Source organism: Erpetoichthys calabaricus, chromosome 7 (genome assembly GCF_900747795.2).
Source record: "Erpetoichthys calabaricus chromosome 7, fErpCal1.3, whole genome shotgun sequence".
Lineage (NCBI taxonomy): Eukaryota > Metazoa > Chordata > Cladistia > Polypteriformes > Polypteridae > Erpetoichthys > Erpetoichthys calabaricus.
Genome location: NC_041400.2, coordinates 17,070,466 through 17,131,413, shown reverse-complemented (window position 1 = coordinate 17,131,413; position 60,948 = coordinate 17,070,466). Strand labels below are relative to the sequence as shown.

The 60,948-nt window shown below is 38.6% G+C and overlaps 1 protein-coding gene across 2 annotated transcripts; it reads left to right on the top strand.

Annotated features, from left to right (window-relative positions):
- Positions 1-3,499: 3,499 nt before the first annotated feature.
- On the top strand, positions 3,500-56,903 carry naf1 (nuclear assembly factor 1 homolog (S. cerevisiae)). 2 transcript variants are annotated; one of them, XM_028792536.2, is made up of 9 exons: positions 3,500-3,570; positions 4,062-4,690; positions 12,062-12,218; positions 16,645-16,738; positions 19,287-19,369; positions 22,331-22,491; positions 30,363-30,414; positions 34,799-34,886; positions 55,897-56,903. In XM_028792536.2, the coding sequence occupies exons 2-9, from the start codon at positions 4,080-4,082 to the stop codon at positions 56,445-56,447; spliced, it is 1,797 nt and encodes a 598-aa protein (XP_028648369.1). In that variant the 5' UTR covers positions 3,500-3,570; positions 4,062-4,079; the 3' UTR covers positions 56,448-56,903. The 2 variants fall into 2 exon arrangements, with proteins under 2 accessions (XP_028648369.1, XP_051785756.1); XM_051929796.1 differs by lacking the exon at positions 3,500-3,570 and having other exon boundaries at positions 3,995-4,690.
- The last annotated feature ends 4,045 nt before the right edge of the window (positions 56,904-60,948 follow it).

Sequence of the window (60,948 nt, the reverse complement as noted above, 5' to 3'; positions counted from 1 at the left end):
TATATATATACACGCTGCATCCGGAACAGCCTTATTCCAAAATGGATTAAATTCATTTTTTTCCACAGAATTCTACACACAACACCCCATAATGACAATGTGAGAAAAGTTTACTTGAGGTTTTTGCAAATTTATTAAAAATAAAAAAATTGAGAAAGCACATGTACATAAGTATTCACAGCCTTTGCCATGAAGCTCAAAACTGAGCTCAGGTGCATCCTGTTTCCCCTGATCATCCTTGAGATGTTTCTGTAGCTTAATTGGAGTCCACTTGTGGTAAATTCAGTTGATTGGACATGATTTGGAAAGACACACACCTGTCTATATAAGGTCCCACAGTTGACAGTTCATGTCAGAGCACAAACCAAGCATGAAGTCAAAGGAATAGTCTGTAGACCTCCGAGACAGGATTGTCTCGAGGCACAAATCTGGGGAAGGTTACAGAAAAATTTCTGCTGCTTTGAAGGTCCCAATGAGCACAGTGGCCTCCATCATCCGTAAGTGGAAGAAGTTCGAAACCACCAGGACTCTTCCAAGAGCTGGCCGGCCATCTAAACTGAGCGATCGGGGGAGAAGGGCCTTAGTCAGGGAGGTGACCAAGAAACCGATGGTCACTCTGTCAGAGCTCCAGAGGTCCTCTGTGGAGAGAAGAGAACCTTCCAGAAGGACAACCATCTCTGCACCAATCCACCAATCAGGCCTGTATGGTAGAGTGGCCAGATGGAAGCCACTCCTTAGTGAAAGTCACATGGCAGTCCGCCTGGAGTTTGCCAAAAGGCACCTGAAGGACTCTCAGACCATGAGAAAGAAAATTCTCTGGTCTGATGAGACAAAGATTGAACTCTTTGGTGTGAATGCCAGGCATCATGTTTGGAGGAAACCAGGCACCGCTCATCACCAGGCCAATACCATCCCTACAGTGAAGCATAGTGGTGGCAGCATCATGCTGTGGGGATGTTTTTCAGCGGCAGGGACTTGAAGACTAGTCAGGATAAAAGGAAAGATGACTGCAGCAATGTACAGAGACATCCTGGATGAAAACCTGCTCCAGAGCGCTCTTGACCTCAGACTGGGGCAACGGTTCATCTTTCACCAGGACAACGACCCTAAGCACACAGCCAAGATATCAAAGGAGTGGCTTCATGACAACTCTGTGGATGTCCTTGAGTGGCCCAGCCAGAGCCCAGACTTGAATCCGATTGAACATCTCTGGAGAGATCTTAAAATGGCTGTGCACCGACGCTTCCCATCCAACCTCATGGAGCTTGAGAGGTGCTGCAAAGAGGAATGGGCGAAACTGGCCAAGGATAGGTGTGCCAAGCTTGTGGCATCATATTCAACAAGACTTGAGGCTGGAATTGCTGCCAAAGGTGCATCGACAAAGTATTGAGCAAAGGCTGTGAATACTTATGTACATGTGATTTCTCAGTTTTTTTATTTTAATAAATTTACAAAAACCTCAAGTAAACTTTTTTCACGTTGTCATTATGGGGTGTTGTGTGTAGAATTCTGAGGAAAAAAATGAATTTAATCCATTTTGGAATAAGGCTGTAACATAACAAAATGTGGAAAAAGTGATGCGCTGTGAATACTTTCTGGATGCACTGTATATAGAGTTCTCTAGCGCCTTCAACACCATCCAACCTCTGCTACTTAGGGACAAGCTGACAGAGATGGGAGTAGATTCATACCTGGTGGCATGGATCGTGGACTATCTTACAAACAGACCTCAGTATGTGCGTCTCGGGAACTGCAGGTCTGACATTGTGGTCAGCAACACAGGAGCGCCGCAGGTGACTGTACTTTCTCCAGTCCTTTTCAGCCTATATACATTGGACTTCCAATACAACTCGTAGTCCTGCCACGTGCAAAAGTTCGCTGACGACACTGCTATCGTGGGCTGCATCAGGAGTAGGCAGGAGGAGGAGTATAGGAACCTCATCAATGACTTTGTTAAATGGTGCGACTCAAACTACCTACACCTGAACACCAGCAAAACCAAGGAGCTGGTGGTGGATTTTAGGAGGCCCAGGCCCCTCCTGGACCCCGTGATCATCAGAGGTGACTGTGTGCAGAGGGTACAGACCTATAAATACCTAGGAGTGCAGCTGGATGATAAATTGGACTGGACTGCCAATACTGATTCTCTGTGCAAGAGAGGGCAGAGCCGGCTATACTTCCTTAGAAGACTGGCGTCCTTCAACATCTGCAATTTGATGCTGCAGATGTTCTATCAGACGGTTGTGGCGAGTGCCCTCTTCTACGCAGTGGTGTACTGGGGAGGCAGCATAAAGAAGAAGGACGCCTCACGCCTGGACAAACTGGTGAGGAAGGTAGGCTCTATTGTAGGCATGGAGCTGGACAGCTTGAAATCTGTAGTAGAGCGACAGGCGCTCAGCAGGCTCCTATCAGTTATGGAGAATCCACTGCATCCACTAAACAGTGTCATCTCCAGACAGAGGAGCAACTTCAGTGACAGACTGCTGTCACCGTCCTGCTCCACTGACAGACTGAGGAGATCGTTCCTCCCACAAACTATGTGACTCTTCAGTTCCACCTGGGGGGTAAACGTTTAACATTATTCAAAGTTATTGTATGTTTTTACTTACATTTTTATTACTCTTTAATACTGTTTTTTTGTATCAGTATGCTGCTGCTGGAGTATGTTAATTTCCTCTTGGGATTAATAAAGTATCTATATTTCTATCTATTTATCTATCTACGGTGTTATTTTTAATTTTTGATCCTTTATTAAGGATCTAGCCCTCAATGTACAGCCATGAGGAGGGTGAAAAAGTACATATTTCTATTACAATCTAGAGTATTTAGACTTTAAACATTAAAACTGAAGCACATATTTTAATATTTCAAATATCTGAAGCAATACTAGTATTTTATTGCGTGCTTCTCCTCATGAAGTAAATCATCACATTTCTTATGAACACCCCTGCATAACGCAGCTTACGCTAATTAAGATTTTTTACAATTTAATAACAGCGAGGTGACCTCGGGTCATTAAAATATCACCAATAAAATCAATTCTTCAGGAAGTACAACTAATTAGGCACTGAACTTTAAAAGCTGAAAGCCACCGTTGATTCCCGAGCTGAAGTTATATAGTGCTAAAAACTGGATTTTTCCCAGCGTTATTTTTTACAAAACGCCTTTGTCAATAACTATAAGAAATATTTTAAAACGTAATAACTGGATATGCATAAAATCAATATTTAAAATAGAAAACTGGACTTGTGAATTACCTTTTTCTCTTTATATTAAACGTTACAAAACTAAGAATGATATACCTTTCGAAGACAAAAAAGAAATCAGAAATAGAAGAAATAATTTAAAAAAATGAACATTATTTTTTAAAACTAGAGTTAACTGTATTCGGATTACGTAGATAGTAATGAATTGTAACACCATAATAGCGCTGTTGACTTAAAATCAAATGACAGCGCGGAGTGATGACGCAACAAATGCCCGCCTTTTACGTCACAATCTGCGACCCAGAAACGCGGCGAATAAACAGCGGCAACGTGCTCGTACTCGTGGGCTCGTCGGAATTTTTTAGTAAGTTCTAGTAATGTTTCCCACCTAATTTGCTGTTATTATTTAGAATTGAAGTATGCGTTGTATTATTTTAAGAGTATTCTGTTGTTATTACTTCGGAGTAGCGGATACATTTAGAATTTTAGGTTGATGTTAAAGTAATTATATTTTAGTGTAAATTACAGTAACGCATATGACGCACGATGAAGAATAATGTGGTGGTATTGTGTGTAGTCGATTTCAGACGATCCAGTAGTTATTTTATTAGATAAAGTTAGCGATTCACATAGTTTACAGAGCTTTGTTAATTATGCATAATCAAAGAATAAAAAAAAAAACTCATCGACAGCAATTTTGATTAGATTTTGCTTATTTCTAGACCTTTCTTCTCGAAGTGTAACATTTTATACCTTTGTGCTCTTCGGACATTTGTTAACTCTAATAATGCACAACGATTCAGCACAAGTTTAACGGCGGTTTTCATCCCTGACAGTCTATTGATTTTATTTCAGAATTCCACACGACCCAGTATGGAGCAGCAAGCCGATACATCAGGGATAAATTTTAAGACTGATAAAGGAGTGGAAACAGTTCTGATGGGTGAAAACAGTTGTGGACCACCATCTGGAGAAATGAACTTCTCTCAAACAAGTGATAGCGTCCTAATGCAAGGATGCCAGATAAAAGTACCTACACAAATGGGCACTGGTTTGGACGAAGAAGACACCAGGACTTGTGGAACTGGATCTGGCAGCGGGGTGGCCCAGCCTCCTAGCGAGAATGGAAATGTAAATGAAGAGTCCGATTCCTTACCTCATAGCCCTAGCATGAATGGAAATCTGGTTAAAGAATCTGATGACGTATCTCATTGTACTGAGCTCCACCAGTGTGCCATAGAAACTGAAAGTGAAAAGCTGGTAGATGAAGGATCTGAAGAGGAAGCTATGGATATGTGTGTGGCTGCTCAGCTAGAGACTCTTAACTTTTCCAGTGACCCTGAAGGCAATGATGTTTTAAACCAACAAGAACAGTTGCCAACAGTTAACAAAGATGTTCCTCAAGTGCATGTTGTTGTTGAAGCTGATGCAGGATTGACTGAAAGCAGTCAGGAAAGTAGCTCATCAGAGGATTCTTCTGATAGGTTTGCTATACTTTCTTGCTTCCTTATGGAATTATGTGAACATTATTTATAGGTTTGCACAGTACATGAGTAGTTTTAATTATTTAATTTGCTCTGTGTTACTTTTCATTTGTTGTTTAATTTGAAATCTTACTCTTGAAGGGTGCCTTTCACAATACTCTCTTTGCAAAGCCCTCTAAATAGTTCATCTAAAAAGATTTTTTTTTTATGTTACTTCCCTCATATTGTTTGTAGTGATGGTTGAGAAAAAAAAATGAATGTGCTGTTTTTTTTCAGAATGGAGAGAGAAAAATTTATGATATAATAGAAGCCCAAAGTGTCATACAACTGCAAATGATGTGATAAACATACATGGAAAAAGAAAAAAAAAGCTCTTGTCACTCATCTTGAATAACTCGCATATGTCATTTATCTAGTCATAAGCCCAAAACGTGCACATTGCATGCTTTTTTGCTAAAATGTCATTAAATAGTTACTATTGGAATTTTCAGCACACATCATACGACTTATTGTCATGTTGAATGGGGTGGCAGAGTGATTACTGCTTTCACCTTGCAGCTCATCCTCAATTATTCCATAATAGGCTAAGAAATCAATAAATATTAAAAATTGCTGTCCATTTATGTGTAAAATGCATTAAAGTCAGAATAGGTTTACAAGTATGTGAATTTTCCCTTGGGGATTAATAAAGTATCTATCTATCTATCTATCTATCTATCTATCTATCTATCTATCTATCTATCTATCTATCTATCTATCTAAGTATTAAGTCAGATTTGTAAATATTTTCTTTCATCCATCTATCCATCCATTTTCTAAACCCACTTAGCTGTAGCAGGATCACAGGGAAACTAGAGCCTGACCCAGCAAGCAATGGAAGCAGGCAGGAGCAACCCACATGCACGCACTAGCGCCAATTTAGCTTCGTCAATTTCTCTAACTGCCTTTTTAATTATTTGTAACCAGTAACGGCATACTGCACGATAACGTGCAGTGAATACACTTGACTTAAGCAGTCCTAGTTTTCAGACTCTTTTTCTCTGTACATTTACCATTCATTTGCTCAGACGTTGATGTGCTTGTTGCTTCCTGAGCAGCTCTTCTTTTCTCCACTCTAGCGGCCCGCTTCTTCTTTTCTTTCGTCGGCATCTTTTCGCATTAAAACTGATTAAGTCAGTGTCTGTGTTGCAATTACTTAGTACGTTTTCCTTAATTTTTCACTTCAGTTGGCACTTAAGTCTTCAGTCTGCCTTAAGAATGATTTAAGACCACGGTTTTCAAACTTTTTTGAACAAGTACCACTCCGCGAGGACCAGTAAACTGAAGTACCACTGTCAATGAATCTTTAATTTATGCCCTTGTTGTTTTGAAGAAAAAGCCACTAATCACTATAATGACTATAATTATGACGTTAAAGTGATATTAAACTAATTAAGGAAATGGGTGCCTGCGCTAATAAAAGCCAGCTTGGAGTCTTCCACACATTTACAGTAGTATGCTTATACTATATATATGCAACATATTGGCATTCTAGCAACATCGATTCGTGAAAAATAAAGGACCACACGAGTACCACTTGGCATGACTTGAAGTACCACCAGTGGTACGCATACCACAGTTTGAAAACCGTAGATTTAAAATATGAAGAGGTAGGGGAAGTGACGGCGAATGGCGCCAGGACACATGCACTGCATGGCCGCCCTGCTGGCCGCTGCAGAGAGTTGATTCTACAATAAAATAAAAAGAGGAATAACCTTGGTGGTCAATCATCACCCCAAAAGCAGATAGTAGACATCACATAGTATATGTGTACCAAATTTCAGGTAATAGTTCAAATGGTTTGCGAGCTACAGGTGATTTAAAATCCTGGACAGAGAAACGGATAGCCACGGTAGTGTATTATATAAGAAGATAGCCGTTCTGGTAAGGTTATTATGCTTTTTCCCCTCAAGAATCTCTTTGAGACAGGTAATACCCAGATGTCAATTATGTGTCACCTGATTTATTAGGAGTAATGTTGCCAGTTCTAACAGTTGGTAAAGATCCCAAAATGATTTCATTTTCTTTAGCAGTCTTTTTTTTATTAGGTTATTAAGTAATCTATAGTGCATTAACTTAAATCTGATGTCCCCTCCCTACCCATTCCAAAGAGCAGAAGAAAACTGATATGAAGTAACTACTAATAGATGTTAAGGCATGATAAGGTATACAAGAGGTTTAACATCAGCAACATTTACTTATATAGCACATTTCCATTCAAAAAGTGTAGCTCAAAGTGTTATACAAGAAGTAAAAGTAACCAAATCTGTATAAATAAAATCATAAGCCGTTTCCTTTTGGATATGTCTTTTTGTTTGTTCATTAAATCACTGAATATCATCTAAACTGATATTTCATGTGCCTTTGCCATCGGTGCAACTTGAAATATAACTTATAACCCTGTCTCTGGTATGACACATAACGGGAAGGCGGCAACCCAAAAACCTGCCCCTATGCAAGGAGTACAATTTCCCAACAGACAGCACACATACAAGTTTTGTAGTAGCAAAAATAGAAGACAATGTACAGAGTTTTCTTCCCAATTAATTTGGCATTGTACTCTCATACTTGTGCTGCAATCTTGTAAGACATCTTTTTGTCTCATCGTGGGACGTGTTTAGCCATGTCGAATTTCCAAAAATAAGTTTTTGCCTGGGACGCACGGTGGTGCAGTGGATGGCGCTGCTGCCTCGCAGTTAGGAGGCTTGGGTTTGCTTCCCGGGTCCTTCCTGCGTGGAGTATGCATGTTCTCCCCGTGTCTGTGTGGGTTTCTACCAACAGTCCAAAGACATGCAGGTTAGGTGCATTGGCGATTCTAAATTGTTCCTAGTGTGTGCTTGGATGTGTGTGTGTGTGCGTGCCCTGCAGTGAGGTGGTGCCATGCCCGGGGTTTGTTTCCTGCCTTGCGCCCTGTGTTGGCTGGGATTGGCTCCAGCAGACCCCCGTGACCCTGTAGTTAGGATAGCGGGTTGGATAATGGATGGATGGAAGTTTTTGCCTTCCGTTCATTTAGACTTGGATAATGCCAGGTACTTTTGCTAGTAAATTGATAAATACATCCTTACACATAATAAAAATAGGTAATATAATAGAAAAGGCCCTGGAAGGTTGCGGGCCTTACTCACAGGCTACGTTAATTAGCAAAATGGTTACACCTCTAATGGTTAGAAAGGTTAAAGTCAGATGGACAGTGAAGAGAGGAAAACAAAAACTCTGGATAGCATGATGCTGGAGAAAATAAACCATTAAATAAATACATGTGTTATATTCTGAAGTATTTTCTTAACAGATCTTCAAATTCACACTATAATATTCTAATTTTAAGCAAAAAACAGCATGATTTTTCTGCTGTAATATAGTAGGTCAGCTGGGATTTTTGCAGATGAGCACGATTATGCAACATTCTAACAGTGTAATATAAACTTTTTTGACAGATTGTTAATTAAACAGTGAAATATAATCATTTATTACTATAAATATTGATGTTTTGGATAGATATTAATCCCCAATCGTTTACTGATTAATATGTGAAAACATCACTCATTTAAGATCCTAGCATTCTTGTAAAACTTCATGCGCTATAAAGAGACAGGTGCCAGAGTGCAGTATGCTAAGTTAAGAGCTCTGACCTAGGTACATTTTGGATCATCTAAGTCTGGGATCTCAAACTCCAGTCCTGGAGGGCCACAGTGGCTGCAGGTTTTCATTCTAACCTTTTTCTTAATTAGTGACCTGTTTTTGCTGCTAATTAACTTTTTTTGAATTCATTTTAATTGATTTGTTTTTTAAGATTTGTTCCCCGGAATTTCTTTGTTGTTCCTCTGAATTGCTTCATTTCTTTCCTTAAATAGAAATGAAATGTGAAGTGAGTGAGCCAACAGAAGACCAACTCAGTCAGGGCCTCAAACTCCAACCAATTTCACTCCAACCAGTTGTTTAATTAGGCGCCAATTCTTGTTTTTAATTAAACCCGTTCTTTAATTCCATGGCTTGTTGCTGCTCTCGTTGTGCAACAGCAGACATTTTAAAAATTGTTGATGTTTTCTTAACTTTTCTAAGAGCACTGTTTAAAACGTTTTGGGGACCTGAGTAGATCAACATTCCTGAGACCTCCGCCCTTTTTATTTTCAGATATTGTATGATGGTCACAGTTTTCTGGTCATGTTTTGGTTAATTTTTGTATCACATTATTGTTTGGCTGCTAATTAAAGTAAAAGAAACAATTATTGGGTCTGAGTCTCCAGGAGCAAGTCAATTAAAATGTATTCAAAAGAAGTTAATTAGCAGCAAAAACAGGTCACTAATTAAGAAAAGGGTTAGAATGAAAACCTGCAGCCTCTGCCAGGACTGGAGTTTGAAATCCCTGATCTAAGTCAAGATAAGTGTACAAGTGTACTAAATTAAAATTATTACTAAATTGGAACTAAATTAGATTGTTTCACACAAACCAATAAGTACATCCAAGTTCTCTACATTCTTCTAATTGAAATATTTCACGCAGCCAACACTGCCTCAGATTATCTAGGAATCTGCTCTTTTGAAAAAACTAAAAACTTGATTACATCTTGCCTGAAGAAGGGGCCTGAGTTGCCTCGAAAGCTTGCATATTGTAATCTTTTTAGTTAGCCAATAAAAGGTGTCATTTTGCTTGGCTTTTCTCTACATTGAAAAAACTAATAAAGTTTACAGATACTATTGTTGTCTACGGTACTGCTTGGTAGATCTCTGCAGAATTAATTTAAAAAAAAAAAAAAAATTCTGTAGTTTCTTTGTGTTCCATGACTCTTGTTTTGTTTTTGTGTTTTTTTTTTCATTCTTTCCCGTTATGTTGTCTCTCATACCACTTTGTCACAGATTTGACGTCTTACAATTTTATTTTTTGTGTATGCCCCTTGTGCTCGCTTTAGTTTTCTGTGTGGCCTTTTTGTGTTTCCCAGATTGAGGTATTCAAAAGTTAATGTGTCAGTCACAGAAATGGTCAAGACAAGTTGTACCACTTTACTATTTAGAGTGTTTAAAATGTTAAAAAAAAACCTGCATATTTAACACGTTTATTTTACCATCACCCGATAAGTTCTAACATTCCATCCTGCATTTCAGTGTGAGTCGCTCCATCATCCGATTGTGCAGCTTGCTTGCTTTTTAAGAAAAACATATCACATTTTTAAGAGTGTGATATGGCAAAGTAATTAATATTGCAAAATGTGACTTTTTTGCTGCTGTCATGTGTCTAGATTAAAAAAAGTCAAAAGTGATTAATGTCTGAATTTATGTATGTCATGTATACTACTTTCTGACAATAAGTAGTGTTTTATAATTTAGTGTAAGGAATAATTTCAGAAGAGTAGTTTCACTTATTAATGATTTAATGGTTTATGTAATTAACAAACAATGAAGCTGGATGAAGGACATGTTAGGGATCAGACGGCTTCCTGGATAAAGCCAGATAGTGGATTGCTAACTGGCTCTTACATACTTTAATAATTTAGCCATTTTAATAATTTAGCCTTTGGGAGCAGAATGGCTAGACCTGTGGAAGAAGGCTGCAGGCAGTTGGATTGGATTTTTTTAACCTGGCCACTTTCCTTGTGTAATTTGAATGCTCTCCTTATGTCGGCATGGATATTGTCCGGTATTGTGGTTTCCTCCTAAAGGCCAAAAAAACGTGTGTTAATTTAATCAGTTCCTTTAGAATTATGTTAATGTAAATCTATGTGGAAAGATTTCGGGCCGGAATTGATTTCTGCTTTGCAACCCGTGCTATGTGGATAGATTTTGGCTTCCCTTGTAATAGCAAAATAACATTAGGAATTATATCTGGAGAAATCAAATGATATTTGCCAGCAACCATCATAGAGCATGAAACTTGGGTACAGCAGCTTACATAAATATGAAATGCTTCTTTAATGCCACTGAAAGCATTTGTGAATGCTTGTCCTTACGCTTTTGTCACCCAATATTCTTAACACAATCTGAATATGAATTTGTCTCTTGGCGTTTATTTCTCATTGCCTCACTGATTTTTGGCATTGACTTACAGTTGAAATGTTTGTTCACTTCTCTTTAAGAATTCAGAAGGGTGCACTGAATAATAATTTCCTGGAGCTTTGTACTAGAAAACAACAACAATACTGAATCTGCTGTGTTTGTTGTCTTCCTTTTGTGATTGTTCTGTTTTTATTGTTTTTTGACTGTTATATAGGTCTCTGATCTTTCTTTGTAATAACATTTTTAAAAGTATTTACTATGTACTGGTGTGTTTTATGAGTTTATTTTTTACCCTCAAAGGAAAGAGCAAGAAGAAAGACTAAAGATTACCCAACTTTGAGTAGATCATATTTTATCCTTTTTACTGTTAATTCAGTCATCCGTCAGTCATTCTCCAAACCGCTATATCCTAACACAGGGTCACGGGGGTCTGCTGGAGCCAATCCCAGCCAACACAAGGCGCAAGGCAGGAACAAATCTCTGGGCAGGGTGCTAGCCCACCGCAGAGCACACAAACACTAAGCACACACTTAGGGACAATTTAGGACCGCCAATGCACCTAACCTGCATGTCTTTGGACACTGGGAGGAAACCAAAGCACCCGGAGGAAACCCACGCAGACACGGGGAGAACATGCAAACTCCACACAGGGAGGACCTGGGAAGCAAACCCAGGTGTCCTTACTGCGAGGCATCAGCGCTACCACTGTGCCACCGTGCTGCCCCTCTGTTAATTCAGCCACATCTGAAATATGACATTCATGATAGCAACACTTTTGTGTGTAAATGAAGATTTGGAAGAAAGTGAAAATTTGTTAATTTAATTGTTGGTCATTATTATACTGGGTTTACTTGGGTTTTGGTTATTTTAGACTTTTTTTTTTTACAGTTTGGTATATTTACTGTATGTTAGGACTGGGTTCATCCACTTTTAGCCCAGTTTATTTACCACCAAGTGACTTGGTGTGTAACTGGCTTGCTCTACCCATATTCACACAGATACCTCTGAAGAACACAATCTGTAGACACAGTCCATATTTATGTTGATTGGTTTACTTGCAATTGTCAGGTTCAGCGTTGTGTATTTTTGTGACTGGTGATAGACTAGTATTTCATTCATGGATGCTACTGCCTTGTGCCCTGTTCTTGACAAAATAAGGATTAGTTCTTTGAAAACAGGGGAATTAATAGGTATCAGAAATGGTGAGATGTTACTTTAATACCCAATTTATTCTTTAAAAAGGGGAGTTAACTATATCAAGAGTTCATTGTCAGTGAGATTCATCAGTTCATACTTGTGATGTTAATTTGCACTCTTGCTAATTGAACAATGCTGTGTTTACAGTGATTCAGACTCTTCATCTTCCTCTTCCTCCTCAACTTCATCTTCATCCACTTCCTCATCTCTCCACCTTTCTGACATTGAAGATGAAGACCCTGTGTCAATTGGGAAAGACAGAACCCCCCAACCAGTGAAAACAAAAGATGAAATCATATTAGAGGTAGGAGAAAAATTGATTTCAGTTTGTGTGGTGCAGGCACCTTCTGAAACATTGTTTAAATCAACTGTTTATTTTACTTTTAAATTTGAATGTAAGAACGCTCAGTTCTTACAGTTTACAAACTCATTGCTGTTTAAGTGATGCTAAAGGAACATTCATAAGAATGAATGTCATCATTCACAGGGAAGGTCATCAAGCATTAAAGGGCGCTTAACTGAGATCTGTCATATTAACTTACTTCCTTAATCTTTGTTAAACAAGCGACGAAAATCAAGAAGCCTCGGCTTTTGACATGTACTTGTTGTCCTTGTCTCTTTCAGTTTATGGTCGTAGTCATACACAATTTGTTAAGTGTTGATATCTCTTTATTGTGTGAGAAGAAAACCAGAGTACATAGAAAAAATATCTGTGCATAAGGATAGACTGTCCAAACTCCACACAGGTAGTTCCTAGGCTCAGGACTATTTAACACTTGGGCTGTATAGTTATTTTTGTTCAGTCTCTTCAGAAATGTACTCTGGTAGCTCTTCAGTTTTTGGCCTGTTTCAAGGAATAAAGCTTATTCTGTAAATTTTGTGTTTGTATTTCATGGTTCATTGAAGTTCAGTTTAGCTTGTTTCCACTCATGCTCTGTTCCTTTTTTGGGGACTCAAAATGTCTGTAAAATGTACATACTATCTTTTTTTTAAGAGCTTTAAATAGCTTTGCTGTCATAATACACTGTTGTGATCAATATTGTACACATCCACCCAGCCAATATTTTCCTAGAATTTCATGTAGCTTCAAAGATCAAGTCTATAAAATATAGAGAGCATAAGCAGCTGGTGTGCAATTTTCAGTAATAAATACCTTGTAGAGTCAAACTGTGTATATTTATCACAGTTATTTTAAATTGTTTCTCTCTTATTAAAATGTCAAAAAAGGAAATTGAGGAAGTAAATAATCTATATGGTAATTGTGTTAAAAAGCAGATTTCTATTAAAGTCTACTATGTAGCAGTTTTATGAAAATTGATCTTATGATATGCCATTTCTCTTAGGACTAATTGTGTCTGGGCCAATCTAAGACAAAGTTAAAAAAAAAATAGTTTTGTTAAATCCCTTGCTTTAACCCTAAGATTTCGTTTAGTTTTTAACCTGTTTAGGTACTTGCTGTGGCCAATTCCTGGTCACTGGGGCAGGAGCCTAGCCAGGTGTTACAAGGTGTAAGTCAGGTACCAAGACTGGGCAGGGCATGCTAACATGAAGTAAGAGTAACATACATGCATTTTTATTTTAATTGTTCAAATTATACAAATTTAATTTCATTCATTATGGTATTACTTCAATGGATCGAGATCTCGCCATGACAGCAGAAGGCAGTCACCATCTGTCAAAGGGCTGCCAGTCCATCACAGGGCTAACTCATTAATACTAAGGAAGTTTACTGTTGAGTTGCTTTGGTAGGAAGCATTAGTACATGGAGAAAACATATGCAGACATGGGGACTAATGAAGTAAGTCCATATAGGCTATGCTTTGATTGTACTTCTGAAGCTGTAAGGCATTAGCCATTTTTAAGTAAAATGAAAACCTAAAATAACATGTATAGGGTGCAACACTAACTTTTAAAAGTTGTTACCAAGCTTGGCAACCAGGAATCAACTTTTGGGTGTTTAAAACTGAAAATATGTGGTTTCCATTTTTCACATTCTATATTTGGAGTAATTTAGATGGTATACATTAACATATGTTAGCTTGATACGAACAGTGACATTACTTCCCTTTCTTGCCGTTCTGGCTAAATGGAAAAGATCCTTTAGCGATAAAAGAATAATAACTATTTTCAGCAGTCTTTACACTGTCTAATGAGTATTTGTACTGCTGTGTTATTGTTGATCTTTTACTCGTTCAAAGACTAGTGAGGGGTGGCTTGCACATTTAAAAAGATAAGTTTCACAGAAGAGATGAGCTCATTTAAGTTCATCAAGCTAACTTGCCCCAAAGATGTACTTTATTTTTTCTTCAGTTGACCTCCACTTTTATTGTAGCAGTGTTCTCTGTCAATAATTGCTGCTATGACTTGCAGTCTCCTTTGGGATCAATAAAGTTTCTTTTTGAGAGAAGCTAGTTCCCATTCATTTATATTGCGCTTTGCTTCAGTGTAAGTATGAACATAGCCTTTGAATGTTTTTGTTTTGTTGTGTCCCCTTAAAAAATACATCTAGAATATTCTTATCTTCTATAAAATGTTGTCTCCCTTGTATGAATGATTGCCCTCGTTGTTCCCTTTTCCTAATGCTGTACCTTAGTGTAATGAGTAGTTTGATTGATATTACACTACATCACATTTAAACCTCTGGTAAACCTTGAAATTGCTCTTCTTATTTAATAAAATGTGTTTAAAATTGCCCAAATCCACTTAATCTTCTGGAAATCTGGAAATTGCATTTACTTGCCATCCTAATGCCATCTCTGCCCTTGCTGTTTTTGCTATGACAGGTCTTTTAATAACATTTTAATAAAGTTCAAAATTCATCCAGACTCATGTTTGCATGGTTTAGTAACTGTTAATCATTAGTCATCTTGGTGAGCATTAACTGGTTTTTCAACTTGTAAAAGAGGTAGACTTTTTAGAGAGTTTAAAGTGGAATGTCTTGAATAATGTCCAGCAATAAAAAGTCTGAATTGTAAAATGCCATACAATAAACATTCTTCCTAGTATAATAGCAGGGAATTTAACTTTAAATGTTATCTGTGGAAGCAGATTATTCTTGTCATTTCTGATGCACCAGTTCATTTGAGTAAAATGCTTAGATTAATTTTACACTTCCTTAAGAATGTGGAATTAAATACAAAATGGTTTTGATCCATATTAGAAAACAGTTGATGAAAACATTTGTAATATTTTGCCTGTTAGTTTAAATGTTTTGATATTCTAAAAGTAGATATTCCACCAAAGTAAATAGATCAATATTCTGTATCTTCTTCTTGATTGGCTTTTCATTATGCCATTTGTAAAGTCTCTGTATTTTGTACTGTATTTTGTGTTTTTGCTCTCACATGTCAAAGAGTAGACAGATAGATTCCATCTGCCAACTTAGAATCTAACTTGGCTGCATTTGAATGTCGGTGTGTGCATGATTCAACCTTCTTATAGACGGGAAACCCATCAAGTTTGGTCCTGCCTTGTGATTGACACTGACCCCTAAGCCCTTGAATTGCGCTCCGTGTTTTGTTATGCTGCTTGTCTACTTTATAATGGCCTGTCAACACTTCTATACTTGGTTCTTACCTTGTGACTGATGCAGCTGTCTCTCCTATGTTGAAATGTTGGGTTAGGAAAATGAACACAGAAATGAAATATATAAAATGTGTGTTCTGTTACATCAAAAACACCAATTAAAGCAAAATGAAAAGAAAAGAAAAAAGTAAAATGAATAGGGCAGTAAAATTAGTTGTCGGATAAGGACAGGATTAACTACTATAGTGTATAAATTACTGACATTGACCTGTCTGAATGTAAAATGGATGTATGTCTATAAAAGTGTCAAAAGTGTATAGAAGGAAAATGTCATATGAATTATACTGTTACTCTCAATAACAAGTAAGTTGATTGTGTGATTTAGGCACTATCATCATTTCTGATGTAATTGTATAATTGTATAATAATATTAACTGTATAATTCTAGTGATATCTGTGAATGAAACAAGTTCTATACTTGAAAAATATCCACACCATTGTAGCTCCCAGCTGTTCAGAAAGAGAATGATTTCTCTTCTGAGTTGCTTGAGGCTGAATCATTTAAGGTCATATTTATCATTTATGCTAACATACCATCTGCTCATAGTCTGGAATACACCCTGAATTAACACAGGGTCAAAAAAATCTTAATGTGGGTTAAGCAGGTTCAGTCAATGTATGACTTAAAAATAAGACATTAGTACATGGAGTTCCTTCTATCGCAAGGGTTGTCTTTTTGCTCTTGCATTTCAAATTCATTCTGAAATATTGCAAATACTAATTACAGCTGCAGTTGAAACTGTTGATATCATAAAAGCCTCCTTTAGGGGTGGTACAGGGACACAGTGCTCAGCGCTGTCCTTTTTCACAAAGCTGCAGAACATGCTGCTGAACATTATTCTGTTCTGTTCTACATACTTCATGCAGTCTCTTAATTTGAGATCTGAGTTATAGAGATGCAGCATTATCCATTGCACCACTTCATCACTGTCTGAAGTAAATTAATAGTTCTGTGTATATCAATTAAACCACAATCAATTTTAAACTTGTAGTGATGTGTAACCAAATGAGTGTAGATGGCTTTGTTTCCTTGAAGTTTGCCATATTTGACTAATAGCAAGAGTGGTGCAACTGAGCTTTTATGCAAGGCCTTTTAGAGACAGCTAGTTTTAAATGTTTCTCTCACCAGTGTTTTCTTTTTGCAGGATCTACCGGATGTAGAAGACGTCACAATCATTGTGCCAGAAAATGTTGTTTTAAAGCCCGTTGGTGTAGTGTCAAGTATAGTTGAACAGTTAGGTATGGAGCCTGATATCTTAAAAATGGAATCTTTACACTTTTTGTCTTTTGCCCTTCTAAACACATCTTTTATTTTAACATTCTACATATGAACCTTTTACACTTTGAATTAACTGTTTATAGAAATAAATTGTTGTCTTCACAAATATGCAGTGAATACACTTGATTCCTAGTTTCCATCCTCTTTCTCTGTATGTTTAGCATTCGTTTGCTCAGAGGTTGATGTGCTTGGTGCTTCCTGAGCAGCTCTTCTTTTCTGCACCCTAGCGGCCCGCTGCTTCTCTTTTATCTTTTCGCGTCAAAACTTAAGTTAGTTTTTGTGTTGCAATTACTTAGTACATTTTCTTTAATCTTTCACTCAATCTGGCACTTAAGTCTTCAATCTGCCTCAAGAATGATTAGCGAAGGTGGTAGGGAATGAGAACGGCACCCGTACGCATGCGCCGCATGGCCACCCTGCTGCGCGCTGCAGAGAGTTGATTCTACAATAAAATAAAAAGAGTAATAAAATCATCACCCCAAAAACGGATAGTAGACGTCACATAGTATATGTGTACCAAATTTCAAGTCAATAGGTGAAACAGTTTGCGAGCTACAGGTGATTTAATATCCTGGACAGACAAACGAACAGCCACGGTAGTAGCGCATTATAGAAGAAGATATGCATTTGTCACATGAAATTTCATTTTGAAGTTATGTGTTTTCTATACATTTTTTAAAAATACATCTTGCCTTTTCTTAGTGAAGCTATGGGGCATGGGAATGCTGTAAAACAAAAGACTAGAAACTTACCAGATATATCCATTTTTAAAGCGAGCAAAGCTGTCCAGCATTAATCCGCATCTCAAGATTACACTCACTTTGGGAAAATATCTTTTCAAACAAAATTTACCAGTTTTATGAGATTCAGCCATTTTAAAAGAAGAGCAGCTGTGCGCACAACATCAGTTCTTGTCTTCCTTTGCAACAACCTTTCACCCACAGGGGCATGGTTTCCTCTTGAATGACAAAATCACAGTAAACTGTTCATGCTACATTCTTGATTTACTTCTGTATGTGAGAACTCCTCCCAGGAAGGCCATTTCTGTCACACACGCAAATAGAAAATGTATCCTTACCTCATGTAACAATATTAGGAATATATTTCAAAATGATTATTTCCAAATTCTTTTTAGTAGTCATAAATATGCATTGGAAATACGGAAGGCATTTTTTTTATTTTTTGAAAGTTTTGTTGCTTTGAAGAGGATATATTCACTACATTTTTAGGCCTTTATTTTCTGGCGGCGCTCTGTGCCCCAGACGTTCCATTATGTATTTTTTAAAATTTATGGAAAACGCTTAACTTCAGAGCACAATTTCATATTGCAAATGCATACCACGTTTGTGCAGAAATAAATTTGTCTTGAAAAATAAAAAAACCTCTCGTTTAAGTAATACAGTAGAACCCAGTTTATTAGTGCCCTAATTTACTGAGGTTCCGAATTACCCAAGATGAGCCTGTAAGTAATTCATAAAAGCCTTGCCGTGAATTCTGTACCAAGTGCGTAAAGTCTATACTTTTAACCTTGACTGTATAGAGTGCAGAAACTGGTAACTGTGGAAATGTGGGCATGATTCAATCACCCCTTTCTTTGGCTATTGTCATTGTGTCACCAGTGTTGACCGTGTACACATGCTATACTGTTTCATTCACGGAGGACTCTGTGTTTATGCATTTCAAAGCACTATTTTGAACTGCTGGTGGGAACTGCAAGCCCTCATTCTCTGGCTCAGTGACAGTCTGTCACTTAACCACATTGAGCGGTGCTTTCCTGGTGACGTCAGCTGATCTGTCCCTGTGACATCCCTGACCTTCTCTTCACAGAGGTGCCGCTACACTCCACCCGTCCACATTGTAAATCCTACCATTCTCACCAATGGAATTGGTGTGGACTCGCACCACGAAACATCTCATTTTGAATATCTGCAACGTGGTTAGTTGTTAACCTATGGGCTGTGGCTCAGAGGCAAGTGCTTTGCGGAGTGAGCTAAATGGAGCACTACATGAGTCAGCCATACAGAGCCCACCTCTGACCGCTGTGCACTTCCATGATGACGTCAGCTGATCTCTCTCTTTGTGTATCAGCCCCCACCTTATCTGCACAGCATTATCACTATTGGGACCACATGATTTATCCAAGTTTTCAGCTATCCGATGTGGTATTGGTCCATGTCACCTTGGATAATATGGGTTCTGCTGTATTTAGGCTTTATAAATTTATCTTTCAGATTTTTTTTTTCCCCCCATTCAAACCATTTTTCATCTCTGAAAAGGCAAACTTTAAAGCTGGTTGGTTCAACTGGTGAATGTTTAATTGAAATTGCATATTTTTACATGTTTTACGTACCAGATTTTTTGACGTTTCCTTATTGTCCATATTGTATGATATGGAAGAGGAGAGCGATCTAGAATATAATCATCAGTTAATTTCAAATTACTTAATGAACCTTGACTAATTAATTCATAAAGATGTTTGTAAGATAAATATTTATTTATGATTTTCAGTAATCATAGAATCACTGAAGGACACGCTGCCACTTCAAGATGAAAGTATCATCTTTAATGAGAAACGACTTGCAGTTGGAAAGGTAAGTTAGAGCCAGTTATAGAAATTCAGAACATTTTATTTTCTTTTTGCCACTGTATGTGTCCTGTTAGTCTTTTTTTCCCCTTCTCTTTTGAAACATTTTATTTCATTGTTAGACACATTTTCTTATTTTGTCCTTTATTCTGTCTGTAGAAAATCCATTTATTTAATAATGTTAAGAATTAATCTTGTATAATTCCAAACAAAACCCAAAGGTGGAACGTATCCTGACCTTACACCCGGAATAATTTAGTTTGCAAGAAGAGAAGAATAGATTTTATTTCAGACTTCATTCTCTATTTAAATGTTTTAACTTCTACTACAATAGGCATATACAGGGGAAAAAAGGCAGAATTAAAAGGTTATCAGCAGAACGTCTATTAAACACCTTTTTTTATCCTGAGTTGTCTTTGTGTTTTTAGGCTACTGTATATAGCTACAACATACAATATATAAATCTTGGATTAAAAAAAAAAAAGACAGAGATGCCCATTTGCTCTTGAAAGATGAGAATCTAAAGGATAGATTTTTTTTGTTTACCTGATAATTTACTTAATATCAATCTTGGCATAAAAAACAAATTTATAGCCACCATTAAGGATCTGTAAAAGAATTGCAATAATTATTTTTTCAGCAGTTTTCTTTTGCAAAAGACCATATTTTTCTTAATTGCTGTCATAATAGGTTGTCTTTGAAGCTGTGTGTTTTATGGTACTGCTATATGATATTCACTGTTAGATTGAACACTTCTGCATGTAAAATGACTAATTGGCAGATGCGTTCTTTTGAGTAAGCCACTAGACCAGTACATTTAAAAGGTCAATAGTAAAATTTGTTGCATGCAATTAAAAAAAAAACTCTACATTTACAAAAGTTGACCGTTGAATAAATAGGTGTGCAATTTTGTTACAGAGTTTTTCTTTTTATAGATTTTTAAGGCTTCCAAAATTTTAAAAAGGACTGTCCACAATCAAATAAGTGATGAATGTTTGTCAGTTTTTCTAAGTCTTCAAATTTTTAAACCTAAACTTTAAATTACAAAGGAAATGGATTTCAAGCACTATATATTCTGCAAAAGGTATTGTAATTGACAAAGGCTTCAGATAACCGAAATGTTATATGTGCCTCTCATATATGGACATGACTTACAGTGAATGATTAATAATTAAATACTATGTAAACGTAAATATGAATGTAATTAAGTGCTCCTAGTACCTTACCACAGGTAATATAAGGTGTTAGTGAAGCGGATATCATAAAAGTGTAGAAAAGTGTTGCTTTTTTGTTTTTTAAAGTATAACACACATTAATGCCAATGTTCTAGCAAAATACTGCATATGATAACATTCTAAAAAAGCTTAAACCAATGCAGGATTGTAGGTTTTCTGAGCCTCTCCTATCAAAATCAGGCACAAGGTAGAAAGCAGGCCTTGGCAGCACATCTGGCTTCTGTAAATAATATGGCTAATTAGAACACCAGTATTCAATGTGAAATAATATTGTGTCAAACCTTTCTCTGCTTCAGCACCTGATGAAATGTGTAGACTGTGTTATAGGTTTATAGAAACGATTACTGTTTTGTTTTCCTCAATACTTCATTTTTTTAGTGATTGCTAGAAACTGGATTATTTCTATTTCCTACATATTATACTCATTATCAGTTGTTTACACGTAGTCTTCTAAGCTCATATAGTTGCATTGATGAAAGTCCGCCCTCTTTGTTATTAGGATACATTTAAAACATAGGGAAACAAATTTTGTTGCCACGAAGTAAAAGGCTCTGCTCTTTAGACTATAATCATAGTTGATCATGGAAGTTTACAGTTATTGCCTATTTAAATGAATAATATTCCATCTGAATGTAAGACTAAAAAAGCTTCTTATTTTTGTTTTCTTACAGCCATGTATCTTTCCTCCACCCGGCTCCAATACCCATTTAAAACAGAAAAAACATTAGCGCTCTTGATATCCCTTAAGTGAATGTTTTTTTTACATTGCATTAGCAATGTTATGAGAGACAGCCTTATATCCACTATGAAAGGAAAGTACTCTTCTAGTATCTCTCCACACTAGGAATAATGCTAAGATACTTTTTGTATGAAAATGTGCTATATAAATAAATGTTGTTGTTGTTACTGTACTTTATTGCACATGACAGAAATGACTACGTAAACTTGTAACATGCATTTCATCATAGATAGTACTTTATTTGTCCCAGTGGGGAAATTTATCATTTTTGCAAAAGCTCAAGAAATATTTAAATAAAATGACAACACCAAGGCCCCACAAATACACATAAGAATTAATTCAGACTTGGCTAAAGTTCACAAAGAAGTCAGAGCGACGCACTATAAAGGCATATTTCTATAGGTATAAAGGAGCCCCAGCAGCTTTTCTTGACACACGTCTGTTGAATAATTAATTAGTTGGCTTAAACTCCTCCATGCTGGCGTGTCAAAGAGAGGATATACAGCAATGCTCATGATGGCCATCAGGTTTGCCTTCATTCTCTCCTCCGAAACAACCTTTCTTGAGTCAAAAGTGTGTCTAGTAATTGAGACTTTTTTCGTAAGGTTTTTTTCTTAAGGTGATATTACCAGCCTAGCATACTACAGCGTATAAAATCTCATTGACCATCAAAGAGTCACAGAGCATGAAAAGACTATCACTGCCTAAAAATAAAGCAATATATAGGCTAATTTAGTTTTACCAGTTAACTCTAAATAAACTACTTTGGAATATTAGGGGAAATTGAATTAGAAATAGAAATTCCAAGTTAACTGTGGGTGAATGTGTAAATATCCATGCAGTGACTGACCTGGTAATGAAGCATAGCTCGCTAGAGCACTGAGGTACCAAAACTAATTAATATATCACCATACTGCCCACACAATTGTAATATTTATTCATAACTTTTGTTTATTATTTTACACCATGCTTTAATCATTTTTCTCCACAACAGGTGTTTGAAATATTTGGACCAGTCTTCCATCCCTATTATATTCTGAGGTTTAATTCACCAGAACATATTGAAAAAAAAGAGATCAAAATGAAAGACACAATGTTTTTTGCCCCAGATGTGAAAGATTTGACAGAATATATATTACCAGAAAAACTTAAAAGGTATGTTGTAATTAAATGAAATGTAGGTTATTTATTTACCTGCAGAATTTTCTAACTGCAGCTAACAGTTTCTCAAAAATTGTTGCCAGTAGTTTTTTTTGATTTTATTAAGCTGTATGTTTAAGATAAGTAACATCCAGCAAAGTGGGTTGTGGAATAATTGGAGATGTATGACATTCTGTTTAAAATTTTTAGGTTATGTTCATTTGTTTCAGGTTTCCTATTGTATGTGTGAACAGACCCTTCAATGCAAAAAGCCAGTATTTAATTAATACTTTAGCAGCTCCATTGCATTCCTATATCTTACTCCAGCAGTCGTCTACTGACTTATTGCACTACAAGCTAGAGCTTACCATCAGTCCTTGGTTTATCTGAAGGAGCTAAACAAATGCACAAATCTGCCCTTGTAAACCTGCTAACTGATCCTTTACTAGCAGTAATTCACAAGATGTGAGATTTTAAAAATTAGACTTTGGCACTGTCTATCTGAACAGTCAGAAACTAACAATGCTTTGTGCCACCATTTTTCTATCAGAACAAATCTGGCAATAAGTGTAAATATATGCCATCTTAGAAAGATGGTGACCACTAATCAGTCAGACTTTTACTAGGATATGCTCTGGAAACTAATCCACTGGGAATCAACAGAGAGAGAGTGAGAGGAAGGGATGGAGATAGTGACACTATGGAAGGGAAGGATAGAGTACAGGCAAAGCAATAGGGCCATGGAGGATCAGAGAAGGATGTGATTTCTCCAGACAATAGGTGGCAGCATGGAGTCTCCAAATGGAACAGAGGCTATAGTGTTGCTTGTTCAAGAAAGGCTGGAATTCCTGACATATCGAGGGATATCCCATATGTTGCGTTGGGGGTTTAGTGTCAGTTGAAGCCCATATAGAGCTCTAGGTGGGGATCCTTAAGTTACCAAACCCTTTACCTTGGGGACTCCCCTTACCTCCCCTCTGTGTCCATAGCATGCATGCATTCAGCATTATTAGACTTTAAAGACCAGGTTGGGGGCTGGTGCAGGCACACCTTGAGTTACCATAACTGCACCCCTAAACATCCATAGCACCATTGAGATTTCCGAGCACACACCCCTTAACTTCTATTTACGATGCTCTAATAGGTCATCTATGTTGCCTAGTGGACTATCCGGCTCTGTGACGGTTTGGGAAGGGGGATTTGACTATAGTAACACCAAGGACTGCTAAAATAAGTTGTTGCTTGGTGGCTTTATAGGCATAGATGGTTACCTCTTATCTTAGAAATGCTTTCAAGATTCATGTTGCACCACTTAGCTGATAGTGGAATTTCTGTTTTAACTTTATTTTGAAATATTCCAAGTATACTTAATGTTCACATTCATGCAGTTGTATTTTTTATAAGTTCTTTCATACTTTGCTTCCTTGTGAATGTTCTCTGTCCTCTGGTAGTCATTCTGGAAATTCTCTATATTCATTTTTTAACCTTCCTCCTGTCCCTGATTACATGCTGTAATTTATTATAAGCAAACAGGGCCTTTTCTCTAGTGTACTTCTAGCACTCTGCATGAAAGCATTCCATGCGACTGGAGTCTAATAAGGTAAAAGACATTTTATGCTTCCTAAAGGGATCATAGGCATAATTGAAGACCACTGCTTGTGAAAGTTCACTGTACAACATGCATTGATCTTTCTTCTGATAGCTTCTCATCAAAAGAATGATAGATCTTGACCCTTTATACTGTATATACTTCTAGTCAGCACTGACTGAGAAAGCAGTCACAGCAGGAGATTTATTAGCCTGGAGGGAAGCAAGTTCAATTATGTGCTTTCATAAAATAAGTAAACACAAAAATTATTAATTTGTTTCGGTATATTAAAGAGATTTTATTATTGTTAGTAATCTCAGCATTTCCGAAATATAACTTAAAGGGGGTTCTATGGTATTTTTGCATGCAAAAACTGTACAGTGTTTGCTGCCAAAAAGCAAATAATATTTTCTGTTTTCCAAACAAGTATCAGTTTAGCTATGAAAGAATGTGACATCATCATGGTGTCTAAAGATGATTAAAAAATATTAGGAAATGCCTGCTGTGAAGAGTAAAGGTTACAGGTGATTTTATCAGCAGTGTGATTTTTACAATAATTGGGAAGATGAACATTAGAACTTTTCCAGGTTAAGATATGAAAGACACCCACAGTCTAAACATCATGTCTAATCTAATTGCCCAATAATATTTTCCTTAATGAACTTAAACACCAGGAAGCATTTTCCTGTTATTCTTCTTAGTATTTATATAGATACTTTCTTTTTTTCACCTTCATTGGATCATGCATTTTGTTGTTTTGTGTTACAATAGTGTATAATAATTTCTGATGTAGTTCTGAATTTAACTACTGTTTGTTTTTGCCAGTTGAATTTTATTTTTCACTTATAAATTATACATACAGTTAAATATGTAGTGAAATGCTTAGTTGCTAAATGTATAAATGGTAATGGAAGTCTGGCAGCTAATGCTTTGGACAGCAGACTACTAAAGTGTCTTTTCAGTCCATGTGAACAGTTCTCTATATTTGTTGAATACATTAGTGTGTGTGTGTGTGTGTGTGTGTGTGTGTGTGTGTGTGTGTGTGTGTGTGTATATGTATGTGTATACACATTTACAGTATATACTGTGTATTTGAAGAGTAGTTAGATATGGAAATTTATATTGGAAAACAGCATGTAAAATAAAAAACCTTTTGTAGAGGTACCACAGTTTTTCCCATACGTTGCATACATATACAGTGTCAAGGTAAAGCATGTGAACACTTTGGACAAAGCTGCATTCATGTGTAAATTTATCTTAAAATATGGACTGATCCTCATCAAAGTTACAAAAATGAGCAAACAATCTTTTTACAGATAACTTACAAATTGTTGTAGTGTTCTTACACATATTGAAAACATCACTGAAACATTCATAGTGTAGTTTGAAAAACATCTGTGAACCCCTAAGGCTGGTTACTTCAACAAAGATTAACTGGAGTCGGGTGTTGGCAAACATGGAGTCCGATCAATGAAAGGAAATTGAAGGTGCAGTTTAGAGAAATTGAAGGTGCGGGTTAGAGCTTCTTTGACCTATAAAAAAAACAAATGGGAGCAAGGTTCTTAACCTGCAACTGCTCCAGGGGCCTGTACAATGGCTTACCCTGTGCTCTGACCCCAAGGGGTATGCGAAAACTAACAAGTTCCTAATACAAGAAATTGTGTCAGGTGAAATAAAGAACAAAAAAAAGACTCAAATCTTCTGTTCACTAGAATCATCTGTTGAAATGAAGTATGCGCTACAAAAAAAAAACTTTTAGAAGAGCTACAATCAGGAGCTGTTGACTTGAATAAAGCTGTAAAGCGTTACCAAGGAATTTCAAAAAGTTTAGATATTGATTGTGTAAATGGAGCGGATTTATTAACTGTGGCTAACCTCCCTAGAAGGCCCAGTCAAGATCTGATTAGGCACAATAAAGAATGCTCAATGACATTTAGAAAGAACCCCAGAGTAACAGCTAAAGGCTTTTCGTCACTTTACCATATGGAAATCATTGAACAGGCGCAGTGTTCATGACAAAACACCAAGCAGGATGCCGCTGCTCTCCAAAACGAACAAAAAAAAATAACCCCACACCTGAAGTTTACAAAGACTCCAGAACACTACTGGGGAAAATGTTTTGTGGACTGATGAAACTGACGTTAAATTTATTTGAGAAGAATGCACAGTATTATATCTGGTATAAAAAGGCACTCTATCCGAACATGAAAACACCATTCCAGTGGTGAAGTATTATGGAGGGAGCATCATGATTTGGGGCTGACTTGCTGCCTTGGGGCCTGGGCAGCTTGTAGCCATCAAGGGGAAAATGAATTCCCAAATTTATCAAGGGATCCTACAGGGTAATGTCAAGGTAGCTGTTTTCCAGCTGAAGATCAGTAGAGGCTGGATGATGCAGCAGGACAATGACCTTAAACATTGAAGTAAACCTACTACAGAATGGCTTCAAAAAAAGAAAATCCACCTTTTGGAGTGTCCCTGTTAGAGCCCTGGCCTTAAACCTACAGAGATGCTGTTGAATGACCCCAAAAGAGCAATTCACAACAGGCATCCAAAGAATATGGCTGAGCCGAAACAGTTCTGTAAATAAGAATTGTCCAAAATGTCTCCTAAACATTGTGCAGGTCCAGTCCTCTGCTACCTAGAGCTTGTTGGAGGTTATTGCTGCCAAAGGAGGTTTGACCAGTTATTAATTCCGAAAAGTTCACTTTTTCCACAACACACTGTGAATGTTGGATGGATTTGTTCAATAAATACATGAAAGATTATAATTTTGCTTTTATTAGTTTAAGCATATCTTGTTTGTCTGTACTTGTGATTTAGATGAAGACCAGTTAATGCAGCAAACCAGGTATATTCGGTTTATTGATAACTCAAGATTAATTTTAAAAGAGTGAATGTGCCTTGTATTGGACAGTGCTCTACCTAAATTTGGTTTCAATCTTTTGCTCCTTGTTTCTCTGATAGGCCCACCTCAATGTTGAAGTTGATTAAGCAGGTTTGGTGAAGGAAGGCATCAGTATTAAATAGAGTCAGGGTTATAATTTTATGTGTTTCAGAGAGAGGAATTTCACCCTGATGCAACAACAAATGGGTGGCGGGGTGAGTCAGGGTCATTGGAGTATTTCAGTGTAGGGTTTGTAAAGAATGATATGTTTATAATGGACTACCATAGTTATCTTAACATGTGCACATATTAAATTTATTCACTGACATTTTATCTCCAGTAAGTCAAAAATCACTTTGTTAGGTTTGTGATATTTGCTGTTTTACGATTTATGTTTACATCAGTATATGGAGCAGCCATTAGCTGGTTAATGACATTTATGAAGATTAAAACTTAATAATCAAGTTAATTCAAATTTCAAATGTCGCACACCTGATGCTTTAATTTTCTAAATATTTCTCTCCTTTTTTAGAATTTTTCCAAATTTAAACTGAGAAGTGTGATTTCATAAAAGTCGCTTTAAGATTGATAATTCAAAATTCCTATACAAAAGCCTTCTTGTTGTGTTACTTTCAAGCTACCTCACATTAAGTAATCAAACGTTACTATTTATTGTTTTCCTCTAGGGGGCGCTATCTCCCTGGAAATACATTCGTTTTGCAATTGTGGCGTCTTAAGTGACCTGAAACTATATAGATATAATATCAAAAGGCGATACCCCTCCCTTAGTGATACAGCAGTAAGAAATCACTTAGGAGAAATAACTTCGCTTTCTTTAACGACGAATTACATGGCATTACAGATGAAGGAAGCCATGGCAAGACTTTTCACCAAAGTGGGATTTCTATGTATACAGTCTGCCATTTTCGTCGCTACGCTGGAAGGATTTTCAGGATCAGATGACGGTTTCTCCCATCCGTCCGTCGGCTTCAAAAGTGTGCCAGGCAATGTTCCAAGGCTTTATACTCTTTCTCCATGTGCAGGCCCTTACTTAGGTAAATCATGCCATTCCAAACAAGGCAAAGAGAGGATACAATTTCATGCTGACTCTTAACACACAGAAATAGTGCACATTGCCCATTTGCAGTTATTCTTAACATGTCTTGTCTTAAGATGCTTGCCTAGCAATTTTAATTGATGAGCCCCTATGTGCTAAATCTGGCTTTGTATTAGCTGTACATGTGAGAAGAAAAGAAAAGCAGATTTAAAATATTTGCACAGAGACATATTAAACTTATATTTTGATTACACTTATGAATTTGTATTAATGCAAAATTAGTTATTGAATTGGATTGATTATAAATGTAGATATTAGTCATAACTAAAGATGACTTCACAATTAATCTGGTACCAGTTAAATTTGTGTCCAAAGTGCTTTAGTCAAATTTTAATCGTTAAATTAGTAAACAATATTTTGGTTTCAAAAAAATCCAAAGAACGATAATAAGTTGGTGTTTGCTTATTTCTTGTTAGGAATTAAGTAAGCCCACTAATTGCATGTCTCTTTAAGACTGTGCTTCTGTTAACGCATTGCATGACACATGATTAGAGAGATTTGCCTTGTGTTTCAGAACAACTAATGTGTGGCCAATATGGACATTTTTGAAACGCTAACTAAATCCAATTTTTTTTTTTTTTAAATAGTGTTTAGTCAGTTGCGTGTAAGGTTAGCGCCTTGTACAAGGTTAGATCCTGTATAGTGCATCCAGTGACAGGCATTCACAGTAGTTATTGTACAGCCAGTTAATTTTCTGTTTTTTATCTTTTTTGTTATCATTTAAGTAGAAATTTGTATGCTGCAAAATGAAAACTGTTTTTGATTTTGTTCTATTTTGCATGTGTGAAATATCGTGTTGTTCATTAATTTTGTTAAGTATTTTGTTGCGTACTTATCTTGTGTTTGTTACTTACCCTGAGGAGCCTAATGTACTAGCCCAGTAGTATTTAAGCTGAAGCTGCTGTAAGATAGGCAGCTTTGGTATTGTAATTTTGATTCCTGCCTTTTGCTATTGTGTTCTTCATCTTGGTTTACTGATTTCAACCCCATCTTTGTTTTGAAGGTATTGTTTCTGGTTTTTGTGATTCTTGGATTTGTTTGCAATTTTGCTGCTTTGCTTCTTATCCATTTTAAATCGTTTAATAAATAAATATGAATAATTTTGTTTTTGTTTATTCTTTGCATAAGATGTTTTTAAATGGTTACCTGACTTTAAAAGAGCATTGTTTAATCTTTTTACCATTTAAAAACTTAGACCAGTTTTTTGTGCCTGTGCTGACTTAAAGCCTGCCATATGAATTGGAAAAAGGCTGCCTAGGGTGAGACTTTTTCAGTGGGTTCAGACCACCAAAGAGTGTAGGTCTGTTTTTTGTTAGTTTTGAGGGCTGTAGTCCATTTTGATTTGTTGGAAGCAAGAATCCCAGCAGCCCTGAACATGCAAGTAACAATTTTACTTTACTCTGTATATGTGACGGTATTGACCCTGTGAATCTGTAGCCATGTTTCTAATAACTCAAAGATAAACACAATTATTCTGTTCCTTTTATTGTGGCAGTATTTGGCACTGTATTGAATGGAAGTAACCTTAGCACTCACTCAGTTTACTCAGCTGACAGTTGATTGGTGAAAACATTGGTTTCTCAAGGCTCATGTGTTTTTACTTTACAACTTATTCTATAATGACATAAAAGTGGCAATAATGAAAGTCTTATTTTTTGCCTTGAAAATGCAGTAGGATCTTCCTTCTCTAAGTTAAGCTATGCATGATTTTTAATAGGCTGAATTATAATAGGTTGGATATCCACAATCCCATGCCAAAAATAAAGCCCAGAAAGTACCATTTGTTATAAATCCTTACTTTTGGCTCTCTTGTAATATGTAACATGCGCCTCTTTATTTTGTATACATGAATTTTTACACTTAATGTCTACTTAATTAGTTTTTGTTAAAAACAGAAATTGTATAGGTTGCCTTTTGACCAACTTTTGGAAGGAACCATTAACACCAGAATCAAATGTTACTTTTCATCCAAATTTATTATTTTCATAAAAAAAATTGTATAAAACACTGGAAACTGCCACCATGCTAATCATAATATAGTTACCTTAGCTGACTAGTTTTGCATTAAAAAAATTAAACCTCCCTGTTAAAATTATTTGTGTGTATCATACTGTAATCCCTATGCAAAATGTTCATAAAAAATCGCATTTTAGCATTTTTCTTTTAAAAACAGTTTAAAACATAATATTTGGATATTTGTGCACCTCCATCTTCAAAATGGATTTCTTAGATGATGTCATTTAGGTTTGTTTTCTTCAATTTCTGTAACTCCTTTTTTTACCCCCTTTCTGCAGTGAAAGAGGCTCTGATGCGTCATGGAAAAATGATCAGGAACCACCGCCTGAGGTAAAAGAATGGCAAACTACATATTTCTATTTTATGACAGTCTAAAGCTAAATATTTTCTAACAGAATAAGTACAGTGTGACTCATTTTATGGATGTTTGGGCACTGCTACATCTTAACTTGTCAAGTGTTTTCAAATTCAGTACACTGGGTAGCATTTTTTAAGATATCAGTAAAGGAAAATATTTCCACTTGCCTTTAAATATAGAAGTTAGTATGTCTTCAAAGTGAATTGTAAAAGATAATAATGTTTCTTTTTTTCTTAATGTACATCACAACCTTGACTGTCTATTCTCCTACGAAATGTTAAATGCAAGTTTGTTACAGTCAGGTCCATAAGTATTTGGACACTAACACAATTTTCATAATTTTGTCTCTATTTGCCACCATAATGGATTTGAAATGAAGAAATAATTACATGATTGAATTGCAGGCCTTCAGCATTAATTCAGAGAGTGTAACAGAAATATTGTATGATCCATTTAGAAATGACAGACATTTTTATACATGGTTCCCCCCATTTTCAGGGGCTCAAAAGTATTTGAACAATTGACTGACAAGCTGTTCTATAGCCAGGTGTGAGTGGGTGCCTCATTTTTTCATTAACTATTAAGCAGGTAGAAGGTCTAGAATTGATTCCAAGAAAGGAATTTGCATTTGGAAGTTGTCACTGTGATCTCCCAATATGAGACCCAAAGAGCTGCCCATGCAAGTAAAAACAGACCATCATTAGGCAGAGAAAACAAAACAAACCCTTTAGAGAGATAGCAGAAACACCAGGAGTGGTCAAATCAACCATATAGTACATTCTTGGAGAGAAGGAATGCACTGGTGAGCTCAGCAACACTACAAGGGCTGGACAACCATGGAAGACAACTGTGCTGGATGATCACAGAATTCTTTTGTTGGTGAAGAAAAATTAATTCACGATATTTAGCTAAACCAAGAACACTCTCTGGGAGGTAGGTCTATCATTACCAAAGTCTACAATCAAGAGAAGACTTCACAAAAGTAAATAGAGAGGGTTGATGACAAGGTGCAAACCACTGGTAATCCTCAAGCACAGGAAGTACAAATTGGACTTTGCCAGAAAATAATTTTAAAAAACCAGTCCAGTTTTGGAACTGTTTTCTTTGGACAAATTAATTTGTACCAGAATGATGGGTGGAGAAGAGAAGGAATGGCTCATGATCTGTAACATACCACATCATCTATGAATCATGTTAGAGGCAGTGTTATGGCATGGGCATGCTTGATTGCAAATAGAATTGGGTCACTGGTGTTTATTAATGATGCAGGATCATTTCTGAAGAGTACAGGACGGTACTGTCTGCTCAGATTCAGACAAATGCTGCAGAACTGATAGGACAACACTTCACAGTACAGATGGACAATGAACCAAAACATACTGTGACCTCAAACCAAGTGCTTTTCAAGGCAAAGAAGTGGAATATGCTTCAATGACTAAGTCAGTCAATTGACCTCAGCCCAACTGGACATACATTTCAGTTGCTGAAGACAAAACTAAAGGCAGAAAGTCCATTGAACAAGCGGCACCTGATGACACCTTGCAGTAAAAGGTCTAGCAAAGCATCAGTAAGGTGGAATCACGGGTTCTAGACTTAAGGCAGTCATTGACGCTAAAGGATTTGCAACCAAGTACTGTATCGTTATATTTATGATTGTTAGTTTGTCCAGATACTTTTGAGCCAATGAAAATGGGGTTGGGGGGGGGCATATATAAAAATGTCTGTCTTTTCTAAATGGCTCATACAATGTTTTTGTTAACTGCCTTAAATTAAAACTGCAAGTCTACACTTCAGTCACCTCTTGATTGCTTCATTTCAAATCCATTGTGGCGGCGCACAGGGCTTTAAATTATGAAACTGTATAAATATTTTCGAACCTAACTGTACCTTTAATGCTCCTAATTTATAATGTGTTATGAAACATTAGTAGTATTTTGGTAAAAATGCTGACCTTCAGCTTTCGTTACCTCACAGTTGTCATAAAAAAGCAAACATGCTGTGACACTGTTCCTCTTGTAAGTGGTAAATGCACAGACATCTGTAGCCATTTTTGAGTAACAATTTATTTAGAGACCAGTCCTTGAGCATCAAAAATTGCCAATTCTCCTCCTCACCACCTGTACCATCACCACCTTTGTGTTTACACATCACACAAATTGATAGAATAGTTATTAACAAAGCAAATGCAAAATGATCAGTCTGATAAAATAGAGAAAAAAACAAAACAATGACATATATATTTATTACTCTAAAAACACATATATCCAATCAGTGTCATGTTGATAAATTTACAAACATTGGGGAAGTGTTGCATTCTTGAACATGCGAGTAAGACTTTCACATACTGTGTACACTATAAATATCTAAATAAGTGAAATCAAAGAATGAAATTTACGAAAAGTTTAAAAAGAAAAGAAAACCTCATATAGAAGGTAAAAGCAACAGTATTCCCCTACTTTAAAGTAGTATGGGAGGGCTTCCATTCCTGGAAAGTCCCATACATTCGAAGCTTCAAGTTATTTACTTTCAAAGAATAAAATGTACATGTCTGTTAAATTAAAATTATTTAAATAAGTGGAAAATTAAAAATTGCACCATAACTTCAAAATTCGAGGCAGTGTGCGTGTCTGCCGCTAGGCGGAGTGCAAAACCTACACTATTATTGCTTACATTCTTAGTCACGTGCATGCATCCTCTACAAGTGGTTGTGCTTTTGGTTGTATCTCTGTTTACACTGAATTAACACGCTTCATTTCAAGCCTAAGGTGTCTGGAATTAAGCGTAAAAGCAGCGGTAATGTACTGCTAAGAGCACCAGGAAATAACAATGGAAACAAAAGTGAAAATAATAGAGAGTAGAATGAGGCGAAAAGTTGGTCATTATTGCTCATTTGTATAAAATAAACTGTTGAAACATCAGCACAATTCTGATGAACAAGGACAAGATCGTGGAACATGCCAGCTTGCTGGCTGTAAGCGAGTCTACTGAGATCAGCTGACTGAAAACAAGGAAAAAAATAAGAACTTTTTTGTTGCTAAACTGCACTCAAAATCAATACGGAAATGCTGTGTGTAAATAATATGTGGTTTCCAGACTTGCACCACAGAGAAGATGAATCAAGATTTCTTTAAAAAAAAAAAGTTTTATAGTTGTCTCAAAGTTATCCAAACTAGAGCTGTCAGTAACACTGTGACACTATCCTCATCTTGCAGTCACTCCCTTCTCGGCAGAGGTGGCCTTAGGGGTGTGTGGGGCCTAGAGCTGACCAACCCCACGTAGGGCCGGTGACGTCAAACACTGTTAACCAGTATGTGTGGACTGTATAAACTTGCGCAAATTTAATAAAAATGTTAACATACACTGGATTTTCTCATTACAGTATTCAGCTAAATTTTTGCAAGATAATACGCGGACTTTATCAAAATAAAACTGGAGAATATAACTTGACAAATCCGCTCGAACAGGACACGCAGACCTCAAAAGCGGGGTCCCCTTAGGTGCGGGGCCTGGGGTGGTCGCCCCACTTGCCACCTCCAAACACTATTCTTGCTTCTCAGATTAAAACAGTAGACAGACTTCATGCACAAGTGAGAAAACAGCAAATGAACACACAGCCAGGTCAGCGCCCAGTTTTAAATGTTCCCCACATCAACCAGCACCCTTTTATTTGATAGGTAAGTAAATATGTCTGGCACCTCTGTTTCAGTCTGATACTACATATGTCAGTTGTGGTCTCTAGAGGTTGCAAGTGAGCTCAAACTTAAATGTCTGTGAGGCAGAAATAAGTAAAACGTAATAAATCTATTCCTTTACTTGAGAGTTTTTTTACATACCACATATGTTCTACATGCTAGCGTACTACTGCTTTGTGTTCATTATTCATGTTGCCTCATGACTCAACATATGTATTCATGTAGAGCGAGCTCCGTATGAGCGAATGCACATGTGTGTATTTAGAGTAAAAATCATTGCGGAAAATTCCATTTGCTTTAAATTAACTTGGCTGTTGCTGGCAATGAGCACTGCTCACAACACTCAATTGGTAAATTCTGGAAGAAGCAATAGTTCTTTTCAAAGTAGCATTTCCACTACTTCAGGTCTACTTCCCATGCCCTGCCTGTGCAGTCTATGTCTTTAGACGTGTGCTGGGAGCTTGACTTATTTCAGTGGACATGTTAGTAAATGTGAGACAAGTTAAAACCAGAAATGCTGCTTCTTCTATTCCTGCCCACGCACTGTGTGACTCTGAGCCATTCACTTCACATTGGTGGAAATACTGAAACATTTGTGTCAAAGTCTTCACATAGAAAATTATTTTAAAAAAAATACTAACCCATAATCACATTGTCTTACTAGGCTCTTGATTTCAGTGATGATGAAAAAGAAAAAGAAGCAAAACAAAAGAAAAGGAAGCCTCAGCAAGCAAAAAAGCAAAACTTTTCCAGTAAGTTCACTTTTCTGTAGGAACATTTTTTTTTTAATACCATTTGGGGGAATTTGTACAATAAACATCAAACTTGACCCCTTTCTGCAATTATTATTCTCAGATTGGTTATTCTTTAACTGTTATTATCTAAGTGTTTTTGCATCTCTTAAATATTGGCAATAATGCTGTAAGTGGCCATAGTACTAATGTTTCACTTTTTGCTCAGCTATTTCCAATTATTGCTTTTTATTTTTGTTTGTTTTCACTTATTGTTGCTAGATACCTGATACCTTTTTTAAAAGGTACAGATTTTTAAATATTTGAAGTCAAGAAATGGCATGACTGTGTAAGAAATAACAAGCCCCAGTTCTGCAGATTCAAAAATCGGTGCGACTCTCCCAGGTTAAGCCTTAGAGGTACCAAATTCAGCATGGATGTTCAGAGACCAACATATTTTACTAGCCATATTCATAGCCTTCCATCTCTTAGTCTTCGCTACAATGTAGTGAATGAAAAACATAATATGGGCAGTCACCCTGATCTTATAGTCTTCAGTAAAAGAAATTGTCTATCGACATTCTGAAAACCAGACAAAAAGAATGGGGTACTCTGTAAAAACCTATTTCGGTTGAGAAGATTCTGTGGGCCTTTTCATTGTCCATCATTTAATGCAGAAAACCATTTCTGACATTTTTTGGCCAGAAAAGTAACTGGCTAATGTTTCACTATGCCTTCATGCGGACCTAAAATTTGTAAATTCTAGCTGTAGTTTAAATGCTACAGTTTTTTTGTGCAAGTTGCTAATATCATTGTCTTGTGCAAGAAATGCTGGTATATGTGCAATGTACATCTTTGTGAGCATGAAATTGTTCTAACTTCATTTTGGCAGTATCTGCTCAAACATTAGCCAAGTAATCCTGCATACTGGCATGGACACAAGAGCATTCTTTTGCTGCATGAGGAAATTTATCTTCATTTACCAAAACACAGACTCACACTCACAAGCCTCCACAGTAGGCCTCAAGGACTTCTTTAGCAAGTCAAAGACATCTCATTGAATTATGTGGGCTGAGAGAGACATCCTTTACTTCCAGTTAGCAGTGAAGGGTATAGTTGAAAATCTTAGGGTGGTCGATACTTAAACACTAAGCTGCCATTACAATATGAAAATTTAATGACTTTAGTATAGCTAATAGGAGAAGCGTGTTTTTAAATAATTAAAAAATAGTTTAATATCTCTTGTCTCATTTTCTTGAATTCATCTAAAGCTAATCTCCTCTTCATATATTTCCAACAGAATGCATGTTTCAGTTTAGTCTGTATCATCTGCATTAAACCGTTGCTTTAGAACTAAAAAAAACTGACAAAAAATATTTTTTTTTAAAATCAAAACACCTTCATTATTACCTGTATAAGAAAGTTAACAGAAAGCATTGACTAAATGGTAGTAGAAAGCTTTGCTCCATCCCACACAAGTAAACAGGCAAGTCCTGTTTGTGCTGTCTACTTAAAATGAAAATGTGAGGTTTTTTAAAACAAAATATTATGTTACATTGCAGGCTTTTGTTCAGTTGTACAAAAAAATTAGCAGTGATGTATGCAAAGGATTGACCAATACATAACCTTGGCTTTTACTTTTAACATAAACCAAAATAAAGTCTACCAATTACAAATGGTTTTAGACATGGAGCTTAATTTGCTTAAACTCCACTTCATTTATCAATTGCACAGAACAGCTAAATGCTGTAGCAAGTGGACCTCTTTGTGCCACCCACACACTCTCTAATTGTATATTCATGCCCTCGGGATCACTGACTTGAACTGTGCAAGTGTGGAGTAATTTAAGCAAGTCAGAAGAAATTGTTAAGACTAATGAATCATCACAATGCATATAACATTTATGGAAAAGATTCTTCTACTGTTGGGTGACATGAATCTTATAGATTTTATACAGTATATCAGTTAAAAATATCTTAATTTATCTTATTTATCAGTAACTCAAACAAGCTACAATTTCTTTGTTTTTAACCTGTGCCCATATGGCAAGTTCCATCTTCTGTTCTATGAGCTGCAACCATTCTATAATTCATTTGCCTTGCTCACTGTTATGGTGCCATAGGCAACATGGCAATGTTTGTTATTTTCCATATTTAATAACTAGAAATGGCAATAGTAAATGTTTCCTGCACTGCTTGGAAGAAATATGTCTAAGTGTCTATATGTCCGCATGCACTCGCTTGTGTAATTTATGCTATGTACTGGAAAAAAACAGGTTCATCATATACTTTTCTCAGTCCCCCAACTCCACCAGAAACCACCAGAATCATTGCTTATCCATAATTTTAATTATCATTCACTATAAGTGAATTTACAATCTCCAATTCATTTAAAGTTGATACTGCATTGTGTGACTTTTAGTCATGGAGAATGTCAGATGTGCCAACTGCTGTTACCTGACAATGTCAGTTTAAATGACAGAAAATCACTGGGCATGTCTAATTTACCAACTGCTTGCCAACCTTCAAGCACAGTCTTCCTCACCCCTTTTTGTAACAGCCAATGCATGTTGCCAGACAAAGCTGGTGTTTTATGAAGGGCTACGTTGAGTTTAACTGCAGTTTTTTTTTTTCTTTTTCCTATTCTGTCATGATACGTAAAACATGAGACATCAGACAGACAAGCTTCTCTTCTCTTTCTGAGATCCAAAATATGAAATGTTCCTTATTCCTCATTGCTTCATTATGTTTACTGAGCTTCCGAGTGAGCATTCATTGGTGGTCACCTCTAATGTACACAGAGTCCATCCCTGTAATTAAAGACAAAATTAAACTTGTTTGATTTTGAATGAGCAAGTTACAGACTAATTGGAGTGAGTCCTTTTGCATGTCACATTGCACAACTGGAATCAAGGAAACATGCTACTGATTGCCTCCAACTCGCTAAGATTTTGTAAATCGAGACTACAACTAAAAATTGTTGGAAAAGTCACATAGTGTGACATTGCCTTAACAGCTCATTTTTGGGATATCACAGAAAATTGGACTACCTGGAGAAAATCTTCACAGATATTGTGAGAAAGTTCAAAGTGACAAACCTCAAAACTGTATATAGGCCACTGTGGTTATGTGTCATAGAAGTAATGAACATTATAACTTTTTTCTGTATAGTGTTTACTTCAGTCTTTTGCCTAGAGTTGCTTGGTCAGGGTGCAGCCCACCCTAACCCTATCATGAATAGACTGATCAAAAATATAGGTCGCTTGTTTATTTGAAACATTCAACAATTCTGTAGATGTCTTTTCCTGAAGATCTCCTTCTCTTTTAGCCATTTGAAGAGTTTTCTGTTACAGATAGAGCCCAAAAATTGGATACACCTAGCATTACCCAGGTAAAGTTCGTATTATCCAAAAGACCTGAGGAAAACTGTAATAAAATGAGTTTCTAACTTCAGCTGGGTAATCTTAGGTTTATCCAACCCCAAGCAGTTAAAGGTGAATTTCAAATAAACAAGATACTTTTAATATACTTTATTACTATTATTCGTATTATAAAGAGTAAATAGATTTTGATAACATAAAACATCCATCCATCCATCCATCCTCTTCCGCTTATCCGAGGTCGAGTCGCGGGGGCAGCAGCTTGAGCAGAGATGCCCAGACTTCCCTCTCCCCGGCCACTTCTTCTAGCTCTTCCGGGGGAATCCCAAGGCGTTCCCAGGCCAGCCGGGAGACATAGTCCCTCCAGCGTGTCCTGGGTCTTCCCCAGGGCCTCCTCCCGGTTGGACGTGCCCGGAACACCTCACCAGGGAGGTGTCCAGGAGGCATCCTGATCAGATGCCCGAGCCACCTCATCTGACTCCTCTCGATGCGGAGGAGCAGTGGCTCTACTCTGAGCCCCTCCTGGATGACTGAGCTTCTCACCCTATCTTTAAGGGCGATCCCAGACACCCTGCGGAGAAAACTCATTTCAGCCGCTTGTATTCGCGATCTCGTTCTTTCGGTCGCTACCCATAGCTCATGACCATAGGTGAGGTTAGGAACATAGATCGACTGGTAAATTGAGAGCTTTGCCTTATGGCTCCGCTCCTTTTTCACCACGACAGACTGATGCAGAGCCTGCATCATTGCGGACACCGCACCGATCCGCCTGTCGATCTCACGCTCCATTCTTCCCTCACTCGTGAACAAGACCCCGAGATACTTGAACTCCTCCACTTGGGGCAGGATCTCGCTCCCAACCCTGAGAGGGCACTCCACCCTTTTCCGGCTGAGGACCATGGTCTCGGATTTGGAGGTGCTGATTCTCATCCCAGCCGCTTCACACTCCGCTGTGAACCGATCCAGAGAGAGCTGAAGATCACGGCCTGCTGAAGCAAACGGGACAACATCATCTGCAAAAAGCAGTGACCCAATCCTGAGTCCACCAAGCCGGACCCCCTCAACACCCTGGCTGCGCCTAGAAATTCTGTCCATAAAAGTTATGAACAGAATCGGTGACAAAGGGCAGCCCTGGCGGAGTCCAACTCTCACTGGAAACGGGTTTGACTTACTGCCGGCAATGCGGACCAAGCTCTGACACCGAACGTACAGGGACCGAACAGCTCTTATCAAGGGGTCCGGTACCCCATACTCTCGGAGCACCCCCCACAGGATTCCCCGAGGGACACGGTCGAACGCCTTTTCCAAGTCCACAAAACACATGTAGACTGGTTGGGCAGGACCCTGCTAAGGGTGTAGAGCTGGTCCACTGTTCCGCGACCAGGACGAAAACCACACTGTTCCTCCTGAATCCGAGGTTCGACTATCCGACGGACCCTCCTCTCCAGAACCCCCGAATAGACTTTTCCAGGGAGGCTGAGGAGTGTGATCCCTCTGTAGTTGGAACACACCCTCCGGCCCCCCTTCTTAAAGAGGGGGACTACCACCCCAGTCTGTCAATCCAGAGGCACTGTCCCTGATGTCCATGCGATGTTGCAGAGACGTGTCAACCAAGACAGCCCTACAATATCCAGAGCCTTGAGGAACTCCGGGCGTATCTCATCCACCCCTGGGGCCCTGCCACCAAGGAGTTTTTGGACCACCTCAGTGACCTCAGTCCCAGAGATGGGGGAGCCCACCTCCGAGTCCCCAGGCTCTGCTTCCTCATTGGAAGGCATGTTAGTGGGATTGAGGAGGTCTTCGAAGTACTCCCCCCACCGACCCACAACGTCCCGAGTCGAGGTCAGCAGCGCACCATCCCCACCATACACAGTGTTGACGCTGCACTGCTTCCCCCTCCTGAGACGCCAGACGGTGGACCAGAATCTCCTCGAAGCCGTCCGAAAGTCGTTCTCCATGGCCTCCCCAAACTCCTCCCACGCCCGAGTTTTTGCCTCAGCAACCACCGAAGCCGCATTCCGCTTGGCCTGCCGGTACCTATCAGCTGCCTCCAGAGTCCCACAGGACAAAAGGGACCGGTAGGACTCCTTCTTCAGCTTGACAGCATCCTTCACCGCTGGTGTCCACCAACGGGTTTGGGGATTGCCGCCACGACAAGCACCGACTACCTTACGGCCACAGCTCCGGTCAGCCGCCTCAACAGTAGAGGCACGGAACATGGCCCATTCGGACTCAATGTCCCCCACCTCCCTCGGGACATAGTCAAAGTTCTGCCGGAGGTGGGAGTTGAAGCTACTTCTGACAGGGGGCTCTGCCAGACGTTCCCAGCAGACCCTCACAACACGTTTGGGCCTACCAGGCCTGACCGGCATCCTCCCCCACCATCGGAGCCAACTCACCACCAGGTGGTGATCAGTTGACAGCTCCGCCCCTCTCTTCACCCGAGTGTCCAAGACATATGGCCGCAAGTCCGACGACACGACCACAAAGTCGATCATCGAACTGAGGCCTAGGGTGTCCTGGTGCCAAGTGCACATATGAACACTCCTATGTTTGAACATGGTGTTCGTTTTGGACAATCCGTGACGAGCACAGAAGTCCAATAACAAAACACCACTTGGGTTCAGATCGGGGGGGCCATTCCTCCCAATCACGCCCTTCCAGGTCTCACTGTCATTGCCCACGTGAGCATTGAAGTCTCCCAGCACTACGAGGGAGTCCCCAGAAGGTGTGCCCTCCAGCACCCCCTCCAGGGACTCCAAAAAGGGTGGGTACTCCGAACTGCTGTTCGGTGCATACGCACAAACAACAGTTAGGACCCGTCCCCCCACCTGAAGGCGGAGGGAGGCTACCATCTCGTCCATCGGGGTAAACCCCAATGTATAGGCTCCAAGTCGGGGGGCAATAAGTATGCCCACACCCGCTCAGCGCCTCTCACCGGGGGCAACTCCAGAGTGGTAGAGAGTCCAGCCCCTCTCAAGGAGATTGGTTCCAGAGTCCAAGCTGTGCATCGAGGTGAGCCCGACTATATCTAGCTGGAACCTCTCGACCTCGCGCACAAGCTCAGGCTCCTTCCCCTTCAGAGAGGTGACATTCCACGTCCCAAGAGCCAGCTTCTGTAGCCGAGGATCGGACCGCCAAGGTCCCCGCCTTCGGCCACTACCCAACTCACACTGCACCCGACCTCCTTGGCCCCTCCCATAGGTGGTGAGCCCATAGGAAGGGGGACCCACGTTGCCTCTTCGGGCTGTGCCCGGCCGAGCCCCATGGGTGCAAGTCCGGCCACCAGGTGCTCGCCATCGAGCCCCACCTCCAGGCCTGGCTCCAGAAGGGGGGCCCCGGTGACCTGCGTCCAAGCGAGGGAAAACGCTGTCCAAATTTTGTATTCATCATGGAGGTTTTGTTGAACCGCACTTTGTCTCATCCCTCACCTAGGACCAGTTTGCCTTGGGTGGCCCTACCAGGGGCATAAAGCCCCGGACAACAGAGCTCCTAGGATCATTGGGACATGCAAACCCCTCCACCACGATAAGGTGGCGGTTCGAGGAGAAGTAACATAAAACACTGAAAAGCAAAGCTATTGGTCTATCTACAGTATGTTAGAACACCCATGTCAAAATCAGATTTAGTCATGCTACTTGTTTGAACAGGAATACGGTTGAATGGCACTTGGAAATGTAAACAATTCCTGACGCTTTGCATTTACATTTTATGGTCTTGCATCTTTTTACAATGATACCTTTTTATAGCCTTGACCGTCGAAAAATGACTGGGTATTTGCTAGATGACGTAACGATTTTTATTTTTTGTGTTGATACTGCTCTCAAATCAGTCAGGGCTTTGACACAAATCAAAAATTGATTCCTGTTAAAGTGTTCGGTGATTGTCCCATGTTTATTTCCCAGTTTGTTTAACCCCTTTTTGTGTACTTCTACCGCTGCAAGGATATTGCGGAAATCTCCTCAGCCTCTGTCAACATCCGGGATTTGAACACAAACTGTGTCTCCAGTCTTAGCCGGAGGAAACTTGGAGTTAGACAGGCACTTCATTTTCTTTGCTTGGTTTTCGATGTTGTCCTTGGCTTTATGTCTGTTAGCTGCAATATCTTCTTTCTTACTCCAAAGCTCACATATTCCAGTTCCCCTGCATAGCTGCATACACCTTCCATGTCTGGCTCAATTTGCCTTCCTTCCACCTGGGTACCCTCACACTTGGGCTCCTATTTGTTTTCTTTGTCATTTACTTCCTGGTTTCCCTCCGTGCTTAGCTCCTCCTGTTTTCCGTCGTCACTGCTTGGCTCTTCCTGTTTTCCGTCGTCATTGCTTGACTCCTCATCTTTATTTATGTCAATACCTTCATTGCGGTGTTCACTCATCACTTTGCCTAAGTCTTCTTCAGTTCTTCTTCTTCAGCAACATTCTTGGGAAACATAGCCAGACCAACCTTAGTGTAACAACTAAACTTAACCTGGTAAGAAGAATGCTTTATTCCATCATGATAACTTCAATTTTTCATTAGCTGAACAAATCTCAGCCCTTCGGACCAATGGTTACAATTTGTATCAGCTATCCACATCATGAGCATATTCTGAACATCTTGATTAGCCCCTTCGACACTACCCTGTGATTGGCTGTGCCATGGCATACCATGTATTATTTTTAAATCCATCCCACATAGAGCGTAATTCATTTATTACACGGCAAACTCTCTGACATTATCTGACTGCAGAATTGAAGGGCCACCAAAAATACAAAAGATACAATAAGATTTGTAGCTACCTCTTCTGTGGTTTTTGATTGTAATGGACGTAGCTGCACAAATTTCGTCAAATGATCTTGGTAAACCATGATAAATTTGAAGTTGTTTGCATATCAATTAGATCTACTTGCCCGCAACTGTTCATCTCATTAAAGACCATTGACCTCACAACTAATTCTCTTTTCTGTGAGTTAAGTTTCTTGCATATAGAGCTTAATAATTTCCTGTGTCATATTCTTCTACTTCTTAATAAGTTTGTTTGACGTCCTGTGCTTCCCACCATGTCCTATAGAGAACTGTGTATCGTGCAATACATCAAACATCTCTTTGTCACAAAATAACTTGCATTAGACTGATTTGGTCGAACAGGAGCGATAAGCTTCTGAACTCTTCCTACGGTAAACACATCAAACCATTTCCGGCTGCAACAGCCCTTGGATGTTTTAGAAGCTAAGAGGGGTTGGGGGAAAAAATATGCTTCTACACAGTGCACATGCTCAAGCCCACAATAAAAGGAAAAACCAGCTTTACCCAGAGGCATAGGCGAGGTCGTACTTTACTCGGATAAAACCCAATTTTAACAAAATGTTATTTTCAATTCTAGCTTTACTCAGGTCTTTTGGATAATGCAAGCTTTACCCGGGTAATGCTAGGTTTGTCCAATTTCCAGTCTCTACTCGTATCATATGTTACCATATATATTGTTATAAAATAAGTCATTGTGTGTATGTTATGTATATGAAGTATTCTATGAGCTTGTACATTTTGTTTCTATAACTATGCACCAATCAATTTCTTTGTTATACGTCTACAAGTATGACATTGTCATTCAATTCCCTTTTTTTCCCCATTTAACTTGGTTCTGCAGGTAGATGTAAATACATATTGCATACAGGTGGAAAAGGTAAAAGTGTGAAAATGCTTAGTGGGAATGATGGAAGGTACAGACTTTTCTGGCAGGGGAGAAGTGATAGAAATGCTGGAGTTGGTGTACTTGTGTGTGAAAAATGAGCAGAGAAAGTGGTGGAAGTGAAGGGAACAAATGACCATGCTGTAGTTGTTCAGATGATTGTTGGTAATGAATATACTCTTCAGCAAATGGCCGGTAGCTTGGCAGAAGTAATGAAGGGAAAGGTGAGTTTTAGGACAAGCTAATGGAGATTACGTCTTGGTGCCTCAAAGTAATGTGATTATAATGGGTGGTAGCAACTTGAATGGGCATGTTGGAGTCAGTGCTGGTCATTATGAGATAGTCTAGGGAGGGTTAGCTTTGGTACCAGCAATGTTGGGGTGAGAGGATTTTGGAGATGCGATGTAAATGGTTATACTGTATGTTTAAGGAATTAAAAAAAAAAAAGCTGGAAATTTGTGTAAGGGGAACAGTAGACTTTTTCTTGGTGAGCAGAGTTAATACTAACATAGTGTAACATGTGAATGTAATCCCCGGAAATGGTTTTGTATGATGGCATCATTTAATTGTAAGAGAATATTTAAATCAAAAGTATGAAGAAAAGTAAGAGGTAATTTGTCCTGAGGCTTAAGGTCTGGATTTTGAAGGAGGAAATTGTTTTAGAATGAATAGGTGTGCACAGCAAGTGGGAAGCAATATAAAAAATTGTTAGTTTGAAAATGGCAGAATTCGTCTGCCATTGGACAAAGGAGCTGCTAAGTATAATGGAATCGTGGCAGTGTAATGCTGAGATAGAGATGTTACTTGTGGAAAAGTGGAGGCGCTATAAGAACAAAACCAGAAAGTTACATGACAGTCCATATGGAAGAGAAATAATAGAAAAGTAGTTGGGAGGGTGCAAGAAGCCAACAGACAAAGATTTGCAAGTGAGCTTCAGAATGAGCAGTGATGGAGATATGCGTTCAGAATCACAAAGCTAATAAGTATGAATTGCTTGAAAATTGCTGAAGAAAAAAATTGATTGATAGTAATGGAATTAAAGATCCCCTGAAAACGTCATGAACGACAAGAATGAATGAGATAATGATGTTCATTGTGAGGGAAAAAAAAGACCAAGCTGTATGTTTTTGAAAGAAGAGGTTGCAAAGTCTGAAAAAAGATGAAAAAAAGGTAAAGCAGGAGGGGTATAGTACAGTAAGTGTAAATTTTGACATCTGCAATAGAATTCTTAAGAGAAATTAAGAAAATTCTACTACTTAGTTGACATGTTTAGTGCAGATAGTGCTGTAGTCATAGCAGTGTTAGCCAGGTTGACGGGTACACGGACAAATTTGTGGAAGCTGTTCCTAGTCCTGTCTTCTAAAGGTTTATGAAAGCTGTGCGAGGAGTAGTATGCTCTGTAGGAATTATACATGTCCTATCCATATTACTAACCGAGAGTGGTAAACCGGATGGCATGGACGCAGGTACACGGCGATGGGACCATGAGACATACTGCGCAGGCGCATACAGTGCACGTCTCATAAACCGCAAGCAAAGTATCCACCGCGAACGAAGGAGTCACGGCCCAAAAACGAAAGAGCTCAACTGACGTGAAGTAGAAATGAAGCAACAATGCGCCCATAGCTAACGACTAACGACACAGCCACACAAAAAAGAGGATTCTGCGCTGCAGCCCAGATTCAAATGGAAGAGGCTACGGAGGCCCCACAGGTCCACAAAGATAGTACGAAAGGCAAAGGCGCCTACACAGCATAGTGAAACCCAACATAGTACGGAAGGCGCAGGCGTCACCGCCATATTGTGAGTGGCACTACTGCGGAGTGAAGGCGCAGGCGTCACCGTCATATTGTGAGTGGCACTACTGCGGAGTGAAGTTAGGAATAATGTGCTGCTTGGGATTGTACAAACCGCTGAACGCTTTACACCAAATTCAAACACAATACAGCTCAGCGATACAAACACGAGCCCACCTGGATAAGATCAATGAACGCAGGTGCCTACAACGCGCGTCTGAAACTGCGGAAGCAAAGCAGGCACGGGTTCAAAACGAACGAGCTCAACTGGCGGATATACAAACACGAGCCTGCCTGGATAAAATCAATGAACACAGGCGCCTACAACGCGCGTCTGAAATGTCGCGGGCAAAGCGGGCACGGCTCCAAAAAAAAAGAGCTCGACTAATGTATTTCAGGATACCCAACGCCGGGGTTAGGTGAGCGAAGCGAGCAGGGGGCGGAGCCCCCTTGTGAAAGTATAACATGAAACAGCTCAAAAGAACAGAGATGAAGATAATCAGATAGATGTGTGGATTGTCATGGAGTGAGAGGAACAAGAAAAATGAGAAAGACAATGGGGAGCTGGTAGGTGCTGAGCCAAGGAGAAATCCACTAAGAAGTTTTGGCCATGTGTAGTGAAAGGCAGAGTATAAATGGATGGAGTTGCTCCAAGATGGAAGTGGAGGAAATGGTTTGGTAGTACATTATAACTAAAGGACAAAAGGTACACATACATATTGTCATATACTATATACTTTACAAAAATAAAGAGTTGTTGCATTTTTTTGTTATGACCTGTAGAATCAACTTTAAAGCTAATTCATACTTACTGCATACATGAAGCTGTACTTATAGGTGCAGAGAAAAAGACGTCAATCCAGTGGACCGCACCTATCACCAGAGCTGTCTGTTCACCTGCAGATTTTTGTGCTTATATTAAAATGTCCGTATTAACTGTGCTGCAGTCAACACAAACATAGACATTTTGCAGGAGCAGTTGTTGAAGAAAAGTAGTATAGGCCTCTTTGAATTTCCTTATAAATAATTGGTGGAAGCCGTGCAGACACAACCTAAGTTTACTATCTGGCTGATGTCACAACTTAATTATAATGCATGTCTTATGTAGAGTCTCAGGGATATGTCTGTCTTTCTTAATACACCAGCCAATAACACATGTACATTTTTTTTTATCATTATTCCATTTATGATTTAGCTAAACATCAGGCATGTTATTTTAGATTTTGTTGTCCTCAGCTTGTTGCCAGCCCAAATGTACTCTCAAATTAAAAGCATATTGAAGTTCTGCACCTGTCAGCTGCTACAGTGACACATCTGCTGAGTGTAGGGCTTTTGGCTTAACATAGAATTGTTGCATTCATTTTAAGGATGTCTAATATGTTTCTTCCCTTCGATTCTGAATGGATTATGAGGGTTTGAGAATATGATCTTTTATATAGGTTTTCTTTCATGCTTTGTTTAAAAAAAAATACCCTGATAGATCACTTCCTGTCTAGGTATTAAGAAAAGTCTTGTAGAGTCGGCCAGTATTGTGCACTGGACATTAAATCTCAAGACTGCCAGTTCAGTTCTCACTAGGTATCTCTATGCAGGTTGTTTAACCTGCCTGTGCTTCAGTTGTAATGTATCCCAAACTTGTAAGTTGCTTTAGATAAATGTGCCAATCATTCAGTATATACAGTGATAATTCTTTATAAATATGGTGCCTATGTTTCTTACTTTCTAAAACATTCCAAGGTATAGTCTGCAATATTCAAAGACAGTATTATAAACTAAACAGAAACCTACATTAATTCAGTAGAGGCAGACATTGTAAAACCTGGGTCGAAAGTTGTGGACAAAAGAAAATTTGTCATTAAAGGTATTTTAGAAGGATTACTTCTAACTTGGAAGAAAAGGATGTACTATATGTGGGAACATAGAACACTGTATGCAGACTGTATTCTCTATAGGAAACCTTTAACAAGGGATGGATGACACAATTACTATGTCTAATTAGTAGAACCCAGATCATTTTGAAAATACTCTTTAGCATTTCCAAATCTACTGTGGCCACCAGGGGGCACACTAGCTCCCCAAAGCTTACACAGACAGACACCAGGCACAAGTCCAGCAACATACTGTTTTCCGCTGGGGGAAACCTTTTCTTTCATTTGCCAGCTGCACAGCACAGTACACAAGCACAGTGAAGCACAATGGCAGTTTCTTTTCTTCTTCTTCTTTGTCTCTCTCTGTCACTCATTTTATGCTGCACCTGAGAGTACTCCATGTGGCTCATTAGCAAGGTCTGGAAGCACTCCCAGGTGTGGTAAAAGCTCCCCAAAGTAGGGCTGTGCAGTTCCACCTGGTTGGCCCCACAGCACCCAACAGGAATGAGTTACAGACCCCCAGTTTTCATGACCGTAGCATTGCCACAACCCAGGAGGGCTGCCGTCTAGCACTCTAGGGGAGGTAGTGCCCTGTATATGTCCACTCCCCTGCTCCTTCTGTTATGGCAGCGTCTCAGCCAGGAAAGGGTCCCGCTGTCCCTCACACTACTTATTCCATTTCATGGTCATAGGAGGCTATCCTGACAGCTATGCATCAAAAGCAGGAAACAACCCTAGAGAAGGAAGCCAGTCCACTACAAAGCCCACTCACACAGGGCTAATTTGGAATCACCAGTTAACCTCATAACCACATCTTTAGGAATATACAGCCCATGATGAATAAAATGAGTGTGAATTGTTTAGATAAAACTGGAATGGGTGGGATCCCAACTTAACTTTGCAGGAATAATAATTTTAGAAAACTTAGTTTTCCAGTGAGGTAGATCAGTGTGAAGCTTTGCACTGGGATAATGAAATATTATAAATGTGATGTGAAATTTCCTGCACTACATTAAACAAATTCAAATTTTAAAAAGAGCTTATTGATATATGTTGGAAGTAAATTCTCAACCTGTAGACGGTTTTCAAAAAAAAGGTGAAAAAAGATAGCAGTGCTGTAATGCATTATAAAAACAGTATGAGACTGTTTAAATTGAGAGTGTGCCATATTTGAAGATGTAGTTTTGTGATCACATTTAGATTATTTTATTAGAAAATTAGAAAAGCATTTACAACAGGCCATTCAGCCCAACAAAGATGGTAAATCCTATCTACCTAATTTCTCCAAGACAACATCAAGTCGAATTTTGACTCTCTAGAGTCCTGCTGTCCACCACACAACGTGGTAACTTATTCCATTTGTCTGTAGTTGTCTTTATGATTTTTAGTTGAAATTTACCCTTAAACACATTTCCAACTGGGAAAACTCATTTTAAAGTAATAGCCTAGATTCACTTTACTAATTCCTTTCATAATATTAAACACTTTGTCAACTCTTAATCTCCGTTTGCTTAAATGTCACCTCTTAATCTCCGTTTGCTTAAACAGAAAAGGTTCAATTCCTTCAACCTCACCTCATATTTCTTAGTCCCAGAATCAGCCTAGTCATTCTCCTCTGGACTCCCCTCAAGTGTTGCTGACCCTAGAACTGACTCAACGTTTTTTGGTTTGGTTGATGGGGAGGGCATTGTTTTGCACTACGGTATGGTGCAATACTGGGCATTGATGGTATGACAGTAAAGCCACTAGACGTGACCCAAGAGGAACACCGTTCTTAATATTCCTTAATTCTAATAATGTTCCTCACACCATAACCCACTGCTTCCTGTGTTTTAGCCAATTTTGTATTCATCACACACTAAACCCCAAACTCCCACTTTTTTTTAGTTTGATACCCAGCTTCTCATGTGGGACCTTACTTACCAAATGTTTTTTGGAAATCAAAATAAATAAATTCATAGGCACCACTCTGTTTCCTTTTGTTGCTTCCACTTAGAATTCCAGCAAGTTAGTAAAACATGACTTCCCTTGTCTGCACACATGCTGACCGTTCACTAAAACTCCTGTTGCTGCCATGTGCTGCTCAATCTTTTCCTTCCATTAATTTATCTGTGATGCATGAAGCTTACTGACCTATAGTTGGATCTGCCCAACCACCATTTTTATATAATGGGTTAATATTTCCCCATCCTTGGGAATTATGCAGTTGTAATGCACATATCCACATCTGTATTTGTAAAGTATCTATTTCCCTCATAGCTGAAGTGTAGCACTACATATGATTTTAACACTCAGAAATATTCAGTTGCTTTACTAGTATTGAAAGCTGTTATGATGAAGGCTTAATATACTGTAAATGATGTCATAACTACATTTTTTTTAAATCTAGAGCGATTTACTAAGTGTCTGAACTCAGTCATGTTATTAAGGTGCAAGTCACATTTTCTGAAACCTGCTGTGTCATTAAAGTAATAAATTGGTTCAACCTGTATTTGTAGCCTTTATCAGATTGATTCAATTAAAATTCACTCAAGCTGAAGTAGTTGTTTCATGAGCACATTGAAGCTCATAGTCCTTTAGACATGAAAAGGAGGGCTTGATGTCTGATTTTTACACTTGCAAATTTTTAAACCAAATAGCAGAATATAAACTTTATTTGTTCAGGTAGAAACACCTGAGACATTGAACAGTTAAAAAAAAAACTGGGGTACTTTCATATATTTTTATAGTTAGACAAATAATATTTAGCAGATTGCTAAAGGGTTATGAAGTTGTTTGGCAGGACGTACTGCCTATAACTGTAGCAAGTATGGCTAGAAAACCTCAGTGACTTTGAAGGATGGATGATTGTTCACTGACAGAAATGGGTAAATTATACAAGGGACAGTGTCTGAAGTGTACTTAAGAAAATACATAAATCACACAAATGGGGTCAGAAGTCAGTGATCCTTCAAGACAGTCCAGATATTTTTAAATTAGATGACCATTTTCTCATTGGTCTACATCTTTGATTCCAGTTTTATAGAACCCTTTCCTATTCCTAAACATCATGCACATTGAACATGCCTGAGCATTTTTATTTCAATAGGTATAAATCTTTTGGGTGAATGGAAATAATTAAATTATGGTTAATGTGCATTAGTTTTTGAGTGCATGGTGGAAAAGGTAATTCAAAGTCATTTGACTGCAAATATCAGTCTCAATAACTGACATTTGCTCTCAAGTACAGTGCATTGAGAACTCTCGGTAACAGGATGCTAAAGTCTGGTTGCAGCACATCAGCCACTCTTTAGTGGTACAGATGATACAGAAAATGTATTTTCAGGCACTAGGTGTGACATATATGTATGTGAGCCATCATTTTGATGTGCTTTACAATTTATGACTACAATGGTACAGGTAAGAAAAGCAATGGACTGTAAATCTTTGGAGGGAAAAAATAGAATTCACTCAGATTCCTTCTCCTTCATTGTGTTCACTACAGACAGACAGGTGAACCTAGGGGCCTTAGTGCTTTGTTCTGGCATTGAGCAGTTCTTTTGCTTTACATATGCACAAGGGTCCTCTCAATGGTGATATGACCATGATCCCTATAGCAGTGATTTTTATAATGATTTTTTGCACTATTCTTGTTTTGATGATTTTTTTTTTTTTGTAACTACTTATGTGGCAGCAGCTGTCATTTATGAGTCTCGGGCTGTTCAGTTACACATGTTGTTCTTGTGTCTCTCTAGGATTTGCAGGGGTTCTGTTTTTGTCTCACATCACAAGGATGTGCTTATTGCGACAATTAGTGACTTTTAAATTGGCCCTGTTTGTGCCTGTTCCTTGCCATTCAGGATTGATTCCACCAGGCCTTGCGTCAGATGTTGCCTGCCTGATTTGTTTTTTTTTCGAGCTAGACTATTCGAGTTCAGGAAGTAATTGATTTATTTTTGCACTTTTAAGATATCCTAAATTATATATTCAAATGAATTACCATTTTGTTTTAGTATCCTATGACTACATCCTGTGTGCAAAAATAACACACTCTGAACATGCCTGAGCATTTTTATTGTAATATGCATAAATATTCAGGAGAATGAAAATATTTAAAGTTTTGACAAGCAGTTCAAAACTTTTTGTATAACATCTTAAGCTTATGAAACTTTTTTCAGTTCAACCATTTCATTTTGTGTTTCCCCTTTAAATAGCTTGCATTTTGTTTTTTATCCATGTAATGCAGAAATGATGTTTATATTAAAATCACATTTACTTTGTCCACTTATCTCTTTTTAATTCCAGATGGTGTAGCTGCCATATTGCCACAATGTTATGTTTTCCTATCTCTTGATAAGGTTCTTGGAAAGCGCGGCCCTATTGTCTTACTATAATGAAAAATCTGAAATTTTTCCCTTTATGTATTTATAAGTGAACCAGAACAAAAAGCTTTGAATGATAAAATATCTTCATAAAGAAAATGTTATTTTCCCCTAAACAATGTTGTTTTAATTTTGTCCAACAACTCACCATATCTCATATCACTATCTGTGTGTGCCTACACTCTGTGTAACTATTACAGTAATAGAAGTTATTGCCTTATTAAACTTATGATTGTGTGTTCTTGTGAATAAAGTGTGTGTTTAAACGCATGATATGGTGCAGCATGTGACTGCCTGTTCCTGATGCAACTGTACTAGCACAATGATGCTTTCTGACCATCTTCAGTAATTTCTGCTAGGAAGTTTAGTATGTTTATTTCTAAAACAATTCAAAACCTGTGGCTTCAAAGTGGCAGAAAGCATGGAACTAAATTTATAAAATTATAAGTTGTGGAAAAGAACTTGTTTTTTTATTATTTTGATATACTTTAATTCCCATAGAAAAACTGTCTTTTCGCATGACGTTTGGGAGTCAGGGTGCATTTTGGCAATTTTTGTATATAGGAAGAGTCAACATACACCACATCTGGAGAAAAAATGGAACTGGTCACCCCAAAAATAAACCCCAACAAATATATACAGGGAAGTACTTAGTTACTTACATTGTACTTCTGATACATCTGATTAACTCTCAGCATTATAACCAAGGTCCATTGTCTTACGAAATTTCCTGAGTGAAGCTAATAAGCGAATATAGCAGTGAAGTAATTGAAGCCCTTTATTGTCAGCTTCTGGAACAATTAATTGAATAGTCTCTTTAGAACAGTATGAATTAAAAAGAAAATGGTTAATAAATGTGAACATTTTAAGTATAACAAAAATAGAAATATGTCTGATTTTCTTGGAATTAGGAGAAACGAAAGCTAGTTAACTGCAATTGAAGCCAATTGAAACTAAAAATGATGCCGTATTCATTTAAACTGGTTGGAATAAAATCTGAAGAGTGAACTTCAAAACCACTGAGTTTGTGTGCATGTTTCCTGCACTTTCAAAGTGCCTCGTGATGTACCAGTGCCTCATTCGAGGTTGGTTACTTCATTGTACTTTATGCTGTAGGGGAAAGCTGTAGCTGTCTTCTTCCTTGTAATAAACAAGAAGCCACTTTTTGTCAACCTCGGCTAGGGTATGCAATGTGATCAACACTAATTACTCTCTGTTTGAAGTCCACTGTGTTCTCTGAATTATAAAATGGCTAACTGATCTGCCAACAGCCAATTTTATCATGCAGCAGCATAATGAAATGAGTGGAGCATAGACCTTCACTCTTTTGAAAAACCTCATTGTTAGTGCCCTGTCACTGGTTATAAAACAGATGCCAATAACCTCTTAACAGCTTTAAACATTCCACTAGACTGATAATTTACTTCTCTGTGGATCAGTCTTACAGAGTTGTAAATGTAACACATATGCCTGGAGACAACCATGAGTGAGTTTTGCTCAAATATGGGAGGCAACAATTAGCCAACTCACTAAGTGTCACATTTCTAAATCAATCTAGTGCCTCAAAGGAGGCAGAGCTGAAAGTATGGGCAGTGATTTTAAACAGCAAAGAGCAATGGTCCACTTGATAACCTTGTCTGACAAGAGATCAAGCTGTTAATTACAATGAACTTTGAACTGAGAAAAACATCTCCTAAAAAGACTCCTGTTAAACATATAAATGTGTGTCATATGTGCAGAGAGTTCATATGTGCAACGAGCATATAGCATGTGTTAAAAGTAAACATAACCTTTTTGTAAAATCAGATTATACATTGTACATACAGTTAAGTCCATAAATATTTGGACAGAGACCACTTTTTTCTAATTTTGGTTCTGTACATTACCACAATGAATTTTAAATGAAACAACTCAGATGCAGTTGAAGTGCAGACTTTCAGCTTTAATTTAGTGGGGTGAACAAAACGATTGCATAAAAATGTGAGGCAACTAAAGCATTTTTTTAACACGTTCTTGTTCGAAAGGTCTGTCTGGCCCTGTGAGACCGTCTAGTAATATATAGTAAGCATTAAGTAAACTTTTGATTATGACATGTCCGTCCGTCCATCCATCCGTCCTCTTCCGCTTATCCGAGATCAGGTCGCGGGGGCAGCAGCTTGAGCAGAGATACCCAGACTTCCCTCTCCCCGGCCACTTCTTCTACCTCTTCCGGGGGAATCCCGAGGCGTTCCTAGGCCAGCCGAGAGACATAGTCCCTCCAGCGTGTCCTGGGTCTTCCCCGGGACCAGCTCCCGGTTAGACTTGTCCAGGAGGCATCCTGATCAGATGCCCGACCCACCTCATTTGACATGTACATATCTAAATACAAAGTTACTTGAAAATGACCAGGCCTTCTTAGAAACCCCTTTTGCATCTTGTACAGTACAAATGCAGGCACCTCTGCTTATATGCATGTTTGCTGTTGGTCAGAAAGCTTAGTTTGAGGTCCAAGGGCAGTTTTGGTATGTTTTATAGTACAGCATACCTGTTATTGCAGAGTCGCCATATAACAGTATACCAGTTGCTTTGCAATATTTTACTGTCTTTCATTGAACCAACTTTTTTAACCTTTGTATATCTTTGACATACAGTAGTAGCTACTGCATGCATAACCTTTTTTGTTGGGTTATATAGCACCCTGATATGTAATGAATTATTATTATGTACAGTACAAATCCAAGAAGCTTTGTAACACACTGGTGAGGCCTCATCTGGAGTACTGTGTGCAGTTTTATTCTCCAGGCAGCAAAAAGGACATAGCAGCACTGGAAAAAGACCAGAGAAGGGCGGCTTGGATGATTCCAGGACTACAGGGGATGAGTTATGAGAAAAGATTAAAAGAACTGAGCCTTTTCAGTTTAAACAAAACAAGATTAAGAGGAGACATGAATGAAGTGTTCAAAATTATGAAGAGAATTAATCCAGTAGATTGAGACTGTGGCTTTAAAATGAGTTTGTCAAGAACATGGGGGCACAAACATTAGGAAGGTTTTTCTTCACACTGAGGACCATGGAAGATGCATGGAGAAAGTGATCAAGTAGTAGGTAGACAGTCAAACTTTAGGGACCTTCCAAACTCGACATGATGTTATTTTGAAGGGATTAAGTGGATAGAACTGGTGGTTGGTTTTTTTTGGCTGAATGGCCTGTATCCTTCTAATGAGATCTAAAAACATTAGAGCAGTGATTAAGTGACATTTGCCATTTATGGCAGGATCATGGTGGCACAGTTCTTAGTCCTGCTGGCTCACATGTCCAGTGTCGTAGGTTTGAATCCAGTGGCCGGTCCTTGTCATTGTGGTGTTTGCACGTTTTCTCTGGATCTGTGGGGGTTTTCTCTCCTGGTACACTGCTTTTCCTCCCACATCTTTAAACACCTGCTTGTCCTCTTGATTAGTGATTTCAAATTGGACCCATGTGATTGTCACTGTGGGCATATACCTAAGTGGGCCTCATCCAAATCTTTCCCTGTCTTGCACTTCAGCCTCCCAGAACTGTGTAGGAAGTTAAACAGGTTAGAGAATGTTTGAAGAAGAATTTGGGTATTCCAGATATCCACACCCAATTCCCAAGGACATGCTTGTTAGGTTAGTTGGTGATTTTGAATTGGCCAGGTTTGAGCGAGTGCCTTTATAGAAGATTAGTGCTCCATCCAGAGTGCATAGATGTTGCTATGGTAGATTGGCCATAATCACTGGAATAAATCTGTTCAGAAAAAAATTAATAAAATATTAACAATAATTATCAAACTTTAAAGTTAATTGGTGGTTTCACATTGGGTGCAGGTCTGTGTGTGAGTGGACCCTTTGATGGACTGGTGCTGTCCAGGGTTGTTTCAGCCCTGCGCCACTGCTTCTGAACTGGAATAAGTGAGATGAGAATGTTTACGTGCTTTTAATATTTTTTTTCTTTCTTTTCAGATAATACATTTGCAGACCCTGTGCCATTTGGGAAAACTCAGACGTCCACTTATAAAAACGAAAGAGGATTCCAGGACTGGGGATACAATTCACATTCTGCAGCAGGGTTTCAAAATCAGGCCGGCAGAGGATTTTCCGCCCCTAGGCGACCATTTAATCCACATTCCCAAGGGCGTTACATGCCAACCAACTTTCCTCCTTTTGGAAATAGGATGATGCCACCACCTCCACTACCGCCACCTCCACTGCTACCACCTCCAGTGAATCCTTGTAACCAAAACAATGTTATGTTGCCCTGTCCTTTTCCGCCACCACCATTTCCAGGCTCTGGATCACATGTCATGCCTCCATTTCCATTTATGCCTCCACCACCCCCACCCCCACCTCCTCCTCCCCCACCTCCTCCTCCTCCTATGAATATGAAATGGACTAATCCTGAAATGGGGCAGCGAATGCCAGTGCACAATGCACCTTTCCCCCCGCCACCTCCTTTGTCTAACCCACAATATTCAGGACCTCGTTTTCCTCCTCAGGGTGGGCCTTCATACTAAATGGGTTTTTTTTTTGGCTTCTTGCTGTTTTTTTATTTTACTGCTTTGAATAGTTCAGAGTATATATAGATAACTATCAGATTATATGAAAATTAAACCATACACTATGTCCTCAAGGTAAATATCTGATTACATTAATATTGACATCTCTGTAAATTTGATGGTCACTTTTTTCAGCAAGATCAGTAGATATTCTAAATTGTCATATAAATGTTCTGTGGACCAAGTTTTATAAACAAATGTAAGAATGTAGCACACTGATACTCTTTTGAACACTTGTGTGCTAGTGACAAATTTATATATTTAGTTTGTTGTTGTCTTCTTTTGTATCTGACCTAGTATTTGCAGTGATGTTTGCAAATTTTGATTGAAACATAATGGACATAAAAGCTGAAATTGTAAACATGTGTTTTCTTCCTATAACAAAATAGAATTAGTAAATTACTATAATAATAATTCAGTTCATCTACTGCTTTTTCTAGTCCTTGTCTGCATTTGGAAAGAAAAAGTATGTGAACCCTTTGGAATGACCTGGTTTTAAGCATTGGTTGGTCATAAAATGTGATCTGATCTAATAAGTTATAAGTATGGACAAACATAATATGCTTACACTGATAACACTGACAAATATAATTGTGCATATCTTTATTGAACACACTCATCAAACCATTCACAGTGTGTTGTGGGCAAAGCAAGTACACCCTGGGGATTAATAACTTGTCAATTAACATAACATAATGTAACATAACAAAATGTGGAAAAAGTGTATGTATGTATGTATGTATATATATATATATATATATATATATATATATATATATATATATACACAGTGCATCCGGAAAGTATTCACAGCACATGACGTTTTCCACATTTTGTTATGTTACAGCCTTATTCCAAAATGGATTAAATTCATTTTTTTCCTCAGAATTCTACACACAACACCCCATAATGACAACGTGAAAAAAGTTTACTTGAGACTTTTGCAAATTTGTTAAAAATAAAAAAAATTGAGAAAGCACATGTACATAAGTATTCACAGCCTTTGCCATGAAGCTCATAATTGAGCTCAGGTGCATCCTGTTTCCCCTGATCATCCTTGAGATGTTTCTGCAGCTTCATTGGAGTCCACCTGTGGTAAATTCAGTTGACATGATTTGGAAAGGCACACACCTGTCTATATAAGGTCCCACAGTTGACAGTTCATGTCAGAGCACAAACCAAGCATGAAGTCAAAGGAATTGTCTGTAGACCTCTGAGACAGGATTGTCTCGAGGCACAAAACTGGGGAAGGTTACAGAAAAATTTCTGCTGCTTTAAAGGTCCCAATGAGCACAGTGGCCTCCATCATCCGTAAGTGGAAGAAGTGCGAAACCACCAGGACTCTTCCTAGAGCTGGCCGGCCATCTAAACTGAGCGATCAGGAGAGAAGGGCCTTAGTCAGGAAGGTGACCAAGAACCCGATGGTCACTCTGTAAGAGCTATAGATGTCCTCTGTGGAGGGAGGAGAACCTTCCAGAAGGACAACCATCTCTGCAGCAATCCACCAATCAGGCCTGTATGGTAGAGTGGCCAGACGGAAGCCACTCCTTAGTAAAAGGCACATGGCAGCCCGCCTGGAGTTTGCCAAAAGGCACCTGAAGGACACTTAGACCATGAGAAAGAAAATTCTCTGGTCTGATGAGACAAAGATTGAACTCTTTGGTGTGAATGCCAGGCGTCATGTTTTGGATGAAACCAGGCACCGCTCATCAGCAGGCCAATATCATCCCTACAGTGAAGCATGGTGGATGTTTTTCAGCGGCAGGGACTGGGAGACTAGTCAGGATAAAGGGAAAGATGACTGCAGCAATGTACAGAGACATCCCGGATAAAAACCTGCTCCAGAGCGCTCTTGACCTCAGACTGGGGCGACGGTACATCTTTCAGAAGGACAACGGCCCCAAGCACACAGCCAAGATATCAAAGGAGTGGCTTCAGGACAACTCTGTGAATGTCCTTGAGTGGCCCAGCCAGAGCCCAGACTTGAATCCAATTGAACATCTCTGGAGAGATCTTAAAATGGCTGTGCACCGACGCTTCCCATCCAACCTGATGGAGCTTGAGAGGTGCTGCAAAGAGGAATGGGCGAAACTGGCCAAGGATAGGTGTGCCAAGCTTATGGCATCATATTCAAAAAGACTTGAGGCTGTAATTGCTGCCAAAGGTGCATCAACAAAGTATTGAGCAAAGGCTGTGAATACTTATGGACATGTGCTTTCTCAGTTTTTTTATTTTTAATAAATTTGCAAAAACCTCAAGTAAACTTGTTTCATGTTGTCATTATGGGGTGTTGTGTGTAGAATTCTGAGGGAAAAATGAATTTAATCCATTTTGGAATAAGGCTGTAACATAACAAAATGTGGAAAAGTGATGCGCTGTGAATACTTTCCGGATGCACTGTAGGTCTGGACTCTGACTGGCCACATGAGGACATTCACTTTTTTCTCCTTCAGCCACTGTGTGATCAATTTTGCTGTGTGATTTGGGTCATTGTTGTGTTGAAAAGTGAACATTCTGCCCATCTTCAACTTTCTGGCAGAGGGTAGCAGGTTTTCCTCAAGAATTTGACGGTATTTTGCCCCATCCATTTTTCATTCTACCCTAATGAGAGCCCCATTTCCTGCGGCAGAGAAACACCCCCACAACAGGATGCTGCCCCCTCCATGCTTTACTGTAGGTGTGTTGTGGATGGTGAGCTGCATTGGATTTCCGCCAGGTGTACCTTTTGGTATTGAGGCCAGATAGTTTGATTTTGGTCTCATCTGACCATAAGACCTTTTTCCACTTGGCATCAGAATCTTCAAGGTGCATTCTGGCAAAGCTCAAACGAGCCTTAATGTGGCCTTTCTTGAGAAGTGGCTTTTTCCTTGCGACCCTCCCAAAAAAGCCACAATTGCGGAGCGCGTGTGAAATTGTTGTCACATGCACACAATGGCCACTCTTTGCCATAAAATCCTGTAAGTCCTTCAAAGTGGCCATTGGCCTCTTGGTAGCCTCTCTTACCAGTTTCCTCCTTGCTCTTCCATCCAGTTTGGAGGGATGGCCGGATCCACGGAGGGTCCTAGTAGTGCCAAACACTTGCCACTTCTTTATGATGGACTTCACTGGGCTCCTTGGGATTGATGAAGCTTTTGAGATTTTTTTATGTTCATCTCCTGCCTTATGTCTGTCCACAGCTCTATCCCTGAGATCTTTTGAAAGTGACTTGCCACCCATAGTCAGTTGTTTGCTGTCAGTTGCACTACCAAGCAAGGGAATGAATGCTCCAGGAACAGCTTCACTAATCACACAGATTACAACTGATCACAGGTGGAAGGTAGCCAGTAACCAGGGTCTGTAATGGCAATGGTGGGCGCTGACACCTGATTGAGTTTAGGAGGGGGGGGGGATCCTTTATTAATCTTCTGAACTGTAGCTGTGATATCCTTCACTTGGATGTTATAGATTGCATTGAGTAAGTACAGCTGGAAAAAAATATTGGTTTGTATGTTTTCATTAAAGGCTATAAAGCAAAAAAATGGGAATATTTTGAAGGGGGGGATTCTTTTCTATACCCACTGTATTTAAACAGTTCTAATGTATTTCCTTTAATCCTACAAGAAATGCATTGTTCAGTGCCGTATAGGATATTACTAATTATTTTTATTTTTACTTGTCTTCACTAGTCATTTAATTGTTTAAAAGACATCAGTTACATAACTCTTTATATTTTCATTCAGATGTTTTTTTCCCTTTCATTTAAAGCCATTTAGGCGTTCATTATGCTTTACCATTTTCTTAGTAGTATTCTGTTTGTGTTCGTGTCATCCATAATGCTTTTCAAGTAATGAGTTTATTGAGGAAGCACAAATGTCCTTTGAGAAAAAATACAACTGCCATGTATGCCATTCATAGCGAATGCATAGTGAGAAAGTCAAACTTCCTGTAAACAGTTTCTCCCCAGAGTGATTTTTAGCTCATCTTTCAATTTTGTCTGATTACTATCTTGATCAGCATCTTCAGAGCCATATTAAAAGCCCTGAGGACAATCAAAACGTAGCTCTGTATAAAACCTGATGTTTACTTCTATTCTGCATTCAACCTTCATGATACAGCAGGCAATCAAAACGCTCCTTTTAAAGATTACTATCTTATGGTTTGGAGCACAGTTTTAATTACATTTGTTTTTTAATTAGTGTGCACATTTGAAGCTGTCTGAAAGCAATATTCATTGAACAGGTGGTTGATAAATCAGTCTGTTTCTGATTGCATTTGCTGCATTTCTCTTTCAGTCCCTTTGATGACTCTGGTGTCTGACCCAGTTATGATCTGCAGGCCCAGAGGAGTAAACCAAATGTCTCAGCCCCCATTCTAATAGATAAATGGGAAACCTGAGTTAATGGCTTTTAAAGAAAGCCTACTTGGGACAACTGTTTTCAAAAATAAATGACACAGTGCATTGTGAAAATAATTGTGGATA

Coding starts and splice junctions, on each gene's coding strand:
- naf1 (XM_028792536.2), top strand. CDS start 4,080: ATGGAGCAGCAAGCCGATACATCAGGGATAAATTTTAAGACTGATAAA. Junction 4,691..12,061: donor TCAGAGGATTCTTCTGATAG/GTTTGCTATACT, acceptor CTGTGTTTACAG/TGATTCAGACTCTTCATCTT. Junction 34,887..55,896: donor AAAAAAGCAAAACTTTTCCA/GTAAGTTCACTT, acceptor CTTTCTTTTCAG/ATAATACATTTGCAGACCCT.